Source organism: Carcharhinus amblyrhynchos, unplaced genomic scaffold (genome assembly GCF_965287045.1).
Source record: "Carcharhinus amblyrhynchos unplaced genomic scaffold, sCarAmb.v2.hapA scaffold_45, whole genome shotgun sequence".
Classification (NCBI taxonomy): Eukaryota; Metazoa; Chordata; class Chondrichthyes; order Carcharhiniformes; family Carcharhinidae; genus Carcharhinus; species Carcharhinus amblyrhynchos.
The window spans coordinates 176,511-237,458 of record NW_027649786.1 but is presented as its reverse complement, the minus strand read 5'-3'; the positions used below and the strand labels follow the sequence as shown (position 1 = coordinate 237,458).

At 50.9% G+C, this 60,948-nt stretch overlaps 2 protein-coding genes across 2 annotated transcripts in view; one reads left to right on the top strand and one right to left on the bottom strand.

Moving 5' to 3' along the window:
• The first annotated feature begins 21,836 nt into the window (after positions 1-21,836).
• On the top strand, positions 21,837-25,694 carry LOC145337258 (prostaglandin E synthase-like). Its single transcript, XM_080182048.1, has 3 exons — positions 21,837-21,972; positions 23,603-23,685; positions 24,664-25,694. The coding sequence occupies exons 1-3, from the start codon at positions 21,856-21,858 to the stop codon at positions 24,911-24,913; spliced, it is 450 nt and encodes a 149-aa protein (XP_080038174.1). The 5' UTR covers positions 21,837-21,855; the 3' UTR covers positions 24,914-25,694.
• Positions 25,695-42,372: 16,678 nt separating this feature from the next.
• The window catches only part of LOC145337211 (regulator of G-protein signaling 3-like), a 62,318-nt gene continuing 43,742 nt past the window's right edge, over positions 42,373-60,948 (bottom strand). Inside the window, exons 3-7 of the mRNA XM_080182004.1 lie at positions 57,420-57,499; positions 49,286-49,354; positions 48,780-48,841; positions 44,528-44,694; positions 42,373-42,585 (exon numbers count right to left, since the gene is read on the bottom strand). Of these exons, the coding sequence (XP_080038130.1) occupies positions 42,400-42,585; positions 44,528-44,694; positions 48,780-48,841; positions 49,286-49,354; positions 57,420-57,499 (564 nt within the window). The 3' untranslated portion in view covers positions 42,373-42,399. The remainder of the gene's footprint in view (positions 42,586-44,527; positions 44,695-48,779; positions 48,842-49,285; positions 49,355-57,419; positions 57,500-60,948) is intronic.

Here is a 60,948-nt window from a genome sequence, read left to right as displayed (position 1 = left end):
AATCGCGCACAAGAGAGGGGAGGTTCGTTGTCAGTTATACAGGGAATTAGTGAGGTCACATCGCAGCCTGAGCTATCAGGATGGCAGGGGGGGCCTTCTCTGACAGGTCCACTCCCATGGAAACATGGCAAATAGTGGGGCAACACGGTGGTACAGTGGTTAGCACTGCTGCCTCACAGCGCCAGGGATCCGGGTTCGATTCCCGGCTCGGATCACTGTCTGTGTGGAGTCTGCACATTCTCCCCGTGTCTGCGTGGGTAACCTCCGGTTTCCTCCCACACTCCAAAATAGACGTGCTGCGGTTAGATGGACTTTCCAGTGGCGTTGGGGAGGGAGAGGTGGGCGGAGAGAATGTTCCGGCATCCCAGGGATGACCCCATTCATCTCAGTGGAGGCCACACCCAGAGAGAGGGAGCAGAGAAATCCTCTCTGTAATGAGCAGAGACACGAAACAATGCGCACTTTATTATGAAGTTGCGTCGCATGGAGATGAGGATTTGGTGTGGCTTTGCTAGCTCTATTTCCCAGGTACGTGGCACAGTGGTTAGCACTGCTGCCTCACAGCGCCAGAGACCAGGGTTCGATTCCAGACTCAGGTCACTATCTTTGTGGAGTTTGCACGTTCTCCCTCGTGTCTGCACTCCTCCAGGTGCTCTGGTTTCCTCCCACACTTCAAAGATGTGTGGATTGGCTATGCTAAATTACCTCGTAATGTCCAAGGATGTGTGGGTTAGGTGGATTGGCCATGATAAATTGCCCCTTAGAACATAGAACATTACAGCGCAGTACAGGACCTTCGGCCCTCGATGTTGCACTGACCTGTGAAACCCATCTAAAGCCCATCTAACCTACACTATTCCAATATCATTTTTCCAATCACCATTTAAATGCCCTTAATGTTGGTGAGTCCACTACTGCTGCAGGCAGGGCATTCCACACCCTTACTACTCTCTGAGTAAAGAACCTTCATCTGACATCTCTCCTATATTTAACACCCCTCAATTTAAAGCTACGTCCCCTTGTGTTAGCCATCACCATCTGAGGAAAAAGGCTCTCACTGTCCACCCTATCTAAGCCTCTGATTATCTTGTATGCCTCTATTAAGTCACCTCTTAACCTTCTTTTCTCTAATGAAAATAGCCTCAAGTCCCTCAGCCTTTCCTCACAAGACGTTCCCATCATACCAGGCAACATCCTGGTAAATCTCCTCTGCACCAGAACTGTACGCAATACTCCAAGTGCGGCCACACCAGAGTTTTGTACAGCTCGACATGACCTCATGGCTCCGAAACTCAATCTCTCTACCAATAAAAGCTAACACACCTTACGCTTCTTAACAACCCTATCAACCTGGGTGCCAACTTTTAGGATTCTATGCACATGGACACCGAGATCTCTCTGCTCATCCACACTACCAGGTATCTTACCATTAGCCCAGTACTCTGTATTCCTGTTACTCCTTCCAAAGTGAATCACCTCACACTTTTCTGCATTAAACTCCATTTGCCACCTCTCAGCCCAGCTCTGCAGCTTATCTATGTCCCTCTGTAACATCCTTCCGCACTGTCCACAACTCCTCCGACTTTAGTGTCATCCGCAAATTTACTAACCCATCCTTCTATACCCTCATCCAGGTCATTTATAAAAATGACAAACAGCAGTGGCCCCAAAACAGATCCCTGCGGTACACCACTAGTAACTGAACTCCAGGATGAACATTTCCCATCAATCACCACCCTCTGTCTTACAGCGAGCCAATTCCTGATCAAACTGTTAAATCACTCTCAATCCCATGTCTCCATATTTTCTGCAATAGCTTACGGTGGGGAACCTTATCAAACACTTTACTGAAATCCATATACACCACATCAACTGCCACACCACACCCCCATCCACCTCTCTGCTCACCTTCTCAAAGAACTCAATAAGGTTTGTGAGGCATGACCTACCCTTCACAAAACCCTGTTGACTATCCCTAATCAAATTATTCCTTTCCAGATGATTACAAATCCTATCTCTTATAATCCTTTCCAAAACTTTGCCCACAACAGAAGTAAGGCTCACTGGTCTATAATTATCAGGGTTGTCTCTACTCCCCTTCCTGAACAAGGGGACAACATTTGCCATCCTCCAGTCTTCCGGCACTATTCCTGTAGATAATGATGACATAAAGATCAAAGCCAAAGGCTCTATAATCTCCTCCCTAGCATCCCGGAGAATCCTAGGATAAATCCCATCCAGCCCAAGAGACTTATCTATTTCCACACTTCCCAGAATTGCTAACACCTCCTCCTTATGAACCTCAATCCCGTCTAGCCTAATACCTCAGTATTTTCCTCGCCTACACTGTCTTTTTCCTGTGTGAATACTGATGAAAAATATTCATTTAGCGCCTCTCCTATCTCTTCGGACTCCACACACAATTTCCCACTACTGTCCTTGACTGGCCCTAATCTTACCCTAGTCATTCTTTTATTCTTAACATACCTATAGAAAGCTTTAGGGTTTTCCTTGATCCTACCTGCCAAAGACTTCTCATGACCCCTCCTGGCTCTTCTTAGGTCTATCTTAGTGTCCAAAGATGTGTAGGTTAGCTGGATTGGCCATGCTAAATTGCCCCTTAGTGTCCAAAGATGTGTAGGTTAGCTGGATTGGCCATGCTAAATTGCCCCTTAGTGTCCAAAGATGTGTAGGTTAGATGGATTGGCCATGCTAAATTGCCCCTTAGTGTCCAAAGATGTGTAGGTTAGATGGATTGGCCATGGTAAATTGTCCCTTAGTGTCCAAAGATGTGTAGGTTAGATGGATTGGCCATGCTAAATTGTCCCTTACCGTCCATAGATGTGTAAGTTAGGTGGATTGGCCATGCTAAATTGCCCCTTAGTGTCCATGTTGTCTAGGTTAGGTGGATTGGCCATGCTAAATTGCCCCTTAGTGTCCATGTTGTCTAGGTTAGGTGGATTGGCCATGCTAAATTGCCCCTTAGTGTCCAAAGATGTGCAGGTTAGGTGGATTGGCCATGCTAAATTGCCCCTTCGTGTCCAAAGGTGTGCAGGTTAGGTGGATTGGCCATGCTAAATTGCCCCTTAGTGTCCAAAGATGTGTAGGTTAGGTGGATTGGCCATGCTAAATTGCCCCTTAGTGTCCAAAGATGTGCAGGTTAGGTGGATTGGCCATGCTAAATTGCCCCTTAGTGTCCGTAGATGTATAGGTTAGGTGGATTGGCCATGCTACATTGCCACTTACAGTCCATACATGTGTAAGTTGGGTGGATTGGCCATGCTAAATTGCCCCTTTGTGTCCGAAGCTGTGCGGGTATTATGAAGACAACAGCAACAGATACCTGGGAACGCCACCACTCGGAGGGTTCCCTCCAAGTCACTCACCATCCTGACTTGGAAATATATCGGCCGTTCCTTTACTGCTGCTGGGTCCAAATCCTGGAACTCCCTCCCTAACAGCGCGGTGGGTGTACCTACACCTCAGGGAGTGCAACGGGTCCAAGCAGACAGCTCACCACCACCTTCTCAAGGGGCAATTAGTGATGGGTAATAAATGCTGGTGTAGTCAGCGATCCCCACATCCGGTAAATGAATAAAAAATATAAAATAGACGCTTGGGGAGAAAGTGGAGGCTACAAGTGGAGAGCAGGTGCTATAAAACTTAACTCAATGTGCCTATTAATTCCCATGCAGAATCTCGCAACACAGCAAGAGGCCATTCAGCCCATCCATCCTGTGCTAGCCCACTGACCGAGCTGTAAAATTAGCCCCACCCCCTCCTGCTCATTGTCTAATGTAATCTTCCCTTTTCAAGTCCATTTCTGCCTTGAATCTTGTGCCTGGACCGTCACATCTCCCAGAGTACAACTTCCCTCAGGCCCTCCCCCCCCTCCGCCCCCGGAGCTGTACCCTCCCTGGGCTCCTGCCACTCTGCAGAGACAGACTCGCGGGATTTGCCGGAAGGCCCTTTGAAAGTGAGGGTCACCGTGCCAACCTGACGCTGCATAAATAATCCCCTGCTGTCTCCGAGTTATCCATCCTGGGGAAGGGAATGTGAGAGGAGGGAGAGGGAGGAGGAGTGACGAGGGAGGGGCAGTAAGGCAGAGGAGGGAGTGGGAAGGGGGGGGGTGACAGTGGAAAGGAGGAGGTGTGAGGGAGAGCGATAGGGAGTGGAGGCCGTTTTGGATGTACAGTTGGTGGGGACTTGCACTAAGCTTCATTTTCCAGCTCTCTGCATTTAAGTTTTTAAGTTTTAAAGTTTATTTATTAGTGTCACAAGTAGGCTTACATTAACGCTGCAATGAAGTTAGTGCAAAAATCCCCTAGTCGCCACACCCCAGCGCCTGTTTGGATACACTGAGGGAAGATTTAGCATGGCTAATCCACCTAACCCAGCATGTCTTTCGGACTGTCAGAGGAAACCGGAGCACCCGGAGGAAACTCATGCAGATATGGGGAGAACATGCAGCCTCTGCACTGACAGTGATTCAATCCAGGAATGGAACCCAGGTCCCTGGTGCTGTGAGGCCGCAGTGCTAACCCACTGTGTCACCGGGAATGGAACCCGGGTCCCTGGCGCTGTGAGACAGCAGTGCTAACCCACTGTGTCACCGGGAATGGAACCCGGGTCCCTGGCGCTGTGAGACAGCAGTGCTAACGCACTGTGTCACCGGGAATGGAACCCGGGTCCCTGGCACTGTGAGACAGCAGTGCTAACCCACTGTGTCACCGGGAATGGAACCCGGGTCCCTGGCGCTGTGAGACAGCAGTGCTAACCCACTGTGTCACCGGGAATGGAACCCGGGTCCCTGGCGCTGTGAGGCAGCAGTGCTAACCCACTGTGTCACCGGGAATGGAACCCGGGTCCCTGGCGCTGTGAGACAGCAGTGCTAACCCACTGTGTCACCGGGAATGGAACCCGGGTCCCTGGCGCTGTGAGACAGCAGTGCTGACCCACTGTGTCACCGGGAATGGAACCCAGGTCCCTGGCGCTGTGAGGCAGCAGCGCTAACCCACTGTGTCACCGGGAATGGGACCCGGGTCCCTGGCGCTGTGAGACAGCAGTGCTAACCCACTGTGTCACCGGGAATCGAACTCAGGTCCCTGGCGCTGTGAGGCAGCAGTGCTAACCCACTGTGTCACCGGGAATGGAACCCGGGTCCCTGGCACTGTGAGACAGCAGCGCTAACCCACTGTGTCACCGGGAATGGAACCCGGGTCCCTGGCGCTGTGAGACAGCAGTGCTAACCCACTGTGTCACCGGGAATGGAACCCGGGTCCCTGGCACTGTGAGGCAGCAGCGCTAACCCACTGTGTCACCGGGAATGGAACCCGGGTCCCTGGCACTGTGAGGCAGCAGTGCTAACCCACTGTGTCACCGGGAATGGAACCCGGGTCCCTGGCGCTGTGAGACAGCAGTGCTAACCCACTGTGTCACCGGGAATGGAACCCGGGTCCCTGGCACTGTGAGGCAGCAGCGCTAACCCACTGTGTCACTGGGAATGGAACCCGGGTCCCTGGCGCTGTGAGACAGCAGTGCTAACCCACTGTGTCACCGGGAATCGAACTCGGGTCCCTGGCGCTGTGAGGCAGCAGTGCTAACCCACTGTGTCACTGGGAATCGAACCCGGGTCCCTGGCGCTGTGAGACAGCAATGCTAACCCACTGTGTCACTGGGAATGGAACCCGGGTCCCTGGCGCTGTGAGACAGCAGTGCTAACCCACTGTGTCACTGGGAATGGAACCCGGGTCCCTGGCACTGTGAGGCAGCAGTGCTAACCCACTGTGTCACCCCACAGCACAGGAAGGCCAAAGGCCACCTTTATCCCACTCATTCTTGCACCAGTCCTCGCACATAATCTCTATCTCTCACTCTGTCTGTCCCTCACTCTCTCTCTCACTTTCTCACTCCCTCTCTCTCTCTCTCACACACACTCTCTCTCTCTCTCTCACTCACTCTCTCGCTATCTTTCTTTCTCTCACTCTCTCACACTCTCTCTCTCACTCCCTCTTTCGCTCTCTCACTTCCTCCCCTCTCTCTCTCACTCACTCTCTCTCCCTCAGTCTCTCTCTCTCACTCTCTCTCACTCCCTCTCCCTCACTCCCTCTCCCTCACACACTCTCTCCCTCACACAGTCTCCCTCACACACTCTCTCCCTCACACACTCTCTCTCCCTCACACACTCTCTCTCACACACTCTCTCTCCCTCACACACTCTCTCTCACACACTCTCTCCCTCACACACTCTCTCTCCCTCACACACTCTCTCTCACACACTCTCTCCCTCACACACTCTCTCTCACACACTCTCTCCCTCACACACTCTCTCTCCCTCACACACTCTCTCCCTCACACAGTCTCCCTCACACACTCTCTCCCTCACACACTCTCTCTCTCACACACTCTCTCACACACACTCTCTCCCTCACACACTCTCTCTCTCTCACACACTCTCTCTCACACACTCTCTCTCACACACTCTCTCTCTCTCACACACTCTCTCTCTCACACACTCTCTCTCACACACTCTCTCCTCACACACTCTCTCTCTCTCACACACTCTCTCTCACACACTCTCTCCCTCACACACTCTCTCTCTCTCACACACTCTCTCTCACACACTCTCTCCCTCACACACTCTCTCTCTCTCACACACTCTCTCTCACACACTCTCTCCCTCACACACTCTCTCTCTCTCACACACTCTCTCCCTCACACACTCTCTCTCTCTCACACACTCTCTCTCACACACTCTCTCTCACACACTCTCTCTCTCTCACACACTCTCTCTCTCACACACTCTCTCTCACACACTCTCTCCCTCACACACTCTCTCTCTCTCACACACTCTCTCTCACACACTCTCTCCCTCACACACTCTCTCTCTCTCACACACTCTCTCTCACACACTCTCTCCCTCACACACTCTCTCTCTCTCACACACTCTCTCTCACACACTCTCTCCCTCACACACTCTCTCTCTCTCACACACTCTCTCCCTCACACACTCTCTCTCTCTCACACACTCTCTCTCACACACTCTCTCTCACACACTCTCTCTCTCTCACACACTCTCTCTCTCACACACTCTCTCCCTCACACACTCTCTCTCACACACTCTCTCTCACACACTCTCTCCCTCACACACTCTCTCCCTCACACACTCTTTCCCTCACACACTCTCTCCCTCACACACTGTCTCCTTCACACACTTTCTCACGCTCTCTCTCTCACACTCTCTCTCATACACTCTTTCTCACTCTCTCTCATGCACTCTCTCTCATACGCTCTCTCTCACACACTCTCACTCACACACTCTCACTCTGTCTCTCACACTCTCTCTCTTACACCCTCTCTCTCTCCCCCTCACTCTCTCCCTCTCCCTCTCCCTCCCTCTCTCACTATACTTACTTTCCTCCACTCCCTCCACTCCTTTCCCCTCCACCCCCTTCCCCGCAGTGATGTTGAGAGAAGCGTTGAGGTGTAGGAGGGAGCTCTGAGAAAATGTATTGCTATTTCTCCACCTCCTGTTGTGTTGTTTATTAATCACTCGAGTCTCCGGATGTCAGTGTGCTTTTCAAAGAAAGATATTTGCACAATTTGGCACTTTGTTCCATACTGTCATTCAATGAATCACCAGTTTTCAGAATAGCGAGAAGTTTATTACAAGACAGTTTAATGAGGTTATTCAGGAATATTAAAACATGGAATGGACAGCTTTACCAACCAGATAGAAAAAACTTTTGTAGAGTTGAGATACAGTCATTATACTGTGCTCCGTGCTGGTCGCCTCATTACAGGAAGGATGTGGAAGCTATTGGGAGGATGCAGGGGAGATTTACAAGGATGTTGCCTGGATTGGGTGGCATGCCTTATGAGGATAGGTTGAGGGAGCTAGGTCTCTTCTCCCTGGAGAGACGAAGGTTGAGAGGTGACCTGATAGAGGTTTATAAGACGTTGAGAGGTATAGATCGGGTGGATTCTCAGAGGCTTTTTCTCTCTCTCGAGAGGACACAGGTTTAAGGTGCTGGGGAGCAGGTACAGAGGAGGTGTTAGGGGTAAGTTTTTCTCCCAGAGGGTGGTGGGTGAGTGGAATCGGCTGCCGTCGGTGGTGATAGAGGCAAAGTCGATTGGGTCTTTTAAGAGACTTCTGGATGAGTACATGGGACTTGAGGGTTATAGATAAGCCTAGTAGGTAGGGATATCATCGGCGCAACTTGTGGGCCGAAGGGCCTGTTTGTGCGGTAGTTTTTCTATGTTCTATGTTCAGTAACAGAACAGGATCAAGGGGCTGAATGGCCTCCTCTTCTTCCTGTGTTCCTATCTAGATTTCAGATGAATGGTCTTGGCACATGTATGAAAGCATTCCTGCGTCAAGCTCTTTCCCCGGTTAATCCAAACAAGCCCAGATTTCCAAGAACTGTTAGTCAGCTAAGCTAAAGGCCTGCATCGTCTCTCTCTGATTCCCTCCGACATTTGCGATGAACTGTTATCGGGTCCATCACTCTCTGTACGTCAAACCAAACCGAGGCTTTATATTTAAGGGTCCAGTCATTATCTGAAGCATCGCACTTCCACCTTTGTTACTTTCAATCGTAAAATGAGAATAAAATATTTACATTCCAGTCAATTCGAACCACCATGACTGAACATTGGCTCTGATTGGCTGTGGGTGGTGATTGGCTGTGGGCCATAAATGGAGTGGGCTCTAATTGGATCTGGACTGTGATTGGCTGTGGGCTGTGATTGGCTGTGGATTGTGATTGGCTGTGGGCCATAAGTGGAGTGGGCTCTAATTGGATCTGGACTGTGATTGGCTGTGGGCTGTGATTGGCTGTGGGCCATAAATGGAATGGGCTCTGATTGGATCTGGACTGTGATTGATTGTGTGCTGTGATTGGATGTGAACTGTTTGCATGTGGGCTGCATCGACAAATAGGATCCCTACAGTACAGAAAGAGGCCATTCGGCCCATCGAGTCTGTACCGACCACAATCCACCCAGACCCCATTCCTGCAACCCTCATTTTCCCTGCTAATCTCCCTGGCTCGAGGGTCAAGCTATCATGGCCAGTCCACCTAACCTGCCCATCTTTGGGGGAAAGTGGAGCATCCGGGGAAACCCACGCAGACACGGGGAGAACGTGCAAACTCCGCACGGGCACTGACCCGAGGCTGGGATTGAACCCGGGTCCCTGGCGCTGTGAGGCGGCAGTGCTAACCACTGCGCCACCGTGCCGCCCAGATAGAGAGAGTAACAGACAAGTGCCTGACAGAACGGAATACACATCGACCCTCCCCTCCTCCTTCCCTCCAACTGCGCAGCCCCCCTGACCCCAGATACCCACCCTTCCACCCCACTGGCTTGGCTGTCGCTCCATAGGGCCTGACCCGACCATGTGACCCATCAGGGATTGCCCCCCCAAACCCCTTAAAGGGGGTAACACGACCTGCGTGGGTTACATTAGGAAGCGAGCCAAAACCGGGCAGCAACCCCAGTAATTAATCAATAATTCATCTCCACAACCTCAGCCAATCCGACCTAAGACGTACATTGGTCCCTCTCCCTCTCAAACCAAGCTAAAAAAGCAAATGATCCTTTCTGGGTCCGAGGATACACATGCCATGGATTAAATGAAATCAGTAAGGATCGGCAACAGCACCTCCTCCACAATCACCCTCAACACCGGTGCCCCACAAGGCTGTGTTCTCAGCTCCCTACTTATACTCCTTATACACCTATGACCATGCGGCCAAATTCCCCTCCAATTCGATTTCCAAGTTTGCTGACGACACCATTGTAGTGGGTCGGATCTCAACCAACGATAGATGGAGTACAGGGATGAGATAGAGAATCTGGTGCGGAGACAATAATCTCTCCCTCAATGTCAACAAAAGAAAGGAGATCGTCACCGACTTCAGAGAGCGTAGAGGAGAACATGCCACAAACTACATCAACGGGGATGAAGTAGAAAGGGTCGAGAGCTTCACATTTTTAGGTGTCCATATCACTAACAACCTGTCCTGGTCCCCCCCATGCTGACACTATAGTTAAGAAAGCCCCACCAACGCCTCTACTTTCTCAGAAGACTTAGGAAATTTGGCATGTCCGCTACAACTCTCACCAACTTTTACAGATGCCCTATAGAAAGCATTCTGTCTGGTTGTATCACAGCTCGGTCTGGGCTCCTGCTCTGCCCAAGATCACAAGGAACTACAAAAGGTCATGAATGTAGCCCAATCCATCAGGCAAACCAGCCTCCCATCCATTGACTCTGTCTACACTTCCCACTGCCTTAGCAAAGCAGCCGGCATAATTAAGGACCCCACGCACCCCGGACATTCTCTCATCTACCTTTTTCCATCAGGAAAAAGATACAAAAGTCTGAGGTCACGTACCAACTGATCCAAGAACAGCTTCTTCCCTGCTGCCGTCAGACTTTTGAATGGACCTACCTCGCATTAAGTTGATCTTTCTCTACACCCTAGCTATGACTGCGACACTACATTCTGCGCCCTCTCCTTTCCCTCTCTATGAACGGTATGCTTTGTCTGTATTGCACCCAAGAAACAATACTTTTCACTGTATGTTAATACGTGTGACAATAATAAATCAAAATGTTGTTACAACTTTCCATTGGTGTCTGCTCTTTGTAAGTGGGAGCACATTGTACGCCTGGTGTTAATACAAGGTAAGAAACACCAATATATCTGCTTAATATTCCTGTGTACCTTCCCAACAGTGGGGGAGTCCGAACTAGGGGTCAGAGTTTGAGGATAAGGGATGAACCTTTTAGAACTGAGGAGAAATTTCTTCCCCCAGAGGGTGGGGATTGTGTGGGATTCACTCCCACAGAAAGTAGTTGAGGCCAAAACGTTGTGTGATTTCAAGAAGAAATTAGGTATCACTCTGGGGGCTAAAGGGATCGAGGGATATTGGGGGGGGAATGGGGGGGAATCAGGCAATGATCAAAATGAATGGCAGAGGGGCCAAATGGCCTCCTTCTGCATTTATTTTCTATGCTCCTATATGAATCTTTGAGCTATTGCACAGTGGTTAGCACTGCTGCCAAACAGTGTCAGGGAACTGGGTTCGATTCCAGGCTTGGGTCACTTTTTATAAGGAGCCTGCACATTCTCCCCGTGTCTGCGTGGGTTTCCTCTGGGTGCTCCGGTTTCCTCCCACAGTCCGAAAGACTTGCTGGTTAGGGTGCATCGGCCGTGCTAAATTCTCCCTCAGTGTTACCCCAATAGGAGTGTGGCGACTAGGGGATTTTCACAGTAACTCCATTGCAGTGTTAATGTAAGCCTACTTGCGATTACTAAATAAAGTAAATGTGACTCGGGGCACTGTTGCCACCAGAGACTCACCAGGCAAGGTCACACTGAGTGCGACTGATTTCTATCTTGACCACAGCCTTCCCAGGGGCCACCTCAGGCTGAGTTAATCACTTCCTCCTAATGGGATGTCATTTCCTCCCTGCGTCTCCTTAATTTGTGAGGAAATACATCGGTGTGTCAAGTAACGTTTCCACATTTCCCGTTCTGTGCATCTACGCAATCCATCTTGTATTCATCCTTCTTCCCGCATGAGTAAATGTTCCTCGAACCCTTCTCTCATTCTGGGATGTCGCAGAGCTTGGCTTTGGATCGTGGCCTCAGAGCTCCCTGGCTTTCTGCCCACTGTGTTTCTCAATTCCTCACACAAACGCACAGTTAATGAGACATTTTGTAACCGCATCCTGTGTGCATTCGAGACCCTTTAACACTAATTCTGGCTGGCTGGGCCAGCATTTATTGCCCATCCCTAGTTGCCCTAGTTGAGAGACAACCACATTGCTGTGGCTCTGGAATCACATGTAGGCCAGACTGGGTAAGGACAGCAGATTTCCCTCCCTAAAGGGACGTTAGTGAACCAGATGGGTTTTTTTCTGACAACGGTTTCACGGTCATCAGTAGATTCTTAATCCCAGATATTTTTATTGAATTCAAATTTCACCATCTACCGCGGTGGGATTCGAACCCAGGTCCCCAGAACGTTATTTGCGTTTCTGGATTAATAGTCTGGCAGTAATACCACTAGGCCATCCCCTATTCTTACCTTATCCATATGGATATAGGGTCCACCACTGACGCACAGTGACAGCCATGTGTACCATCTACGAGATGGACTGCAGCAACTCACCGAGGCTCCTCAGAAAGCACCTTCCAAACCCACGACCACGAGAGGGACAAGGGCAACAGACACTGTGAACACCACCCCCTCCAAGCCACTCACCATCTTAAGATTAAAGTTAAAATTTACTTATTTATTAGTGTCGCAAGCTGGCTTACATTAACACTGCAATGAAGTTACTGTGAAAATCCTCTAGTCACCACACTCCACTGCCTGTTCGGGTACACTGAGGGAGAATTTAGCATGGCTGATCCACCCTAACCAGCACGTCTTTCAGACTGTGGGAGGAAACACACACTCCCAGGGGGAAATGTGCAGACTCCGCACAGTGTCCCGAGGGTGGAATCGAACCCGGGTCCCTGGCACTGTGAGGCAGCAGTGCTGACCACTGCGCCACCGTGCTACCTTCACCGTCGCTGGCTCAAAATCCAGGAGCTCCCTCCCTAACAGCACTGTGGGTGCATCTACACCTGCAGCGGGTTCAGGAAGGCACCAGTTTCTCAAGGGGTAATTAGGGATGGGCAATAAACTGGTCCATACAGTGAAGCCCATATCCTGTAAGTGAATTAGAGGAAGTGTGCAACTTGGCTGAGTGGTAGAACCACAGGCGTGGGGGGCTGGCGACGAAGGGGAAATAGATTACAACAAAAAGCAACGAGACTGACATTTGATGCAACACAGTATGACATAATAACAATGATTCACAGCAATATCCGCCCTCTGATCACATCCCATCTATCCTAACTTGAGTTACTCCAACACAGTACACATTTGAGAAATAGATGATATGTACCAATCTAAAAATGTGGTAAACTTCACTCCATCTACTCGCCATTCCCCTCCCCCCACCGCATCCTCAATGCCATTGGTTCACCGAAACCTAACCACCTCAGATTAAACATCGCACGCTGTTCGTGGGAGCAAATCCCAAACATCTACCAATCCCTGGGCGCCTCCGGCTTTCTATGGGGCATCTGTAAAAGTTGGTGAGAGTCGTAGCGGACATGCCAAATTTCCTTGAACCATGCAACCATCGTTGATTGTTATCCGGTCCGCTAACGTCCTTCAGGGAAGGAAATCTGCCGTCCTTACCCTGTCTGACCTATATGTGACCCCAGTGCCACAGCGATGTGGTTTGATGCTTAACTTGCCCTCTGAAATGACCGAGCAAGACATTGAGTTCAAGGGGCAATTAGGGACGGGCAATAAATGCTGGCCAACATCTTGTGAAAGAACAAAGAAAAATAGTTTGTTTCTTTCAAGTTTCAGAGCCCATTTCCTCTGCATTACCTCTGAGACTGAGAAATCCAAGTATTTGCTATTCAGAACAGCCTGGTTTTGAATAGATTTGTGTTATGGGATATGGATGATGCCTTTCTCGCTCTGGGGTTTGGGGAGGAAGGGGAGGGGGGGTGGGGTGGGGAGTGGTGGGGGGAAGGGTGGGGAAGAGTTTTACCACTCCCGTCCAATCCCTCTGAAGGGCCTGTTCTCGGCTCTGCTGCCATCTCCCCAGGTCCGGGTGATTCCCGTGATGTGTGGCCTGTAGGACTGGCCAAACTGTATGGACTGCCTGGAATAAAATCTCTGCTGAAGGAGGCCATTCAGCCCATCAATCTGCATCAACTCTCTGACAGTGCATCTTACCCAGGCCCTATCTGTATCCCCATGTATTTACCCCACTAATGTCCACATCTTTAGATTTAGCATGGCCAATCCACCCAACCTGTACATCTTTGGACACTAAGAGGCAACTTAGCATGGTCAATCCATCAACCTGGACATCTTTGGACACTAAGGGGCAACTTAGCATGGTCAATCCATCAACCTGGACATCTTTGGACACTAAGGGGCAATTTTAGCATGGCCAATCCATCAAACCTGGACATCTTTGGACACTAAGAGGCAATTTAGCATGGCCAATCCACCCAACCTGTACATCTTTGGACACTAAGAGGCAACTTAGCATGGTCAATCCATCAAACCTGGACATCTTTGGACACTAAGAGGCAATTTAGCATGGTCAATCCATCAACCTGGACATCTTTGGACACTAAGAGGCAATTTAGCATGGTCAATCCATCAAACCTGTACATCTTTGGACACTAAGGGACAATTTTAGCATGGCCAATCCACCGAACCTGCACATCTTTGGACACTAAGGGGCAATTTAGCATGGCCAATCCACCCAACCTGCACATCTTTGGACACTAAGAGGCAATTTAGCATGGTCAATCCATCAACCTGGACATCTTTGGACACTAAGAGGCAATTTAGCAATGGTCAATCCATCAAACCTGTACATCTTTGGACACTAAGGGACAATTTTAGCATGGCCAATCCACCCAACCTGCACTTCTTTGGACTGTGGGAGGAAACTGGAGCAGCTGGAGGAAACCCACACAGACACAGAGAGAATGTGCAAACTCCGCACAGACAGTGACCCAAGCCGGGAATTGAACCTGGGTCCCTGGCGCTGTGAGGTGGCAGTGCTAACCACTGTGACGCTGTGCTGCCCCATGTCAGCTAACGGGTTATAAGGAATCCCTCCATCTGTTACCAATCTGTGAGAGTTTGTGGATGTAGATAGAGCGCAGGATCCAGACATCACCCCTCGCTCTTACTTGAGACTCATTGGCCTCTCCTCTCCTCACACCAACTCCTTCCGTCCTCTGTCCCCAGTCGCTTAACTTTCCTGGGTGAGGTGCAGAGAGAGTGGGGATTGGTGGAGAGGTATGGTGGGTGGCGGGGAGGGTGGGGATTTGGCAGATGGCGCTGGGGCGGTGGGAGGGTGAGGGGGTTGGGAGAGGGGTGAGGGGAGTGACGGGGAGGGTAGGGGTGTTGGGAGGGTGGGCGTTTGACGTGGGCATGACACTGGCAGGGAGGGTGGAGGGTGACGTGGGGGGGGTTGGCAGAGGGGTTTGGGAGGTTGGCGGGGAGGGTGGGGGTTGGCGGAGGGGTGTGAGGGGGACTGGCGGGGAGGGGGGGGGTGTTGGCGAAAGGTGCGGGGAAGGTGGTGGGGAAGGTAGGGCTTGGAAGGGAGGGTAGAGGTTTGGTGGTGAGGATGGGGGTTTGGCGGGGAGGGTGGGGGTTTGGCGGGGAGGGTGGGGGGGCGTTGACAGGGAGGGTGGCGGTTTGGTTGGGTGGGGGGGGACGGGTTTCAGGCTCTGTCCAATTACAGCCTCCTCCATGGTGCTGTCAATCAGGGGTTGCTCGTATCTGATTGGCTGGCCGCTGGGATTGAGCCCCCTCTCCCTACCCCCACACCACACTCTCTCGGGGGGACTCCATTTTGGGCACTACCTACACACCACCACCCCCCCCCCCACCCTCCTTCCCGCTGAATGGCACGAAATTGGGGCCAAAGAGAGGGGGGAAGTGAGGGTGTCGCCGCAGCACCCCAGCTGGTAGGCCGAGATCCTCACTACCAGCAGAGAGTTCCCTCTCCAGCTCTCCCAGAGTCAGGCCTGAACTTTCGGCCTTCTGACCCCGAGGCCAGGATGTGACTCAGTGACCAGGGGCTGACACCAGTTTCACAACCTCCCATCCTCACAGCCGGCCAGCCTGTGTGTGACCCTGGTGAACTTTAGCAGGCCTGGGTGTGACCCCGGTGAAATTTAGCAGGCCTGGGAGTGACCCCGGTGAAATTTAGTAGGCCTGGGTGTGACCCCGGTGAAATTTAGTAGCTCTGGGAGTGACCCCGGTGAAATTTAGCCAGCCTGGGAGTGACCCCAGTGAAATTTAGTAGGCCTGGGTGTGACCCCGGTGAAATTTATTAGGCCTGGGAGTGACCCCAGTGAAATTTAGCCAGCCTGGGTGTGACCCCGGTGAAATTTAGCCAGCCTGGGTGTGACCCCGGTGAACTATAGTAGGCCTGGGTGCGACCCCGGTGAACTTTGGTAGGCCTGGGTGTGACCCCGGTGAACTTTGGTAGGCCTGGGTGTGACCCCGGTGAACTTTAGCAGGCCTGGGTGTGACCCCGGTGAACTTTGGTAGGCCTGGGTGTGACCCCGGTGAAATTTAGCAGGCCTGGGTGTGACCCCCGTGAACTTTGGTAGGCCTGGGTGTGACCCCGGTGAAATTTAGTAGGCCTGGGTGTGACCCCAGTGAAATTTAGCCAGTCTGGGTGTGACCCAGTAAAATCTTCGCCTCTTTGGTACGGTCTCTCTTCTCTCAGTCACTCCAGTGAGAGCTGGGTCTGACAGAACCAGATCCACGGTGTTTGGCGAGAGGGGGGAGACACTGCAGGGGGGGCGGTGAGGGGGTGCATCACAATAACATGGTCGAATAGCAGCGATTAGCAAACCTTCCTGCTCTTCCCCCCAAAGGCAATTGGTTGTACAGGGGAGAAAAGGAGATATTTCTCAGGCTCGATCCAGCGAAAGGGATATGATTGAGGGCTACATCTCCCTCTCAAACTCTCCCTCTTTCCTGCCCGATGAACCCTCTGTTCAGAGGGGGGTCAGCGTGAAAACACTTTGCTCTTTCTCTCTGTGTTGCCTGAGGGTCCCCTGATCAGATTGTCGAGGTGGGACGTGGACCCACCCAGGAGCGAGGGTGTGTAGGCCGGGTAGGAGCTGGTCTCGCAGTTGGAGCCACTTGGGTGGCCATGAAGCATGATGGGAAAAGAGGTCAACCTGGTACCCCCACAGGAAGTGTGGAGGGATAGTGATGACCGCTAAACACTGGAAAATAGGATGCTGTACATCAAAGGACTCAGATAACGATGGAGAACGGCAAGAGGCAGCAGAACCATGTGACATGTATAGGCTTTCTGACCAGGATAACTGGGCAGAGAACAGAGTGCTAAGAGACAGAGCGCTCAGAATATTCTAGACGGGGAACAGTATAAGTCAATATCTAATCAGAGATCATAGAGTCCCCGCAGTGCAGAAGGATGCCATTTGGCCCATCTAGTCAGCACTGACTGTTTGATAGAACATCATAACCAGGCTCTATCGCCGTAACATTTTTGGACACTAAGGGGCAATTTAGCATGGCCAATCCACCCTAACCCGCACATCTTTGGACACTAAGGAGCAATTTAGCATGGCCAATCCACCTAACCTACACATCTTTGGACACTAAGGGGCAATTTAGCATGGCCAATCCACCTAACCTATACATCTTTGGACACTAAGGGGCAATTTAACATGGCCAATCCACCGAACCTACACATCTTTGGACACTAAGGGGCAATTTAGCATGGCCAATCCACCTAACCTACACATCTTTGAACACTAAGGGGCAATTTAGCATGGCCAATCCACCTAACCTACACATCTTTGGACACTAAGGGGCAATTTAGCATGGCCAATCCACCTAACCTACACATCTTTGGACACTAAGGGGCAATTTAGCATGGCCAATCCACCTAACCTACACATCCTTGGACACTAAGGGGCAATTTAGCATGGCCAATCCACCTAACCTGCACATCTTTGGACACTAAGGGGCAATTTAGCATGGCCAATCCACCTAACCTGTACATTGTTGGACACTAAGGGGCAATTTAGCATGGCCAATCCACCCTAACCTACACCTCAGGGACTGCAGTGAGTGTAAGAAGATGGCTCACCACCTCAAGGGGAAATTAGGGATGGATGGTCAATGCTGGCTTAGCCAGTGGCACTCACAATCCCATGAACAAACCTGTTAAATAAAGTTTATTAATTTATTAGTCACAAGTAAGGCTGCAATGAAGTTACTGTGAAATTCCCCTAGTCACCACACTATGGTGCCTGGTTGGGTCAATGCACTACGGGAGGAAACTGGAGAACCTGGAGGAAACTCATGCAGACACGGGGAGAACGTGCAATCTCTCATTCAGTCAGCCGGGAATCGAACCAGGGTCCCTGGCGCTGTGAGGCAGCAGTGCTAACCACTACACCACCACGCCGTCCCTGCTCACATTGTATCAACACGAGCTCTGATTTTATCTCTGTTGTATTCTGGGCCTGCGCCAGACAAAGACAACACTCTTAAACCACTCGAGGGAAACACAGAGTGCCAGATTTAGCTGGGTTGGGTGGAGAAAGTGGGAAGGGAGTGGGAGAAGGGGAGGCAGCTCACAGCTCTGGGATGTGTGCTGGGTTATGTCTCTCTCACCTGAGGTACTAGTTTACAAAATGACTCCGAGTGTGCCAGTCACGAGGGTTCATCGCCTCAGTCAGTGAGGGAAAGTTCTGGACCACACCATATTTGAAGCCACACTTGGTTTTTGGCAGGGGATTGGTACGATACATTCCAATAATCCTGCCTTGTCTTGTGGAACCCACATACAGGATGTCAGGAGAAGATTCCAGTCGCAGTCAGCTAGTTCTTTATTTATGTACAGGATGGGGCCTGTAAAACCAACACCCATTTCCCCACCCTCGTTATCTAAGAGAAAGTGGTGATAGGCCTCTCCTCACTGGCTGAGACGACGGTTAAAAGTTAATCATATTTCTGTCTGTCTGGAGTTACTTAGTGAGTCACACCTCAGCAAATTTGTACGAAAATCGTGATTGTTGATTTCATTCCCTGCAGTTTCTTCAGTGGAACATTTTCCATTTATAGATGTACAGCCTGCTCAAGTGTCACAGAATCGTACAATCTCTATGGTGCAGAAGGAGGCCATTCAGCCCATTGAGTCTGCAATGATACCCCGACAGAAATCTTACCCAGGGCCTATCTCCGCAACCCCACTAACCTCCCATGGCTAATCCACCTAACCTGCACATCTTTGGACACTAAGGGACAATTTAGCATGTCCAATCCACCTAACCTGCACATCTTTGGACACTAAGGGACAATTTAGCATGTCCAATCCACCTAACCTGCACATCTTTGGACACTAAGGGACAATTTAGCATGTCCAATCCACCTAACCTGCACATCTTTGGACACTAAGGGACAATTTAGCATGTCCAATCCACCTAACCTGCACATCTTTGGACACTAAGGGACAATTTAGCATGTCCAATCCACCTAACCTACACATCTTTGGACACTAAGGGACAATTTAGCATGTCCAATCCACCTAACCTACACATCTTTGGACACTAAGGGACAATTTAGCATGTCCAATCCACCTAACCTACACATCTTTGGACACTAAGGGACAATTTAGCATGTCCAATCCACCTAACCTACACATCTTTGGACACTAAGGGACAATTTAGCATGTCCAATCCACCTAACCTGCACATCTTTGGACACTAAGGGACAATTTAGCATGTCCAATCCACCTAACCTGCACATCTTTGGACACTAAGGGGCAATTTAGCATGGCCAATCCACCTAACCTACACATCTTTGGACACTAAGGGGCAATTTAGCATGACCAATCCACCTAACCTACACATCTTTGGACACTAAGGGGCAATTTAGCATGGCCAATCCACCTAACCTACACATCTTTGGACACTAAGGGGCAATTTAGCATGGCCAATCCACCTAACCTACACATCTTTGGACACTAAGGGGTAATTTAGCACGGCCAATCCACCTAACTTGCACATCTTTGGACACTAAGGGGTAATTTAGCACGGCCAATCCACCTAACATGCGCATCTTTGGACTGTGGGAGGGAACCGGAGCGCCCAGAGGAAACCCACACAGATACGTGGAGAATGTACAAACTCACACAGGAAATGACCCGAGGCCGGAATTGAACCCAGGTCCCTGGCGTGTAGAGGGAGGGGTGGAATCCACTGTGCCACCCTAAAGCTACATCACTGGAAACAGACTGCCTGCCCATACATCTCATTACTGGTTGTGGCATCTTACGTAAATCGGCCATCTAAAAAATTATTTTAAGGGGATGCGAGCGTGACTAACAGGGCCAGGATTTGTTTCCCACCCCTAATTGCCCTTGCAATCAGTGCTTGGCCGTTCCCGAAGGCATTGGCTGTGGCTCTGGAGTCACATGTAGGCCAGACCGGGTTGGGACGGCAGATTTCCCTCCCTAAAGCGACATGAGTGAACCCGATGGATTTTTCCAGCAATTGACAGTGGTTCCATGATCACCATTTCTGAGGCTGGCTTGATTTTTAATGGAATATTCCAGAATTAGGAACTGAGTACAAGCTCTCCCAACTGTTGGGATTCGAACCCAAGCATCCCCCAGGATCACTGGAATTTCAGGAACACCTGGCCCTGGATTTACAGGATTATGAGTCCAGGAACATTAAGACTCTGTCAGAACCTTGCGTGTTCTCTCTAACAGTGGCAGGATTCCAACAGCAAAGGAAGTTCTTTTCCTTTTGTTTCTGGTGTTGAGACAAGAATGGTACTTGTGCGGGCATTGCTAAATTTGTTATGTTTCTGCGGTTGAATGTTTTTTGAGCCGCTTGCCTCAGAACACTTGCAGCTGGACGCTGTTGGACAATATCCAACGCAACCACAAAAAACCTGGTGAAGACACACCGGTCGCACATCCCATGTAGTCAAACTTCTGCAAGTTGAAACACGCTGAAGGAGGCGTGGCTCACTCAACAGCAAAGCTCTCTATCGTGGCTCCCATCATCTCAGGCCCTCCTTCCTCCCTGCCCCTCACTTTTCCATGAAAAGCTGGGATTGCTTTCCTTGGTAATGTTTGGCGTGCCAGCTACGCACTATTGCACACTTAAACACAGCGACTACGATAGCAGCTCAGAGTGGGGTTTTCCGCTCGTTCCCAAAACCTGAATGCCCCTCCCGAGGGCAACGCATGGTCCACCCCACTGCCCGCTACGATTCCCACAGCGGGCAGGATGGGAAAAGGCTCCGAGTATTGTCACATCTGTTAGTATACAGTGAAAAGTATTGTTTCTTGTGCGTTATACAGACAAAGCATACCGTTCATAGAGAAGGACACTAAGGGGCAATTTAGCACGGCCAATCCCCCTAACCTGCACATCTTCGGACACTAAGGGGTAATTTAGCATGGCCAATCCACCTAACCTGCACATCTTTGGACACTAAGGGGTAATTTAGCATGGCCAATCCACCTAACCTACACATCTTTGGACACTAAGGGGCAATTTAGCATGGCCAATCCACCTAACTGGTATATCTTTGGACACTAAGGGACAATTTAGCATGGCCAATCCACCTAACCTGCACATCTTTGGACACTAAGGGACAATTTAGCATGGCCAATCCACCTAACTGGTATATCTTTGGACACTAAGGGACAATTTAGCATGGCCAATCCACCTAACCTACACATCTTTGGACACTAAGGGGTAATTTAGCATGGCCAATCCACCTTAACCTGGACATCTTTGGACTGTGGGAGGAAATTGGAGCTCCCGGAAGAAACCCGTGCAGACTCCACACAGACAGTGAGCCAAGGGGCGGGGGATCGAACCTGGGTCCCTGTGAGGCAGCTGTGCTAACCACTGGGACTTGAGAGTCTGAACTGAGTTTCTCAGAATGGAAACTTCTGCAGCGGCGCTGCAGGGTGATTTGGCAGTGGGGAGTGTTTTTGGTTAACATACACATTCCCCAGCGTGCCTGATGAAAGCTATTGATTTAAAATTGATTGCAAGTCCGAGCAGGCTGCAGAGACCTCACCCGATTTACAGACTGTGACATCAGTGTTTCCTGAGTATGTACGTGGGGTGGGGGTGTGACTGTGTGTGCGTGTATTATGTATATACAGTATATAAGGAACCCAGCTGAGTCCCAGACTTGTAACAAGCAACCAAGGCAAAGATGTCTCTGAACTTGAAGAATGAGGTCTTCTGCTCTTTTATCTTCTACGCTGTTCTCTTGCTTGTTAAGATGTTTGTCATCGCTATTCTAACGGGTCAAGTCAGGCTGCGCAAAAAGGTGAGCCTTGTTGTCTGATAAGCAACATGCAGCTGGAAAATCTCAGCGGGTCTGGCAGCTTCTGTAGGAAACAAAAATCAGACGTAGCTTTTCCAGTCCTTTTGTCTCTTTGTCAGAACGGAAGCGAAAATGTGTCGGGTATTAAAGTCTAGCCGTGAGACATTGCAACAAAGGGCAGCAATAAAAGTCAGGTGGCCTGTTCGAGGCAATGCACGTCTGGAATATTTCTTAAAACTGGCTTTCAATCAGCCCAGTGGTTAGCACTGCTGCCTCACGGCACCAGGGAACCGGGTTCAGTTCCAGCAAATGTGCGGGTTAGATGGATTGGCCATGCTAAATTGTCCCTTAGTGTCCAAAGAAGTGTAAGTTAGGTGGATTGGCCATGCTAAATTGTCCCTTAGTGTCCAAAGATGTGTAGGTTAGGTATATTGGCCATGCTAAATTGTCCCTTAGTGTCCAAAGATGTGCAGGTTAGGTGGATTGGCCATGCTAAATTGTCCCTTAGTGTCCAAAGGTGTGCAGGTTAGGTGGATTGGCCATGCTAAATTGCCCCTTAGTGTCCAAAGATGTGCAGGTTAGGTGGATTGACCATGCTAAATTGCCCCTTAGTGTCCAAAGATGTGTAGGTTAGGTAGATTGGCCATACTAAATTGTCCCTTAGTGTCCAGAGAAGTGCAGATTAGGTGGATTGGCCATGCTAAATTGTTCCTTAGTGTCCAATGATGTGCAGGTTAGGTGGATTAGCCATGCTAAATTGTCCCTTATTGTCCAAAGGTGTGTAAGTTAGGTGGATTGACCGTGCTAAAAGTGTGGGGTTAGACATTGTTCCCATGTCTCTGTGCGTTTCCTCCCACACTCCAAGAATGTGCAGGTTAGATGGATTGGCCATGCTAAATTGCCCCTTGATTTTAAGAGGGCTAGCGGGGTAAATATGTGAGGTTTTGAGGATAGGGCCTGGGTGGGATTGCTGTCGGTGCAGACTCGATGGGCTGAATGGCCTCCTTCCTTTGCCCTGTAGGAATTCTATGATTAATGTCAGACGGGCAAAGAACTTGTGGTTCTGCATTGCCTTTTGCCTCAAAGGGGTGGGGGTGGCTGGTGGTACTGACACTGGACTAGTAATCCAGAGAGCCAGGGTGATGCTCTGGGCAATTGGGTTTGAATCCACCGAGGCAGATTGTTGAATTCAATAATTGGATTAAAACTCCAATGATGACCAAGAAACGATCGTTGTAAAAAGGAGACCCATCTGATTCAGCGATATCCCTTTCCGGAAGGGAATCCGCAGTCTCGGCCTGCGACTCCAGAGACACACAGCAATGTGGTTGGCTCTCAACTGCCCTCTGAGAATGACCGAGCGAGACACTCAGTGCCAGGGGCAGCAAACGCCAGCCAGCGACGCGCCGTGAACCAACGTTTGAAAAAGACCTCAGGGCTTCCAAAAGCACGCCAGAATGAGCGAGGCCCTTTGGGAAGGCTCGCCTCTGTTCCCACCAGTTTGTAACAGGAGTCGCTTTCCTGTTATTTTGTAGTGAGCTAAAACCGTCAGCGACTCTAGACGGAGCCAGCAGTGAGGGAGGGGGGGCCCGCCTGATGATGTTAACCCTTGCCTGTCCCCATTCTCTTCTAGGCTTTTGCCAATCCTGAGGACGCTCTCAGACATGGGGGCCTCAAGCTCTGCCGAACCGACCCAGACGTCGAGCGTTGCCGGAGGTAAGGATCTTGCAGACGCTCGTCGCAGTTTCATTTTCATTACTAATTGTGGTTAAGAGATCACCTCCCCCCGCTACCAAGGTCTTGTTTTGCCTCGAATCCTGTGTGCCTCTTTCGATGCTCCATCTATGCTGTGTGAAACCAATCTGGGGGAGGGTGAGGGTGGGGGGAGGGGCGAGATGGGGGGGGAAGGAGTTCAGGGAACATGGACCAGAGTCTAACCATCCCTTGACAGGATTACAATTAACCACTCCCATCGACGTCAATGGAAGACGCAGTCAAAGAGTGAGGCCACCGTTTAGTTTGATCCCACGGGACCTCCTTCCAATAAATTAGGTTAAGATTGCCCCCAGTTCAAATCCCAACCTCCTAATGGAGGAGGAAGGGTGGGGGCGCAGAGACATTCTCACCGAGAATACTGATCCAGTCCAAAGATGTGTGGGTTTAGGTGCATTGGCCATGCTAAATTGTCCCTTAGTGTCCAAAGATATGTAGGTTAGGTGGATTGGCTGTGCTAAATTGCCCCTTAGTGTCCAAAGATGTGCAGGTTAGGTGGCTTGGCCATGCTAAATTGTCCCTTAGTGTCCAAATACGTGCATGCTAGGTGGATTGGCTGTGCTAAATTACTCTTTACTATCCAAAGATGTGCAGGTTAGTTGGATTGGCCATGCTAAATTACCCCTTACTATCTAAAAATGTGTTGGTTAGGGGGATTGGCCATGCTAAATTACCCCTTTTTATCTAAAAATGTGTTGGTTAGGGGGATTGGCCATGCTAAATTACCCCTTACTATCTAAAAATGTGTTTGTTAGGGGGTTTGGCCATGCTAAATTGCCCCTTAGTGTCCAAACATGCGTCTGTTAGAGGGATTGGCCATACAAAATTCCCCCTTGGTAGTGCATCAATGTTTCCCATGTATGCCCAGAAGGACATGTGTCACTTTCAGCTAACCCGTTGTTTTCCGTTTCACCATTGCAGGGCTCACCGTAACGACATGGAGTGCATCTACCCCTTCCTCTTCCTGGGCACACTGTACTGCTTCCTGGATCCCACTCCATCCATCGCCAGGCTCCACTTCCAGATCTTCTTCCTGGCCCGCTTGCTGCACACTGTGGCCTACCTGTTTGCCCTGAAGGCCCCGGCCCGGTCCCTGGCCTACACTCTGGGCCAGATCCCATGTTTCTCCATGGCTCTCAAGATTCTCATCAACGTTTCTTCTCACTGGTGAAGGAAGGAGCCTCGGAAAACCTGAAGATTTCCTCTGAGGCCTACAACTCGGCTGAAGCCTTGGGGAAAGACTGAACAGATAAAAACCTCACAAAGTGCTTGACAGAGGCGGTCAAAGACCAAAATCTGACACCAAGCCACATTAGTAGATGTGAGAAAAACGTTGGCAAAAGCTTGATCCGAGAGGGTAGGTTTTACAGAGATTCTGAAAGGACAAAAGCGTGGTAATGATTTTGAGAGAGAAGACAAGAATGCAAGCACTGGCTTCTAAAGGAGGTCCAGTGTCAATGGTGGAGGATTTGACCTTCCCTCTCTATAGTAGGTCATGGATGGAGTGGCCAATGACGATGGGATGGTTTCCTCACTTGAATCCTGGGTTTGACCTGAGCGACCCAGAGAACCAAGCCCATATCCCAATCAGCCACTCCCTATAACCTTAACACCAGCGCCGTACCCGGAAAATTCAGGCTAATCTCTATCCCGCTGCAGTCTCCTCTTCAACAGGGATAGCTGGGGATTCAAAATGGCTCCCTTTCACCACTTCCTCCAACGCCTCCTCCCCTCACCACAGAGATGGGAATGCTTCCAGCCGAGCCGGCGGGATTTTCCAGATTTTCCAGTCCCGCCGGAGTCAGTGGCCTTTCAGGCGGCGGTCTCCCACCCCCGGGGCCATAGAATTCCTCCCAGGGTTCCCATTGGGAATGATTATAATGGAGGTTAGAATAGAACAAAGCCAGCGTCACTCCCGAGCCCATCGGGCACACTCGCCTAAATTAACCCCCTCTCCCAGTGGCGGGAATGGGGCAGACTCAGATCGGATCATTACAATCCGCCCCAAATTTTCTCCCCCCACCCCCCCTCCCCACGTACGCCAACACTATCCCCCCCCCCAAAACCCCCAAACTCCTCCAAGCCACTGCAATCATTTCAAGGATCACCAGACACACTTTAATGACACTGTTATCTTAAACCTTCTGTCAGTCAGACATTTTAATGTACAAAGTTGTTATATTCTATCTATTTATTGATGTTAATATTTTAATTTAATAAAAGTCACCTGTAAAAGTTGAAATGACTTCAAGACAATTTTTTTAAAGTTTGTTTGGGGGGCCATGGGCGTCCCAGGTTGGCCAGCTTTTATTGCCCACCCCTAGTTGCCCTTGAACTAGAGTGCTGGGTAGGCACAGTGGTTAGCACTGTTGCCCCACAGTGCCAGGGACCCGGGTTTAATTCCCAGCTTGGGGGTCAGTGTCTGTGTGGAGTTTGTACGTTCTCCCCATGTCTGCATGGGTTTCCTCTGGGTGCTCCAGTTCCCCCCTTCCCACACTCCAAAGATGTGCAGGTAAGGTGGATTGGCCATGCTAAATTGCCCCTTAGCGTCAGGGGAACTAGCCAGGGTGAATGCAAGGGGTTATGGGGATAGGGCCTGGCTGGGATTGTGGTCAGTGCAGACTTGATGGGCTGAATGGCCTCCTTCTGCATTATAGGATTCTATGAACGTCTCACTTGGCCATTTCAGAGGGCAGCTGTGAGCCAACACACTGCTGTTTCTCTGGAGTCACATGTAGGCCAGACCGGGTAAGGATGGCAGATTTCCTTCCCTAAAGGACATTAGCGAACCAGACCTGACTTTTCAACAATCGACGATGGTTTCATGGTCATCAGTAGATTCTTAAATCCAGATTTTTAAAGATTTAATTCAAATTCCACCATCTGCCGTGGTGGGATTCGAACCCGGGTCCCCAGAACATTGGTTGAGTTTCTGGATTAATAGTCTAGCAATAGTACAACCTCGTTAATCAAGATTCTATCTTGCTCTGTCTTAAAAATATTTGACTGCCTTCTGAGGAAGCGTGATCCAAAGTCTTTCCACCCTCTGAGAGAGAATATCTCCTAGAATGATAGAAACCCTATAGTGAGGAAGGAGGCCATTCTGCCCATTGAGTGTGCAATGACTGTTACCACAGTGGCACAGGGGTTAGCACTGCTGCCCCACAACACCAGGGTCCCGAGTTCAATTCCTGGCTTGGATTACTGTCTGTGTGTGGAGTCTGCATGTTCTCCCTGTGTCTGCGTGGGTTTCCTCTGGGTGCTCTGGTTTCCTCCCACAGTCTGAAAGATGTGCTGGTTAGGGTGCATTGGCCGTGCTAAATTCTCCCTCAGTGTACCCGAACAGGCACCAGAGTGTGGCGACTCGGGGATTTTCACAGTAACTTCATTGCAGTGTTAATGTAAGCCAACTTGTGGCACTAATAAATAAACTTTACCCAGACTTACCCAAAATCCCCATATATTTACCTGCTAACCAATACAACTTTGGACACTAAGGGGCAATTTAGCATGGCCAATCCCCAAAACCTGCATATCTTTGGACACTAAGGGGCAATTTAGCATGGCCAATCTACCTAACCTGCACATCTTTGGACACTAAGGGCTAATTTAGCATGGCCAATCTACCTAACCTGCACATCTTTGGACACTAAGGGGCAATTTAGCATGGCCAATCTACCTAACCTGCACATCTTTGGACACTAAGGGGCAATTTAGCATGGCCAATCTACCTAACCTGCACATCTTTGGACACTAAGGGGCAATTTAGCATGGCCAATCTACCTAACCTGCACATCTTTGGACACTAAGGGGCAATTTAGCATGGCCAATCTACCTAACCTGCACATCTTTGGACACTAAGGGGTAATTTAGCATGGCCAATCCACCTAACCCCCACATCTTTGGACACTAAGGGGCAATTTAGCATGGCCAATCTACCTAACCTGCACATCTTTGGACACTAAGGGGCAATTTAGCATGGCCAATCCACCTAACCTGAGTAGCTTTGCACACTAAACAATAATTTAGCATGGCCAATCCCCTAAACCTGTCCTGCTTTGGGCACTAAGGGACAATTTAGCATGGCCAATCCACCTAACCTGCACATCTTTGGACACTAAGGGGCAATTTAGCATGGCCAATCCACCTAACCTACACATCTTTGGACACTAAGGGACAATTTAGCATGGCCAATCCACCTAACCTGCACATCTTTGGACACTAAGGGACAATTTAGCATGGCCAATCCACCTAACCTGCACATCTTTGGACACTAAGGGACAATTTAGCATGGCCAATCTACCTAACCTGCACATCTTTGGACACTAAGGGGCAATTTAGCATGGCCAATCTACCTAACCTGCACATCTTTGGACACTAAGGGGCAATTTAGCATGGCCAATCTACCTAACCTGCACATCTTTGGACACTAAGGGGCAATTTAGCATGGCCAATCTACCTAACCTGCACATCTTTGGACACTAAGGGGTAATTTAGCATGGCCAATCCACCTAACCCCCACATCTTTGGACACTAAGGGGCAATTTAGCATGGCCAATCTACCTAACCTGCACATCTTTGGACACTAAGGGGCAATTTAGCATGGCCAATCCACCTAACCTGAGTAGCTTTGCACACTAAACAATAATTTAGCATGGCCAATCCCCTAAACCTGTCCTGCTTTGGGCACTAAGGGACAATTTAGCATGGCCAATCCACCTAACCTGCACATCTTTGGACACTAAGGGGCAATTTAGCATGGCCAATCCACCTAACCTACACATCTTTGGACACTAAGGGACAATTTAGCATGGCCAATCCACCCTAACCTACACATCTTTGGACACTAAGGGACAATTTAGCATGGCCAATCCACCTAACCTGCACATCTTTGGACACTAAGGGACAATTTAGCATGGCCAATCCACCTAACCTACACATCTTTGGACACTAAGGGACAATTTAGCATGGCCAATCCACCTAACCTGCACATCTTTGGACACTAAGGGACAATTTAGCATGGCCAATCCACCTATCCTGCACATCTTTGGACACTAAGGGGTAATTTAGCATGGCCAATCCACCTAACCTGCGTAGCTTTGCACACTAAACAATAATTTAGCATGGCCAATCCCCTAAACCTGTCCTGCTTTGGGCACTAAGGGACAATTTAGCATGGCCAATCCACCTAACCTACACATCTTTGGGCACTAAGGGACAATTTAGCATGGCCAATCCACCTAACCTACACATCTTTGGACACTAAGGGGTAAATCCAGGGATTTGAGAAAACAAATTGGAAGTGCCTTTTCCGTGCTGTGTGAATCTATGACTCATCCAGGTGGCCGTTATAGGTATATTTGCATCTTAATCCTGAGACCTCAGGAGTTGGCCATTCTCATTGTTCTCTCCAATTCCGATGTTTTCTCCTTATGGAGCGAGCAGCAAAACGCAGGTTTGAGAGAAGATTGAAAAATCTTCCTAGAGCCTCTGCCTGCGCAATCCCTCCAGCACCCCCACCCCCACCTGCCTCAGAATGTAAAGAATCTATCAAACAAGTCTTGTCGCGCACTCTGAATCCAATTATCTTCACAGACTGCACTGAGCCGTTCCATCTGGAACGTGACCTGTCAAGACCTGAACTGGTTCTCCACACCTCACTACCAGATGTACATTCATCATCCTGACAGGAGAGAGCCAAGAGTCACCCGTATCCCTGGGCTTTTCTATGTTTCTATGTTCGATGGATTGGCCAAGCTAAATTGTCCCTTAGTGCCCATAAATGTGAAGGTTAGGTGGATTGGCCAAGCTAAATTGCCCCTTAGTGTCCAAAAATGTGAAAGTTAGATGGATTGGCCATGGTAAATTGTCCCTTAGTGCCCATAAATGTGAAAGTTAGGTGAATTGGCCAAGCTAAATTGTCCCTTGGTGTCCAAAAATTGAAGGTTAGGTGGATTGGCCATGCTAAATTGTCCCTTAGTGTTCAAAAATGTGAAGGATAGGTGGATTGGCCATGCTAAATTGTCCCTTAGTGTCCAAAGATGTGTAGGTTAGGTGGATTGGCCATGCTAAATTGCCCCTTAGTGTCCAAAGATGTGTAGGTTAGGTGGATTGGCCATGCTAAATTGTCCCTTAGTGTCCAAAGATGTGTAGGTTAGGTGGATTGGCTATGCTAAATTGCCCCTTAGTGTCCAAAGATGTGTAAGTTAGGTGGATTGGCCATGCTAAATTGCCCCTTAGTGCCCAAAGATGTGTAGGTTAGGTGGATTGGCCATGCTAAATTGCCCCTTAGTGTCCAAAGATGTGCAGGTTAGGTGGATTGGCCATGCTAAATTGTCCCTTAGTGTCCAAAAATTGAAGGTTAGGTGGATTGGCCATGCTAAATTGTCCCTTAGTATCCAAAGATGTGTAGGTTAGGTGGATTGGCCATGCTAAATTGTCCCTTAGTGTCCAAAAATGTGAAAGTTAGGTGGATTGGCCATGCTAAATTGCCCCTTAGTGTCCAAAGATGTGTAGGTTAGGTGGATTGGCCATGCTAAATTGCCCCTTAGTGTCCAAAGATGTGCAGGTTAGGTGGATTGGCCATGCTAAATTGCCCCTTAGTGTCCCAAGATGTGCAGGTTGGGAGGATTAGCCATGCTAAATTGCCCCTTAATGTCCAAAGCAGGACAGGTTAGGGGATTGGCCAAGCTCAGTTGCCCCTTAGTGTTCAAAAATGCACAAGTTAGGTGGATTGGCCATGCTGAATTGTCTCTTCATGTCCAAAGATGTGCAGGTTAGGGGGATTATTCATGGTAAATTGTCTTTCAATGTCCTAAAGTGTGGAGGTTAGGGAAATTAGCAATTCTAAATATGTAGGATTACAGGGATAGGGTGGGGAGTGGGCCTGGGTAAGAGTCAGTGCAGGCCCGATGGTCCGAATGGCCTCCTTCTGCACAGTAAGAAGTCTCACAACACCAGGTTAAAGTCCAACAGGTTTATTTGGTAGCTGAAGCCGCGAGCTCTCGGAACTGGCCGCTCCTTCATCAGGTCAGATGTGTAGGCTGACTTACCCGGTGAAGGAGCAGTGCTCCAAAAGCTGGTTCTTACTGTGTTTACCCCAGTCCAACGCCGGCGTCTCCACATCGCTCCTTCTGCACTGCAGGGGTTCTGCGGACTGGGGATTTTTCACCCGGGAGCTGGGAATGTTACGGAGAGGTTTAATACAGGTTTCCAGATTCATGGAATGTACTTGGCGAGGGAGATGTTGTTTTCTGTTACAAGGAGGGACTGTAACCAAGGTGATTAGCAGAAGTGCCAGAGGCAATCTGAGGAAATATATTTCACCCAGCCTGCCGTCTCAGTCTGGAGAGTGCCTCAGGAAGCAGCAAGTAAAATAATAACTTTCAAAGAGAGAATCTGACAGAGAAAAACCGTCTGATGTTTGGGGACTGAGCAGGGAGGAGTGGGATAGGGAGCCATCACAGGAAGTGTGGGCTGAATGTCCTCTTTCCCTTATATACTCATTCAATGGCCCTTCCCTGCTTGCGATGGGGCAGTGGCTCAATGGTATTGACACTGGACTAATAATCCAGAGAGAGTAATGCTCGGGGAACCCGGGTTCGAATCCCACCACGGCAGATGGTTAAGTTCAATTTTAAAAAAATCTGGAAGTGTAATGATGACCATCGTTGGAAAAACCCTAATGTCCATTAGGGAGCGAAATCTGCCATCCTCACCCGGTCTGGCCTACAAGTGGCTCTCGAACCACAATAATGTGGTTGACTCTCAAACACCCTCTGAGATGGAGGGTAGTTAGAGACGGGTAATAAATGATGGCCAGCCAGCGATGTCCACGTCCCGTGAATGAAAAAAAAAACAAAATGTAGCTTCTGTACAGCCCCGTGTAGCGCTCGGTAATGTACACAGCCACCTTGTCTAGTCTGACCCCCTCACTGCAACCATTCTGTCCATCTTCCACACTTCCTGCTATCTCATACACTCCGTGGTATTTTGAACTTGGGTGACCCTTCATGGATTAAGGATTTTCATTTCAATAGCACCTTCCATACCCACAGGGTATCCCACAGGCACTTCAAAGGCCAATGAAGTACTTGTCAAAGCCTAATTTTTTATTTATTTATTAGTGTCATTAACACCGCAATGAAGTTACTGTGAAACTCCCCTAGTCACCACACTCCGGCGCCTGTTCGGGTACGCTGAGGGAGAACTTAGCACGGCCAATGCACCCCAACCAGAGCGTCTTTCAGACTGTGGGAGGAAACCGGAGCACCCGGAGGAAACCCACGCAGACATGGGGAGAATGTGCAGACTCCACGCAGACTGTGACCCACGCTGGGAGTCGAACCCGGGTCCCTGGCGCTGTGAGGCAGCAGCACTAACCACTGTGCCACCCTGCATAGAATCCCAGAAAGAGGCCATTTGGTCCATCGAGTCTGCGGCGACTCTGAAAGAGTGTCTTACCCAGGCCCTGCCCTCCCCCATTTCCCCATAACCCTCCGCATTTACATTTAGATGTCAGCGATGGAGGGAGTGAATATTTGTGGGTGGGGTGCCAACCAAGTGGGGCTGCTTTGCCCTGGATGGTGTCTTGAGTGTTGTTGGAGCCTCCAGGCAAGTGGAACGTGTGAAGCTAATGGATGGCTATTTAACTGGAGAGGCATCACAGTTCTCCCCTGCCTCACCTTCAGTTTTAACCCCACACCATCCCTGAAAGTTGGCACCGAGGCTGATAAGGTTGTTAAGAAGGCGTACGGTGTGTTAGCTTTTATTGGTTGAGGGATTGAATTTCGGAGCCGTGAGATCATGTTACAACTGTACAAAACTCTGGTGTGGCCGCACTTGGAGTATTGCGTACAGTTCTGGTCGCCGCATTATAAGAAAGATGTGGAGGCATTGGAAAGGGTGCAGAGGAGGTTTACCAGGAGGTTGCCTGGTTTGGTGGGAAGGTCTTATGAGGAGAGGCTGAGGGACTTGAGGTTATTTTCGTTAGAGAGAAGAAGGTTACGAGGTGACCTGATTGAGGCATACAAGATGATCAGAGGATTGGATAGGGTGGACAGTGAGAGGCTTTTTCCTTGGATGGTGATGGCTAACATGAGGGGTCATAGCTTTAAATTGAGGGGTGATAATTATAGGAGGGATGTCAGAGGTAGGTTCTTTACTCAGAGGGCGTGGGATGCCCTGCCTGCAGCAGTTGTGGGCTCGCCAACTTTAAGGGCGTTCAAATGGTCAGTGGATAGGCATATGGATAACATTGGAATAGTTTGGGTTAGAGGGTCGTTAGATTGGTTCCATTGGTCGGCGCAACACCGAGGGCCGAAGGGCCTGTCCTGCGCTGGAATGTTCTACGTTCTATCACATTCCTGACTTGTCGATGGCGGACAGTCTTGAGAAAAATCTCAGGCCAAAAAAAAAAACAGGAGAGTGAGGCTAACCACGTCTGCCCTTCCAAAGAGCAGGTGGGAGTCACACGTGGGCCAGACCAGGTCAGGATGGGCCAAATGGCTTCTTTCCAAATGGCCAAATGGGCCAAATGGCGGAACTCATCGGGAGGGGCGGAGGGTGGGCGGGGAGAAGGGGGAGGACAGACACTGCAACATCTGTGCCGAGTTACTGAGGCCAGGGGGGTGGGGATGTGGGGGACAGAGAGCTAGTGGTATCCGCGTTGGTATCTGCATTGCCCAGCTGCGGCACGGTGGCTAGCGCTGCTGCCTCACAGCGCCAGGGGACCCGGGTTCGATTCCCGGCTCGTGGGGTCCGCACATCCTCCCCGTGTCTGCGTGGGCTTCCTCCGGGCGCCCCGGTTTCCCCCCGCGGTCCGTAAAAGACGTGCCGGTTAGGGTGCATTGGCCGCGCTAAATTCTCCCTCAGCGTACCCGAGCGGGCATCAGAGTGTGGCCACTGGGGGAGTTTTCACAATAACTTCATCGCAGCGTTAATGTAAGCCTACTTGAGGCAATAACAAATAAAGTAAGCTGTGGTGGCATGGACGGGGAGGGAAAGAGGGGGGTTATATGAGAAGGCGGTTGAGTTATATCCAATCCTGATCTAACCGTGGCCCATTCAGACAACTGGGGGCGCGACTGAGATCAACACAAACCGTTAAGCGGGGTTGTATTTCTGCTTCGGAGAGGGGGGAGGGAGGGAGGCGAGGAGAGTGGGGGCAAACCTGCCTCCTCACACTGTAGGTAGCAATACTGAGCCATGGAGATGCCCTTAGCTGGGAAATTCGCGAGCTCTGAATAGACGATGAGTTGTTTCAATGGCCACATGAATGGGGATGGACCATCTAGAAGGACAAGGGTGGCAGATACCTGAGGAGAGCAGGTTAGACTCTAAGACTGACTTCCCGGCCCCACATCCTGAGTACGATCGAAAACTCTCCACTTAGAAGAGAATTCATAGATTTTCTACAGTGCAGAAAGAGGCCATTCAGCCCATCGAGTCTGCACCGATTACAATCCCATTCTAGCCCCGTAAACCCACACATTTACCCTGTTAATCCCCCCACCCCCGGCACTGAGGGGCAATTTGGTATGGCCAATCCGCCCAACCCACGCATCTTTGGACTGTGCGAGGAAACCAGCGCACCCGGAGGAAACCCACGCAGACACGGGGAGAATGTGCAGACTCCACTCAGACAGTCACCCAAGGCAGCAATTGAACCGGGTCCCTGGCGCCGTGGGGTAGTAGTGCTAACCACTGTGCCACCCGTGATGGGCCAAATGGCCTCCTTTGCTACCTGTCAACGATATGGGAAAGAACCGGAGCGTAGGGATAACTGCGTCATTCCCATGTTGGCAAACAGAAACCAGCAGAGGGTCGCAAATGTCACGGAATAGCCGGACACAATGGCAGGACTTTTCTGGATGTCTGAGCTTGCGGGGATCTTCACGTCCCTCTGGCGGCGTGCTCTGGCTGCGGATTTCCCCGGCAGAGCGGGATGGATTCAATGGGAATTTCATTGACAGCGACAGGACTGGAAGAACCTGCCACTGGGCCAATGACGTGATGTCACCCAAGAGGCCAAGGAACCCCTCACAACGGGACACACAGGGGTTAACGAAATGGGAAAATCATTGGCTAATGGAGTACGAAGAGGAAACTTCCGAACTTGCCCACTTTGGCAGGGGGAATAGAAAGGGAGGATGTTATTTAAATAATTGGGTGCAGAATACCTGAGCCACAATGAGATACTAATAAGATATTAGGAAGCCTTCATTGCGAGGGTGATGTGTAAAATTCGGGGAATCTGGCTGCGATTGTCCAGGGCGTGTTTACGGATTTGGTCACATTCCTTCCTAAGGAATTTCACTGCATGGGAGCAGTTCCCAAAATGCTCACCAGGCTAATCCCTGAGGTGAAAGGGATGTCTCATTGGGAAAGGTTAAGGGCAAAGAAAATTACAGCACAGGAACAGGCCCTTCGGCCCCTCCAAGCCTGCACCGTCCACGCTGCCCGGCTGAACTAAAACCCCCTACCCTTCCGGGGACCATATCCCTCTATTCCCATCCTATTCATGTCATTGTCAAGACGCTCCTTAAAAATCACTATCGTATCCGCTTCCACTCCCTCCCCCGGCAGCGAGCTCCCCCCACCCTCTGTGTAAAGAAACTTGCCTCGTACGTCTCCTTTAAACCTTGTCCCTCGCACCTTCAATCTCTGCCCCCTAGGAATTCACTCTTCCCTCCCCCGGTTTTGAATATATTCATTGCCCCATCCCTTACTTGTTACTGATGACCCTCGCAGAGAAGAAATTCCTTCTCATCTCCACCCTAAATAGGACGACCCTTATTTGAAACCATATCTCCGAAATCTAAATTTCCCCTCACCTGGTCAAATCCCTTCAGAATCTTACGTAAGATCACCTCTCGTTCTAAGCTCCAATGAGAGCCAGCCCAATCTTAGTTGGCGTTGAGTTTAAAAATTGGCAAGTCATGTTGCAGCTTTATAGAACCTTAGTTAGGCCGCACTTGGAATATAGTGTACCATTCTGGTCGCCCACACTACCAGAAGGATGTGGAGGCTTTGGAGAGGGTGCAGAAAAGATTTACCAGGATGTTGCCCTGGTATGGAGGACATTAGCTGTGAGGAGACGTTGGAGAAACTTGGTTTGTTCTCACTGGAGTGACGGAGGTCGAGGGGAGACCTGATAGAAGTCGACAAGATTATGAGGGGCAGGGACAGAGTGGATAGGCAGAAGCTTTTTCCCAGGGTGGAAGAGACAATTACACGGGGGGGCACAGGTTTAAGGGGCAAGGTTTAAAGGAGATGTACGAGGCAAGTTTTTTTACGCAGAGGGTGGTGGGAACTCGCTGCCGGGGGAGGGAGTGGAAGCGGATACGATAGTGACTTTTAAGGAGCATCTTGACTGATACATGAATAGGTTGGGAATAGAGGGATATGGTCCCCGGAAGGGTAGGGGGTTTTAGTTCAGTCGGGCAGCGTGGACGGTGCAGGTTTGGAGGGCCGAAGGGCCTGTTCCTGTGCTGTAATTGTCTTTGTTCTTTGAGGTGATGGTACCCCTATCGAAGCTTTCGGGGAAGGAAATGGGGATGCTGTCGATAGCCTTGGCTGGTTGCCGTTGGCGATGGGCAGACTGCTGTAGAGACAATATGGATGTTCCTCCAGACAGGGAGCTTTCCCTTTGCTGTCACCCCTGTGAATTCCTCCATCGACTCTGTCTCCCCCACAGGATTGGCGCCCAGTTCCCACACTGAACGCCTTGAGGCAGGGGCCTCCGGCTAACATCCCCAAGTGTCAATGGCCCACTGCGTTCCCCACGCCCTGACCTCTCCACCCCCCCCGTACCTATCCCAGCAGGCCATTCCTGACCCCCACTGACCCCATACCAATCCCAGCAGGCCATGCCTGACCCCCACTGACCCCATACCAATCCCAGCAGGCCATGCCTGACCCCCGTACCTATCCCAGCAGGCCATTCCTGACCCCCACTGACCCCATAACCAATCCCAGCAGGCCATGCCTGACCCCCGTACCTATCCCAGCAGGCCATTCCTGACCCCCACTGACCCCATACCAATCCCAGCAGGCCATTCCTGACCCCCACTGACCCCATACCAATCCCAGCAGGCCATTCCTGACCCCCACTGACCCCTATACCTATCCCAGCAGGCCATTCCTGACCCCCTACCAATCCCAGCAGGACATGCCTGACCCCCACTGACCCCTATACCTATCCCAGCAGGCCATTCCTGACCCCATACCTATCCCAGCAGGCCATTCCTGACCCCCACTGACCCCATACCTATCCCAGCAGGCCATTCCTGACCCCCACTGACCCCATACCTATCCCAGCAGGCCATGCCTGACCCCCACTGACCCCATACCTATCCCAGCAGGCCATTCCTGACCCCCACTGACCCCATACCTATCCCAGCAGGCCATTCCTGACCCCCATACCTAACCCAGCAGGCCATTCCTGACCCCCACTGACCCCACACCAATCCCAGCAGGCCATTCCTGACCCCCGTACCTATCCCAGCAGGCCATTCCTGATCCCCATACCTATCCCAGCAGGCCTTGCCTGTCTCCCACTGACCCCTATACCTATCCCAGCAGGCCATTCCTGACCCCCACTGACCCCTATACCTATCCCAGCAGGCCTTGCCTGACCCCCTCCACCCCAACTATCCCAGCAGGCCATTCCTGACCCCCATTGACCCCTATATCTATCCCAGCAGGCCTTGCCTGACCCCCTCCACCCCCACTATCCCAGCAGGCCTTGCCTGACCCCCTCTACCTCCTACTATCCCAGCAGGCCTTGCCTGACCCCCTCCACCCCCACTATCCCAGCAGGCCTTGCCTGACCCCCTCTACCTCCTACTATCCCAGCAGGCCTTGCCTGACCCCCTCCACCCCCACTATCCCAGCAGGCCTTGCCTGACCCCCCTTCACCCTCACTATCCCAGCAGGCCTTGCCTGACCCCCTCCACCCCCACTATCCCAGCAGGCCTTGCCTGACCCCCTCCACCCCCACTATCCCAGCAGGCCTTGGCTGCAGGGATGGAAATCCTCCCCTGTACCTGGAACAGGCCACTGGGCTGACACGATCCAGTGACTCCCAACAATATCCCAAATTCCTCATTCCACCCGCACAGTTTTCCCGACTCGTACCCTGACACGAGGGAGTAAAAAATTCCCTTTTGTTTAAAGGGAAACGGGCTTCACGGAATCAGATTTATTTCCCACTCGATATCCCCCCCCCCCCGGTGTCAGTGGGACTGGAGAGCAGGGTGGGGGGAGAGGACGTACAACAGGATTGTTTTAGTGAGAGAGGCCAGGACTAATTTTAACAACACTATCTCACCGGGATGACTCGAAGCGATTGTGTGGGGTGGTGGGGTCTGGGGGTCTGGGCGGAATGACCCCACATCGTACACCATGGAATATCCATCGTCCCAAACTGAGCCAAAACACCACACTCATCAACAAAGCACCACCCTCCAGGATATAGGTGTGTCTGTATAAGAGTGTGTGTTTCTATGTGTGAGTGTATATGTACATGTTTATATATGTGTTTGTGCATGTAGTTTGTGTGTTTACATGTATATGTATGTTAGTTTGTACATATGTATGTGTATGTCTGTGTGTATCTCTTTGGCTTTGTGTGTGTGTGTCTCTGTGTGTGCCCGTCTACGCATCTGTGTTTCTGTCTGCATGTTTGTCTGTGTGTGTCTCTGTTTGTGTGCCTCTGTGTATATGTGTGTCTCTACCTGTGTGTACTATGTGGGTCAGTGTGTCTCTCTGTCTGTGTGTGTGTCTCTCTGTGTATGTATGTGTGTCTCTCTCTCTCTGTCAGTGTGTGTCTCTCTGTGTATATGTGTGTGTCTCTCTGTCTCTGCGTGTATACGTGTGTTTGTGTGTGTCTCTGTGTGTATATGTGTGTGTCTCTCCGTCTCTGCGTGTGTGTCTGTGTGTCTCTGCGTGTTAATGTGTGTTAATGCATTACCAACAGGTCTGTTCTCATCCAAACATATAAGATGATTAGAGGTTTAGATAGGGTGGATGGTGATAGCCTGTTTCCTCTGATGGAGAAATCTAGCACGAGGGGGCATGGCTTTAAATTAAGGGGGGGTAGTTATAGGACGGATGTCAGGGGCAGGTTCTTTACCCAGAGGGTGGTGAGGGACTGGAATGCCCTGCCTGCTGCAGTTGTAAATGCGCCTAGTTTGGGGGCGTTTAAGAGATCCGTGGATAGGTTTATGGACGAAAAGGGATTGGTTTAGATTAGTGGGTCAATGTTTTTTTTTAAAAATAAGACTGGTCGGCGCAACATCGTGGGCCGAAGGGCCTGTTCCGCGCTGTAATGTTCTATGTTCTGGGATTGAAAGCGGCCATCTTTACTCCATTCCCATAATTCCAACATGGCCACCCCTTAATCGCTGAGGAGGACATTGGCCAACTCGAGGCGAGGCAGAGATTTCTGCCTTTCCAGCGGTGATGATGTGGGTATGCCGGCGTTGGACTGGCGTAAACACAGTAAAAAGTCTGACAACACCAGGTTTTGGTCCAACCGATTTATTTGATAGTAAACTCACAAGCTTTTGAGGGGACAGCCTCTTCGTCAGGTGAACTCTCCATTCACCTGACGAAGAGGGAATCCCCTCGAAAGCTTGTGAGTTTACTATCAAATAAATCGGTTGGACCAAAACCTGGTGTTGTCAGACTTTTTACTGTGTTCCAGCGGTGCCCACACCTCCGGGTATGAACATTAATCAAATGTCCACTCACTTCTTGTTGACGTGGTGGTTCTGCTTTCTGATCGAGTGATTCTTCTGTGTTTTTATTTTATGTTTCTGATAGACAAAGACATTAGTGCAGACATTGTACTGTAAACCTTTCTCCGGTCAGCTTAATAGTCATTTTCTCCTCCAAAAAGAGCTGGCTTCAATGGAAATTCTGAAACTTAAGGCCCAAAGTTAACATCAGGCCTATAGTATATCGGGGGGTGGGGGGGGGTGGTGGGTAGGGAGGTGGCGTGGGGTGGATTCTAAACCCTAGGCCTCATTTCCATGGTAGTACAAGTCCACCTGTCCAGATCTGAGGAGGAAGGAGGGGGAAGGTGGAATCTTTAATGAGGGGTTCCGGGAGGCCGAACGGCAAGAGGTTCCAACCAAGGAAAGCCCCCTGGCCTAGGGTGAGAGGCCAAGGAATTGGTGAGGGAATGGAGGTCAGGAACAATGATCATTACATTCCGAGGTTTCCCTCGCGGGGGTCTGGAGGAGCACTCATTGGGAGTGGGGCTCCCTTCCTGATCACCGTTTCCATTGACGGTCAGGTTAAATCAGCTCCGGGTCGGAATGATGCCGCGACATTCCGCAATCCCCGGCAGGAACGCATGGAAACAGCAGCAGCGAACGTGAGGAGGAACCCAGCGGGAGATAGCGGCCACCATTTTGACCTTCGACCCCCATCCCTCATCCACAGGGTGGAAAGGGTTAAACTTGGCCTTTCCAGATCCGGGCGGGATTGAGACTGGGTCTAATCGGGGAGATGTGAACGGGATTGGGAACGTCAGTCGGTTGGGAATGCCAATGGGACCAAGCACGTAACCGGGACGGAGATCGAGATTGCGAATGGTGGCGGAATGTGGGATTGGGAATTGGTTCGGGAACGTGAGTGATTTGGAAGGAATCAGGGACTGGTATTGAGGGGGATTTGGGAATATGTACGGCATTGGGAATGAGGCAGGGTTTGTAATATGGCGGAGAATGTGAACATAAATAGGTGGGAGGTGTGATGATGGGAATATGGGATTTGGGAATGTGGCAGGGATTCAGGATCTCACCGAATGTGGATCTGGGAATGGGGATAGCAATCCCAAAGTTTAGCTTTGATGGATCTGGATATCTCAGCTCCTCCCCCAAGCCCTGGTAGTTCTATCCTCTCCGGGACAGGCAAAAGAAATTTTCCAGTTCTACCGAATCCCTCCCCGGCTGCCGGTAACCAGAGCCGGAGACCGGAGAGGGATGTAGCTGCGGATATTGAGGTGAAGGGTCAAACTAGGGCAGGAATTCTCCCACCTCGCCCGGGGCCGGGATTCTCCAGTCCCGCCGGGCGCCAAGTTCTCCGTTCCCGCCGGCAGTCGTGCGGAGAATTCCGGGGCGCGTCCCAACGTCGAGCCCGAACCAGCCTGTCCGCCTGGTGATATTCCCGCCGGAATGCGCTGGTGTTCTCGTGTCTCCGAAGCGGTCTGTCGGACAAATCCGGGATTGAAGATCGGAAAGACGTGCAAACGTTGACCGTCGCCCGATTCCTTCCAGGCCCGTGGCCACGGATTCTCCGGGATGGGATTGTTCCGGGCTGCTGGTGAGGAACACTCCCCTCCCCCCACACCACCACCACCCCCCCCCTTCCCAACCCAGCTGTGGAACACCAACCCCAGCCCACAGCGATGTGACGGGGCCCCAGTATCCTGGGGCCAGCGCAATCCAGGAGGACGGTAGGCCGCAGGTCACCTTCGTGACTTGAACTTGCCACCCTGGCAGCGTGGAGGAAGGAATGGTTGGCACCCCCAGCGTCAGGGACCCGGGTTCGATTCCCGGCTCGGGTCACCGTCTGTGCGGGGTTTGCACTTTGCCCCCCCCGTGTCTGCGTGGGTTTCCTCCAGGTTTGGTAGATTGGCCACGCTAAATTGCCCCTTGGCGTCAGAGGGATGGGCAGGGTAAATACGTGGGGGGGGGCGGGGGGGGCGGGTTTACAGGGATCGGGCCTGGGGCGGGATTATTGTCGGTGAGGCCTGGTGGGCCAAAAGGCCTCCTTCTGCTCCGTAGGGATTCTATCCTACGATGGTGGGGTGGATAGTAATAGAAATACTCCCCCGCTGCCTCCGGCAGTCGGGAAGCCCCCTTGGCTGAGGTTCCCTGGTTTGGAACCCACGCTGAGCCTTCCCGCTGTCCCTACCCCCCTGGCCCAAGGAGGGCCGAGGTGAGTTTGAGGAGGAAACCGTGAATGGGGGCTGGAATGGGTATAAAAGAGACACTGACTCGTCAGAACGCAATAAATAAGAGGCAACAAAACTCGAGAGGACTCAAAGTGTACGCGGTGAAATAGCCTCGGTCTGGTTCAAGAAGGGTGGCGCACAGCCACTGGCACCCTCACATTGAGAACCCTCTTTAGCTCTGAGCGTCTTTCGAACCTTTCTCAAAGTACTCGCTGCCCACAGCGGCAGAGGAAATAAAACAATAAATAAGTGGACGTTTAGCACAGCAAGGCGTCAAGTGTGGTTGTCCCATAATCCTTCAGCCGTCGGCCATCTTGGATGGCCAGAGGAAGTAGACATGCATGGCACAATAAGGTCGCCGTGGCGACGGGCGGATCTCCTCGACCGTGGTCCCGCCCGCGACTACTCGTCACCGCCGGTCACTCCCGATCGAGAACCTTCTCATCAGTTCACCTCACAAGTCGGGCAACGCGTTGACGAGGCCGTGCCTGAGATTGGGCCTGGAGAGGACCTGATCGAGGTGCCAGGGTGGATGGAGTGTGCAGGGTGGGGTAGGCATGCAAACTCGAAGGGGACGGTGGCGGGGTGGGGTGGGGGGGGGGGGTGGGGTGGGGTGGGGGAGTGGAGAGAGAGAGGGAGAGACGGATGGCGAGCATTCGGAGCCTCCTCTCTCCCGCCTCGCCGAACCCCTACGCCATTCCGTTCAGCTGCTTTGGGTTGGACAAGTCCAGGTAGAATTCCGAGCGGAGGAACCGCGGGTAGGAGTCCTTCTCCATGAGGCCAAAGATCCGCTTCTGAGCCAGGTCAAAGGTCGAGCGGCTGGGGCTCAGCACCTTGTTGGAGGTCACTTCCTTTGTGTGTGAATCTAGGTTGACCTGTCGGAGAGGGGGAGTGAGGAAGAGGCAAAGAGAGAATGAATGAGAGAGAGAGAAAAAGAGAGTGAGAGAGAGGGAGACATATTAGCATCTGACCGAAACTCAATGGGCTGGTCCACACTGGTGATCTCAAACTTAAAATGGGCCATTGGGCCCATCTCGTTCATCCTTCTGCCCCCCCCCCCCTTCTCGCCATTGAAGGCCCCAGTCTCTGGAACTCCCCTCTGTCTCTCCATCATTTGGGACAAAAGGAAGCAAGGGACATGGGAGGGAAGGTGGGGGGATATTGAATTCGATGAGTAACCATGATCGGAATGAATGACCGATCCGGCTCGAGGAGCTGAATGGCCTCTTGAGTCCGAAGCATTCCTTATAAAAAAATACTGACCCTTCGACCAAGCTTTTGAACACCTATTGCCTCACTCTGATGGATCTCTTGGTGAGGGATGGAGTTTAAAAGCAGTGAGGTTATGTTATAGCTTTATAAGGTGCTGGTGAGTCCACACCTGGAGTATTGTGTATGGTTTTGGTCTCCTTACTTGAGAAAGGATATACTGGCATTGGAGGGGGCGCAGAGGAGGTTCACTAGGATGATTCTGGAGTTAAGAGGGTTGGAGAGACTGAGTTGACTGGGGCTAATACTCATTGGAATTCAGAAGAATGAGGAGAGATCTTACAGAAACATATAAGATTATGAAGGGAGTAGATAGAAGCAGGCAAGTTGTTTCCACTGGTGGGTGAAGCTAGAACTGAGGGACCAGAACCTCAAAATAATGCACTTATTTTGAGGCTAAGATTTAGGACGGAGTTGGGGAGGAACTTCTTCACACAAAGGGTTGTGAATCTGAGGAGTTCCCTGCCCAGTGAAGCTTACTCACAATGTTTTTAAGGCGAGGAGAGATACATTTTTGAATAGTGAAGGAATTAAGGGTTATGGTGAGCGGGCGGGTAAGTGGAGCTGAGTCCACGAAAAGATTGGCCATGATCTTATTGAGTGGCGGAGCAGGGCTCGAGGGGCTAGGTGGCCTACTCCTGCTCCTAGGCCTGATGTTCTTATAGCAGCATTGTCTCTTGTCTAGAAACCCAGGGTATAGATCTGGGGACCCGGGTTCCCACAGCAGATGGTGGAATTTGAATTCAGTAAATTAAAAATCTGGGATTAAGAATCGACTGATGACCATGAAACCATTGTCGGAAAAACCCATCTGGTTCACTAATATTCTTTAGGGGAGGAAATCTGCCGTCCTTACCCCGGTCTGGCCTACATGTGACCCCAGAGCCACAGCGATGTGTTGACTCTCATCTGCCCTTTGGTATAACTGAGTGAGACACTCGGTTCAAGGGGAAGTTAGGAAAGGATAACAACCGCATTTCATGAGTGAGTGGGAAAAAAAAAGCAAGTGGTTATTGGGGATTGGGACTGAGTTCAGGCAAAGAGATTATCGATATCTCTTTGATGAGCCCTGGTCATATTGAATAGTGAGGCCTAGTGACCCACTCCTGCTCCTATTTCTGATGTCTATGAACGAGATACATTTCCATCTCTCTATTTCCCAGTTGTACGATTGAGTGTCCAGTAGCCACATCGGAATCCCATAGAATCCCCACAGAGCAAAAGGAGGCCATTTGGCCCATCGAGTGTGCACTGACCACAATCCAACTCAGGCCCCAACCCCTCACATTTACCCTGCTAATCTCCCTGACACTAAGTGCTAATTTAGCGCGGCCAATCCACCTAACGCACACATTTTTGGACTGCGGGAGGAAACCGGAGCACAGGAGGAAACCCGTACGGACACGGGGAGAATGTACAAACTCCACACAGACAGTGACCTGAGGCGGGAATCGAACCCAGGTCCCTGACGCCGTGAGACAGCGGTGCTAACCACTGTGCCACCGTGCCAACACATCAATGGGGTTACTCACTCACTCACGGCCTTACCTCCCTTGGGGCCTGGGTAGCAATGAACTCCTCGAAGATCTTCCTAGCCTTGGCTGGGAGTTTGGAGTTGGACTTGGTCTTCCTGTAGTCCTCGCAGGCCTGCCAGAACTCGATGTTTTCATCGCTGAACTCTGTGCGCAAGAAGCCCTTGAAAGCTATCAAACCATCTGTGGATGGAACCAAAGCAGATTAAAGTGGGACGTTTCCGTTTAGACAAAGCACCGGCTTCACCGTCCACATCCACCCAGACACATCAAACACTCATTGTGGAATCTACTCATCGTCCAACAGACAAAGGCAGCAGAGAGCTGGGAACGTCACCATCACTTTGCGATTGTATCTGCACTACAGGAAGTGCTAGAAGCAGATGTAATAGCACCGTGACAGATACATGAATACGCAGAGAATAGAGAGCTACGGACCACCTACAGGCAAAAGGTCTTTAGAAAGGCGTCAACACAGGCTTGATGAGCCAAGGGACCTGTTCCTGGGCCGTAGAGTTCTTTGTTCCTTTGCGGTTCTCCTCCAAGCCACTCGCCATCCCGAACGTGGAAATATATCGGCCGTTCCTTCACTGTCGCTGGGGTCAAAATCCAGGAGCTCCCTCCCTGACAGCGCTGTGGGTGTACCTACACCTGCAGCAGTTCAGGAAGGCAGCTCGCCCACCACCTTCTCAAGGGGCAATTAGGGATGGGTAATAAACGCTGCTCTAGCCAGCGACACCCACAACCCATTAGAGAATGAATTTTAAAACGCAATTGCGGGAATAAAGAAAGGAGTGGGTTCTGTAATTATAGAATCCCTACGGTATAGTAGGAGGCCATTTGGCCCATCGAATCTGTACTCTCCAACAGAGCATCTTATCCAGGCCCAACCCCTGACCTATACTTGTAACCGTACACATTTAACCTGCTAATCCACCTAACCTACACACCTTGGACACTAAGGGACAATTTAGCATGGCCAATCCACCTAACCTGCACATCTTTGGACACTAAGGGGCAATTTAGCATGGCCAATCCACCTAACCTACACATCTTTGGACACTAAGGGACAATTTAGCATGTCCAATCCTCCTAACCTACACATCTTTGGGCACTAAGGGGCAATTTAGCATGGCTAATCCACCTAACCTACACATCTTTGGACACTAAGGGGCAATTTAGCATGGCCAATCCACCTAACCTACACATCTTTGGACACTAAGGGGCAATTTAGTATGGCCAATCCACCTAACCTGCACATCTTTGGACACTAAGGGGCAATTTAGCATGTCCAATCCTCCTAACCTACACATCTTTGGGCACTAAGGGGCAATTTAGCATGGCTAATCCACCTAACCTACACATCTTTGGACACTAAGGGACAATTTAGCATGGCCAATCCACCTAACCTGCACATCTTTGGACACTAAGGGACAATTTAGCATGGCTAATCCACCTAACCTGCACATCTTTGGACACTAAGGGGCAATTTAGCATGGCCAATCCACCTAACCTGCACATCTTTGGACACTAAGGGACAATTTAGCATGGCTAATCCACCTAACCTGCACATCTTTGGACACTAAGGGGCAATTTAGCATGGCCAATCCACCTAACCTGCACATCTTTGGACACTAAGGGACAATTTAGCATGGCTAATCCACCTAACCTGTACATCTTTGGACACTAAGGGACAATTTAGCATGGCCAATCCACCTAACCTGCACATCTTTGGACTGTGGGAGGAAACCGGAGCACCCGGAGGAAACCCACACGGACGCGGGAAGAACTTGTAGACTCGGTGCAAACAGTGACCCGAGCCGGGAATCGAACCTGGGTCCCTGGCGCTGTGAGGCAGCGGTGCTAACCACCGCGCCACCCACAATGAGCAAAGCCAGCTCTTCACCCGAGTGGGCGAGGGTTGGAAAAATGCCCCACCCTCCCTAGCCCCCAAACCATTGGAAAGTAAATGGAGAATGCGGATTTCGCCGGAATTCTACCCCCTCCCCGCCTCAGGAATCGGAGCGAGCGAGGGACGGACAATGGGAAAGTCTCTTCGCCTTGGGTGGGATTTTTTAGTCTGTGGTTGGGCGAGGGTGTAAAATCCTGCCCGTTGTATCTGAGGAGTTCCCAGAGATTTGATATCGCAATGTTCAACACAGAAACAGCGGAGATTAAATTCAGAATTCATGTTCCACACTAACACCACTCACTCCATCTGACCTCACCAACATTTCCTTCTCATCCTTTCTCCCTCACCCATTTGTCTAACTTCCCCTCAAATATCTCGAGACTATTTGCCTCCCCGTGGTAGCAAGTTCCCATGGCTCTCTGGGCTAAGAACGTTCTCCCAAATTCCTGATAGGATTCGCGACCGAACCACAGTCATCGTATCTCCTAAAGAAGTGGAATTATCTTCTCTGCATTGACCGTCCGCCAGGACCGTCCCTCAGTCCTCTCCTCCAGGAAGTGGTAACTTGCTCCCTTCCCCTCTGCTGCACTGTTACATTATTTGTAAAGAGAGAGGGACTATTGCTGTGCCTGTAGGCACATCTCGGGGGACCACATTCGCTGTCGCACTGCAGTTAGTCATGTGCCAAGCAGCAATACATCAGTTTATGAATCTACCAGCCATGTAGAGAGAGAGGGAAGGAATATTTTCAAAGAATCTTCAACAATTTGGGGCCAAAACGTGGCTATTTCTAACTCACAGGAACCAGAATTCACAGGGCCAAACGCAGCTTATCTGGCCACTGCCATGTTTCTGTTGTGGGATCTTGCTGTGTAAAAAATGGCCCCCACTTCCCGCGTCCCCGCACCAAAACTGCCCCTCCTATCGGTTATGGCACCAAGTGTAAAAGTTGGCCAGTTATGTTATGTACAGCTTGATTAGAAGGACGTGGAAGCTTTGGAGAGAGTGCGAAGAAGGTTGGCCAGGGTGTTACCTGGTCTCCAGGGTGTTGGCTACGAGGAGAGGTCGGATAAGCTTGGATCGTTTTCATGGAAAGATGGAGGCCGAGGGGAGGCCTGATGGAGGTCTACAAGGTTATGGGAGGCGCAGACAGGATGGATAGTCAGAAGGGTTTTCCCCAGGGTGGAAGAGTCAATTACAAGGGGGGGGGGGGCGCAGCTTCAGGGTGGGAGGGGGGATGTTTAAGGGCGATGCGCGGGAGACATTTTTCGCACTGAGGGTGGTGGTGGCCTGGAACGCGCTGCCAGACGCAGGCTTGATGGGCCGAAGGGCCCGTTCCTGTGCTGGATTCATCCTTGTTCCTATTCTCAGACGTGTCCCTTGACGTTTGCAGCAGACGTGGCCCAATCCCCTCTGCTCCTAATCAGTCCATCCGTGTCCCTCAGTCTAACCCTCACGTCTGAAAGTCAACGGGAGGATTGGCACCCCTCCCTCCTGGTTTGTCTGCCCGGAGTGGGAGGGGAGCTGCTGCTTCTTCTTCTTTGGGATCGACCTGTGCGACTGGCCTTGCACCCCTCCCCCCCTCCCTGCGGCCGAATCTGGCAGTGCCGCCTGGCTGCCCAGAGGGGGCGACACCGCTCTGCAGCAGTGGGTCTGTGCAGTAGCACCACCCGCTGCCACTAACCGGTATTACAGGGTTGCTCTCCCTGTCTCCGCATCTCACACACAACACAGAGCATCAACAACACATTCTGTACATCAATAATAAATAAAAACCAGCAACACCTTCCCGGAAACTCATCCCACCCAGCGATGCTGCAGGGCTAAAGCACAAACAGGAGCTGACCTGACAGACTGGGTATCAAGTAATCTGTACATCTATCCATCATCCCTCCATTCATCTCTCTATGCTGCCTCCCATCTATCTATATCTATTAATCATCTATCTGTTCATCCATCTATCTCTCCATCTATCTCTCCATCCATCACCCCCTGTCATTCTATCTTTCTCTCTCCAGCTATCTGCACTTCTCCATCTCTCTATATCCATCCACCCATCTCTACCTCTCCCTCCCTAACAATCTATCCACAGTTATCTGTCCACCTATCGAGATCCAGTCTCCACCCATGCACCTCTGTCTCCAATTCACCGACTGTTTGCACGTTCTCTCCATCCTTTCACCCAACTCTCCATCGATCTATTTCTCCATTCATCCGCCTCTCCACCCATCCGAAAGGCACACGTGAATCACACGCCCCAAACAGCCAGAGACGTGTGCGCACGCATTCACATGTAGTCCTCCACTCGCGCACACACGTGTACGCGTGTGACTCTCACACACGCCAATGTACTCACATCGATGAGATAGTAACTTGTCCAGCGACTCTCCCCATTGCAAAACTTCCTCTGCTGGTGGCCTGTATTCAACACACAAAACAGAAACCCCATCAGTAACTGGACTGCATCTCACCCAGTCCCAGAGGGGGGAAAAGACAGTGTCTGACCCACTGTCCCACCCAGTCCCAGAGGGGGAAAGGACAGTGTCTGACCCACTGTCCCACCCAGTCCCAGAGGGGGAAGGGACAGTGTCTGACCCACTGTCCCACCCAGCCCCAGAGGGGGGGAAAGGACAGTGTCTGACCCACTGTCCCACCCAGTCCCAGAGGGGGAAAGGACAGTGTCTGATACACTGTCCCACATGCAGAGTGGAGGGGGTGTGATAGGAGGGATGAGGGGAGGGCTGTGGAGGGAGAGTGATGAGGAAGGGAGGGGCAGAGAGGGGAGGGACTGAAGAATTGGGGAGGAGATTGGGAGCAGACATGACAAACCCTGGAGCCTGTGAGCGATGGAAGAGACCTCACCTCACGGAGTTAATGTCATTCCTCGCACAGTGATCAGGCCACTTCCGCAGGAATCCCAAACGATTGCCCCTGTCGGGATAAAGAGAACACTGAATGAAGGGATTTGAACATTCCGATGAGTGGGGGGGGAAGAGTGTGGATTGACTGGACCTCAGTGCCATTGGGATTATTCCCCACGTAGCCCCTGTGAAGAAACCCGGGAGGGACAGAAGAGAATTCCACTGGATTTCCCACCTTATTCCACCTGATCCCTCCCCTAACAGGAAAGGATGTTCTTGTTCCACCCAACCCAGCTTACCCTGAAACCCATCCCCTCATCAGGGAGGGGGACTTCTGATAAGGGTGTAGCACAGTGGTATTGTCACCGGGCTAGTAATCTGTGAGGCCAGGGTAATGCTCCGGGTTCGAATCCCACCACGGCAGACAGTGAAATTGGAATTTAATCTGGAATTAAAACTCCACTGATAACCATGAACCCATTGTCGATTGTAATAAAAACACATCTGGTTCAGTCGTATCGCAGAATAGGATCAAAAAATCCCTACAGTGCAGATAGAGGCCATTTGGCCCATCGCTTCTACACTGACAACAATCCTATCCAATCTCTATTCCCGTAACCCCACCTATTTACCCTAGCTAGTTCCCCTGACACTGAGGGACAATTTAGCATGGCCAACCCACCTAACCCGCACATCTTTGGAGTGTGGGAGGAAACCGGAGCACGCAGAGGAAACCCACGCAGATACGGGGAGAATGTGCAAACTCCACACAGATCCGAGGCTGGAATTGAACCCAGGTTCCTGGTGCTGAGAGGCCGCAGTGCTAACCACTATGCCACCCACTGTCCTTTAGGGAAGGAAATCCATTGTCCTTACTCAGTCTGACCTACATCTGACACTGCTAAGCCCACACTTGGAATACAGTGTACAGTTCTGGCAATTCTACTACAGGAAGGACATTATTAAATTAAAATTATTTACTCGGATGCTACTGGGACTTGATGGTTTGACTTATAAGGAGAGGCTGGATAGAGTGGGACCTTTTTTCCCAGTAGGAGTAGGAGGCTTGGGGATGATCTTACAGAGGTCTATAAAGTAATGAGGGCCACAGATGAGGGAGATAGTCAAAATCTTTTCCGCAAGGTAGGGGAGTCTAAAACTAGAGGGCGTAGGTTTAAGGTGACAGGGCAGAGATACAAAAGTGTCCAGAGGGGCAATTTTTTTCACACAGAGGGTGGTGAGTGTCTGGAACAAGCTGCCAGAGGCAGTAGTAGAGGTGGGTACAATTTTGTCTTTTAAAAAGAATTTAGACAGTTACATGGGTAAGATGGGTATTGAGGGATACGGGCCAAATGTGGGCAATTGGGATTAGCTTAGGGGTTAAAAACTGGGTGGCAGGGACAAGTTGGGCCAAAGTTTCCATGTTGTAAACGTCTACGTGACTCCAGATCCACAGCAATGCAGTTGACTCTCAAATGTCCATTGATCAAGGGGCAATTAGGGATGGGCAATAAATGCAGGCCAGCATCCCAGCGAACAGATAACGTTCTTTCTTTAGCTGCCATGGTCTAAAATTCTGGAATTTTCTCCTTAAACCTCTCTCCTTTAAGATGTTTTTTAATATCTGCTTCTGAACCATCTCTGGATATTTTCCTGAGGCAATTCTTTCATGTTGTGAAAACCCCTGGGTGTGTTAATGATATCTCAGACTCTACATCCTTGTAAACCTTGTAAATAGAAAGGATCGAGAGCTTCAAGTTTTTTGGTGTCCAGATCACCAATAGCCTGTCCTGGTCCCCCTCCCCCTGCAATGCCAACATGAGAGATAAGAAACATCTCTACTTTCTCAGGAGGCTAAGGAAATTTGGCATGTCCTCTACAACTCTCATCACCTCTGATACTACGGAAAACATTCCTTCTGTTTGTATCACAGCTTGGTACGGGTTCCTGCTCTGCCAAGACTGCAAGAAATTACAAAGAATTGTGAACGAAAGCCAATCCATCTCACAAACTAGCCTCCCACCCATTGACACTCTCTACACTTCCCGTTGCCTTGGCAAAGCAGCCAGCATCATTAAAGACCCCAGACGTTCTCTCTTCCACCTTCTTCCTCTTCTTCAGGTACACAACTCTGAAGTCACCTACCAACCGACTCAAGAACAGTTCTTTCCCTGCTGCTGTCAGACTTTTGAAAGGAGTTACCTCGCATTAAGTTGATCTTTCTCTATACCTTGGCTATGACATTCTGCACTCTCTCCTTTCCTTCTCTATGAACGGTATGCTTTGTCTGTATAGCACACAAGAAACAATACTACGTGCTAATACACGTGACAATAATAAATCTAATCAAAATCCCCCCCACCATCTCTGCTTTGGGCAGTTATCTGATATCTCTCTCTCTCTCTCTCCTGGCAATGGGACCTCCCAGTTTCCTGATATTTTCCGATATGGAAATTCAATCCTTCACATCTCCTGGGATCAGTCGAGACTGATTCACGTGAATCGAATTCTCCTTTACCCGGTGTGTCCTCCATAGTTGCGTTACATCGCAATTCCACAGATTGGCACAGTCTAGGTCCAGACTGTTCAGGACTCTCAAATCAGATTTGCAGGTGGAGAATGTGGTCAAGAAGGCGTATGGTGTACTGGCCTTCATCAATCGAGGGATTGAGTTTAGGAGTCGGGAGATAATGCTGCAGCTTTATAAGACCCTGGTCAGACCTCACTTGGAGTACTGTGCTCAGTTCTGGCTGCCTCATTACAGGAGGGATGTGGAAGCTATTGAGAAGGTGCAGAGGAGATTTATAAGGATGTTGCCTGGATTGGGAGGCATGCCTTATGAGGATAGGTTGAGGGAGCTAGGTCTCTTCTCCCTGGAGAGACGAAGGATGAGAGGCGACCTGATAGAGATTTATAAAACGTTGAGAGGTATAGATAGGGTGGATTCTCAGAGGCTATTTCCCAGGGCTGAAATGGTCGCTACGAGAGGACACAGGTTTAAGGTGCTGGGGAGTAGGTACAGAGGAGATGTTAGGGGTAAGTTTTTCACTCAGAGGGTGGTGAGTGAGTGGAATCGGCTGCCGTCGGTGGTGGTGGAGGCGGATTCGCTGGGGTCTTTTAAGAGACTTTTGGATGAGTACATGGGATTTAGTAAAATAGAGGGTTATAGGTAAGCCTAGTAGGTAGGGACATGTTCGGCGCAACTTGTGGGCCGAAGGCCCTATTTGTGTTGTAATTTTTCTATGTTCTATCTCAGGAAGCTTCTACAAACTTGAATGAGCGTAAATTGAGAGAGGTGGACACTCAAAGAGACCGTGGAACTCTTGTGCATCAGTTACTGAAAGTAAGCGCACAGGTACAGCAGGCAGTAAAGAAGGCAAATGGTACGTTGGCCTTCATAGTGAGAGGATTGGAGTAGAGGGATAGGGATGTATTGCTGCAATTGTACAGGGCCTTGGTGTGTCCACACCTGGAGTATTGGGTGCAATTTTGGTCACCTTATCTGAGGAAGGATGTCCTTGTTATAGAGGGAGTACAGCGAAGGTTTACCAGGCTGATTCCTGGGATGGCAGGTCTGTCATATGAGGAGAGACTAAGTGGGTTAGGATTATATTCACTGGGGTTTAGAAGAGTGAGGGGGGATCTCATAGAAACTTACAAAATTCTAACAGGGTAGATTCAGAAAGAATGTTCCCGATGGTGGGGGAAGTCCAGAACTAGGGGGTCATAGTCTGAGGATAAGGGGTAAACCTTTTAGAACTGAGGGGAGGAGAAATTTCCTCACCCAGAGGGTGGGGAATGTGTGGGATTCACTCCCACAGAAAGTAGCTGAGGCCAAAATGTTGTGCGATTTCAAGAAGAAATTAGATATCGCTCTGGGGGCTAAAGGGATCGAGGGATATGAGGGGGGGAGAGGGGGGATCAGGATATTGAATTTGATGATGAACCATGACCGTAATGAATGGTGGAGCAGGCTCGAAGGGCCAAATGGCCTCCTCCTGCTTTTAGTCTCAATGTAAAGAGTGATAGAGATTTGAAACCCTCTTCCATAAATATTGTCCATGCCAGATCAGAAACAACTTTTAAATCTAAGATAGATCATTTTTGGTAAGGCAAAGGTATTCAGGGATGTGGGTCAAAGACAGGGATATGGTGATAGGCTACAGATCATCCATGATCTCAATAAATGGTGGGGCAGGCTTGATGGGCTGAATGGCCGACTCCTGATCCAGGACTCCAGATGAAGCAGACTCCTGCTCACACAAACATTTACCTGCCGCTGAGCCAATCTTCTATCGAACTCAGTACTTTCCCCTTGGATCCCACGTGTGTTTAATTAACGGCTCAGGTTGCCTGTGGGAGCCTGTCCAAAAGCCTGTGTTCAAAACTGAGCCGACACGCTATCTTAATCAGTCCTGCTTGTTACTGTCTCAAAAGGCTCAATCCCTTTAAGCCAGACAGGTTTTCCTGAACAGATCCTGTCTTTCGTCAATCCAGGCCTCTCTAAAGGGACAATACATAAACTTACGGCCGAGGGAGTACGCCACTCGGCTCCTCAGACCCGTTCCGACATTAATAAGCTACATTGGATCATACAATCCCTACAGTGCAGACGGAGGCCATTTGGCCCACCAACTCTCCAAAAGAGGCAGCCACCATGGCCCATTTCTCTGCCCTCTCCCTGTAACAACACACATTTAGCATGGCCAATCCACCTAACCTGTACATCTTTGGACACTAAGGGGCAATTTAGCATGGCCAATCCACCTAACCTGTACATCTTTGGACACTAAGGGACAATTTAGCATGGCCAATCCCCCTAACCTGCACATCTTTGGAGACTAAGGGGCAATTTAGCATGGCCAATCCACCCTAACCTGCACATCTTTGGAGACTAAGGGGCAATTTAGTATGGCCAATCCACCCTAACCTGCACATCTTTGGAGACTAAGGGGCAATTTAGCATGGCCAATCCACCTAACCTGCACATCTTTGGACACTGAGGGACAATTTAGCATGGCCAATCCACCTAACCTACACATCTTTGGACACTAAGGGGCAATTTAGTATGGCCAATCCATCTAACCTGCAGATCTTTGGAGACTAAGGGGCGATTTAGCATGGCCAATCCACCTAACCTGCACATCTTTGGACACTGAGGGACAATTTAGCATGGCCAATCCACCTAACCTACACATCTTTGGACACTAAGGGGCAATTTAGTATGGCCAATCCATCTAACCTGCACATCTTTGGACACTAAGGGACAATTTAGCACGGCCAGTCCACCTAACCTACACATCTTGGAACACACGATCATCACCTCAACCCCAGATTCCTGCTGACCCCTGATAACCTTTCACCCCTCATTAATTAAGAATTAATCTCACTCTGCCCTAGAAATATTCAAAGACTCTTCTTCCACTGCCTTCTGAGGAAGAGAGTTCCAGACACTCAGCACACTCCGAGAGAAAAATCATTCTCCTCATCTCTCTCAAACGGGCGACCCCTTATTTTTAAACAGTGAACCCCCGATTCTAGGTTCTCCCACAAGAGGAAGAGCCCTCTCCACCTCCACCCTGTCAATAACCCACCTCAGCGTCTTCAATGTTCCCACTGGAAATTTTTCCAGCAATTTATCATGGCCAAATTAAACCCTCAACCAGCTCCTCCGTCACCATCACCTGCAGAGTGGCTCCCTCTTCGTAAAGGCAGATGGGAAGGACTCATTGAGTAACTCACCCGCTTCTCCCAGCCTCTGTACGTTCCCCGGGGGGGGGGTCCAGAACTAGGGGGTCATAGTTTGAGGATAAGGGGTAAACCTTTTAGAACTGAGGTGAGGAGAAATTTCCTCACCCAGAGGGTGGGGAATGTGTGGGATTCACTCCCACAGAAAGTAGTTGAGGCCAAAACATTGTGTGATTTCAAGAAGAAATTAGATATCGCTCTGGGGGTTAAAGGGATCGAGGGATATGTGGGGGCGGGGTGGGGGGGGAGATCAGGATATTGAATTCAATGGTCAGCCATTATCGTAATGAATGGTGGAGCAGGCTCGAAGGGCCAGATGGCCTCCTCCTGCTTCTGTGACTCCCTTTCAGATCCCCAGTGGACAGAGTGCTCTCCCCCCGCAACCCTTTTATTATTAAATGCCTAATTAAAGTACCAAGAGGCATTCCAAAACTGTGTTACAGTACTGAGGGAGTGCCGCACTGTCAGAGGGTCAGCGCTGAGGGAGCGCCGCACTGTCAGAGGGTCGGTGCTGAGGGAGCGCCGCACTGTCAGAGGGTCGGTGCTGAGGGAGCGCCGCACTGTCAGAGGGTCGGTGCTGAGGGAGCGCCGCACTGTCAGAGGGTCGGTGCTGAGGGAGCGCCGCACTGTCAGAGGGTCGGTGCTGAGGGAGCGCCGCACTGTCAGAGGGTCGGTGCTGAGGGAGCGCCGCACTGTCAGAGGGTCGGTGCTGAGGGAGCGCCGCACTGTCAGAGGGTCGGTGCTGAGGGAGCGCCGCACTGTCAGAGGGTCGGTGCTGAGGGAGCGCCGCACTGTCAGAGGGTCGGTGCTGAGGGAGCGCCGCACTGTCAGAGGGTCGGTGCTGAGGGAGCGCCGCACTGTCAGAGGGTCAGTGCTGAGGGAGCGCCGCACTGTCAGAGGGTCAGTGCTGAGGGAGCGCCGCACTGTCAGAGGGTCAGTGCTGAGGGAGCGCCGCACTGTCAGAGGGTCAGTGCTGAGGGAGCGCCGCACTGTCAGAGGGTCAGCGCTGAGGGAGTGCCGCACTGTCTGAGATGCAGTGCTGAGGGAGCGCCGCACTGTCAGAGGGTCGGTGCTGAGGGAGCGCCGCACTGTCAGAGGGTCGGTGCTGAGGGAGCGCCGCACTGTCAGAGGGTCAGTGCTGAGGGAGCGCCGCACTGTCAGAGGGTCAGCGCTGAGGGAGCGCCGCACTGTCAGAGGGTCAGCGCTGAGGGAGCGCCGCACTGTCAGAGGGTCAGCGCTGAGGGAGCGCCGCACTGTCAGAGGGTCAGCGCTGAGGGAGTGCCGCACTGTCAGAGGGTCGGCGCTGAGGGAGTGCCGCACTGTCTGAGATGCAGTGCTGAGGGAGCGCCGCACTGTCAGAGGGTCAGTGCTGAGGGAGTGCCGCACTGTCAGAGGGTCAGTGCTGAGGGAGTGCTGCACTGTCAGAGGGTCAGTGCCGAGGGAGCGCCGCACTGTCAGAGGGTCGGTGCTGAGGGAGTGCCGCACTGTCAGAGGGTCAGTGCTGAGGGAGTGCCGCACTGTCAGAGGGTCAGTGCTGAGGGAGTGCCGCACTGTCAGAGGGTCAGTGCTGAGGGAGTGCCGCACTGTCAGAGGGTCAGTGCCGAGGGAGCGCCGCACTGTCAGAGGGTCGGTGCTGAGGGAGTACCGCACTGTCAGAGGGTCAGTGCTGAGGGAGCGCCGCACTGTCAGAGGGTCAGTGCTGAGGGAGTGCCGCACTGTCAGAGGGTCGGTGCTGAGGGAGTGCCGCACTGTCAGAGATGCAGCCTTTGGGATGAGACATGAGTTGAGAGCCTGTGTACATTGCTGGGTGGATGTAAGTGATTCCAAAGTGGTGTTTGTAAGAACAGTTCCCTATGGTGCCCTGAGCAATAATTATCTCCATATCAACATCTGATAATACAGTGTGATAATTCTCACTCTGATGTGTGTGGGAGTGTGGAGAGTGTGAATGGGAATTAGTCTGTGTGACCCACATTATCACAGCTCAAAAATACTCCATTGGTTATAAGGTGCTCTCAGTCACCCGGAGGTCATGAAAGGTGCTATAGAAATGCAAGCCTTTATTCTTTCCTTCCTTGAAGAGATCCCTCCAGACTCAAACTTTCAAGTTTATTTTGTCACATATGGGCTTACATTAACACTGCAATGAAGTTAGTGTGAAAGACTCCAGTCGCTGCACTCCGGCGCCTGTTCGGGTACACAGAACTTAACACGGCCGATGCACCCTAACCAGCACGTCTTTCGGACTCTGGGAGGAAACCGGAGCACCCGGAGGAAACCCACGCAGACATGGGGAGAACATGCAGACTCCACACAGACAGGAAATTGAAGTCCAGACTGTCAGCCCCACAGTTAGACCTGAGTCGATGTGGATTGAAGATACTTACAGATGCCTCTTTCGTCTGTGCCAGCTCCCATTTTCGGCACAGTCTAATCCCAGATCCGAGTCCGCGCTGGATGCCAGATTCTGAAAGACAGGAATGTCACCTCCAGGTGAGCAGAGATGTGTCTGAAGTGTTTGCATTTATAAAGCACGTGGAGAGAACAGCTCACACCCTCTGACAGTGCGGCACTCCCTCAGCACCGACCCTCTGACAGTGCGGCACTCCCTCATCACTGACCCTCTGACAGTGCGGCACTCCCTCATCACTGACCCTCTGACAGAGCGGCGCTCCCTCAGCACCGACCCTCTGACAGTGCGGCGCTCCCTCAGCACTGACCCTCTGACAGTGTGGCACTCCCTCAGCACTGACCCTCTGACAGTGTGGCACTCCCTCAGCACTGACCCTCTGACAGTGCGGCACTCCCTCAGCACTGACCCTCTGACAGTGCGGCACTCCCTCAGTACCGACCCTCTGACAGTGCGGCACTCCCTCAGCACTGACCCTCTGACAGTGCGGCAATGTAATTTGATCCAAGTCGAGTTGATCTTGAGTGTGTCAAATTTTCTTCCCGAACTGGATATCAGTGACGCAGATGTGATTTTGATATATCTGGGAACAATCATTGAATTTAAATTTCGCTCTCTGTTACGGGGCAGGGGGATTTGAACCCGGGATCCCAGGGGGTGACAAGCCTGGTGACAATCCCACTCTGTACCTGGATGTGGGGGAGAGGGATTGAGGTTGGGGGGGGATGTGTTTGAGTGGAATTAACAGAAGGATGGGTGTGTGATATGTAGAGGATGGAGATAGGCAGAGAGAGAGAGCAGGGTTTTACTGGGAAACAGTGGTGATTATTCATGGAAATGTTCTGTTCCAGGTCAGTGAAGAGCTGCAGTGTCTGATTGATGCACTGATGATCCAGACAGAGACGGCTCTCTTCCCAGACTCTGAGCATTAGAAGATTAAATTTGAATTGGATTGACGCAGCTCTCTGTCGCTCAGCACTCTGTCTCTCCCCCGACCTGCCTGCTGCCCTCCCCTCCTCCCCCACCACCCCCCCTTTGACTGTGTGTGTGGAGAGGGTGAGCTATTCGATCGTAGTTATCGGTCACACACGCGTTGAGCCGTCCAAGTGGTCACACCGCAGTGACAGCAGAGGGAAGGCTTGCATTCCGTTCGCTGGCACAGCGCCTTCCCGGGACACTGTGCGGGGAAACGGGTGCACAGCAAGATCCCAGAAACAGCGAGGTGATAGTGAAAACTTTTATCCACTCCACACAGCCATCCTCACCAACCACCCCCCCCAATCCCGTTACAACATCTGGATCGGGTGGACGGAGGGAAACTGCTCGGAGAGTATCACAGAACCCCTACAGTGCAGAAAGAGGCCATTCGGTCCGTTAACTCTGCACTAACAACAATCCCGTGCAGACCCTATCCCCATAACACTGCTAATTTACCCTGTTAATCCCTTTGACACCAACAGGCAATTTAGCATGGCCAATCCCCCTAACCTGCACATCTTTGGACACTAAGGGGCAATTTAGCATGGCCAATCCGTCTAACCTACACATCTTTGGACACTAAGGGGCAATTTAGCATGGCCAATCCCCCTAACCTGCACATCTTTGGACACTAAGGGACAATTTAGCATGGCCAATCCACCTAACCTACGCATCTTTGGACACTAAGGGGTAATTTAGCATGGCCAATCCACCTAACCTGCACATCTTTGGACAGTGGGAGGAAACCGGAGCACCCGGAGGAAACCCACGCAGAGACAGGGAGAATGTGCAAACTCCACACAGACAGTGAGGCTGGAATTGGACCAGGGTCCCTGGCGCTGTGAGGTGGCAGGGCTAACCACTGCGCCGCCAAGGAAAAATTAGGGCACGGAAGGTGGCCTTTTGGCCCATCTCCTGCATGCCTGCCCCTGGACACTCCGATGCAGGGGATAAGGCTGGAATTAGGAGACCGATGGAGGAAAGTCAGGGAGAGCCCCTCCCACACCGAGGGGAGATCTCCAAACTCTCTGCCTCCAAGAAGGTTGTTGGGGGTTACTGGGAGCCTGGGGATGGACAGAGTGAGGTTACCCAAAGGGCAGTCGGACCTCTAACTCAGCTGCAACTTTTCGTTCCAATGGTTGGCTTCTCTCTGGGTGTATTGTGTTGTCTGATCTGCAGCAATCATCTGTCCAGCCCACGCTCAGTGTGTCTGCTGTTACATTACAAGACTGCCCCTAATTATCACTTTCCACTGACAATGATAGGGAGGGAAGGTAAGCAGACAGCTCGATGCTGGAAGGGAATTATCCTTCTCCCCGGGGAACCAGCTCAAGCAGCGAAATCTCCTCCCCACATCCCCAGCCCAGCCTTATTGTATTACACCACATTGGAACAACAGCTACACTGTTAAAGGCACATCCACCCCATCGATTAGACAGCTTGTTGAAGCCTTCCTTGTGAAGGAGGGTACCCCTTTAAGTGCTTTCCCTTTGGCGTCACTCTCGCTCATTAACTCGATCCTGCCCACACTCAACCGAAACTCCTCCTCGACTCACAGCGAAATCTCGTTCCCCTCTCTCCCCCCTGCCCCCCTGCATGCAGCCCCCAGTCAATCATCCTTTATCGACTCTCAATCAATTCCTGCCCCCCTCCCTCCCCAGGTCGTCGCTCCCTCCCTCTCTCTGCATCTCCTCCAGCCCTCACAACCCTCCAATTCCTGCCCCCCTCCCTCCCCAGGTCCTCGCTCCCTCCCTCTCTCTGCATCTCCTCCAGCCCTCACAACCCCCCCCCCCCCGAGTTCTGGCCACCTCCAATGAAAAGTTGCAGCTGACCCAATCCAGGCGTGTCCCCTTTCTCAGGAAGCTGAGGAAATTTGGCATGTCCCCCACGACTCTCACCGACTTTTACAGACGCACTGTAATGACCACAGAAAGCACTCTTTCCGATTGTATCATCAGACCACTGGCTCAACTGATCAAGACCCTGATGCAATTGGAGATAACTTCCTTCACTGTCCACCCTGCCACCAACCTTGGTACTAAACGCTGGTCTAGCCAGCAGCACCCACATCGTGTCAATGAATTTTAAACAATGATTGTAAAGCTCTTTGGGAAGTCCTGAAGCTGTGACAGGTGCTATACAAATGCACACCTTCCTTTCAGGAGGAACCTTATTCTGGGGGAGTCTTCGCGTTTTGCTCTGATTCAATCAGAGAAGCAGTTCCCTGTGAAGCTTTCTTTCTGGTTGTATCACAGCTTGGTATTATTGGTATGGGCTCCTGCTCTGCCCAAGACTGCAAGGAACTACAAAACGACTTGAACGAAACCGTCTCACAAACCAGTCTTCCACCCATTGACTCCATCTACACTTCCTGCTGCCCCAGCAAAGCAGCCAGCGTGATCAAGGTCTACACGTACCCCGGACATTCACTCTCCCATCTTCTTCCAAAGATGTGTAGGTTAGGTGGATTGGCCATGCTAAATTGCCCCTTAGTGTCCAAAGATGTGCAGGTTAGGTGGATTGGCCAT

Bases quoted from the DNA above. Each gene is read 5' to 3' on its own strand.
- LOC145337258 (XM_080182048.1), top strand. From the start codon at position 21,856: ATGTCTCTGAACTTGAAGAATGAGGTCTTCTGCTCTTTTATCTTCTAC. The intron at 21,973-23,602 runs GTGAGCCTTGTT...ATTCTCTTCTAG, and splicing joins AAGTCAGGCTGCGCAAAAAG to GCTTTTGCCAATCCTGAGGA. The intron at 23,686-24,663 runs GTAAGGATCTTG...TCACCATTGCAG, and splicing joins GACGTCGAGCGTTGCCGGAG to GGCTCACCGTAACGACATGG.